Genomic DNA, 70,099 nt, shown 5'->3' on the forward strand with positions numbered 1-70,099 from the left:
AGGTGGTGTCCTAATCTAACTCCCTCTTATCTCACCTCAGTACAGAGGAAAGAGCGTTTGTATTTGAGGTGGTGTACTAATGTAACTCCCTCTTATCTCACCTCAGTACAGAGGAAAGATCATTTGTATTTGAGGTGGTGTACTAATGTAACTCCCTCTTATCTCACCTCAGTACAGAGGGAAGGAAGAGCGTTTGTATTTTAGGTGGTGTACTAATGTAACTCCCTCTTATCTCACCTCAGTACAGAGGAAAGAGCGTTTGTATTTGAGGTGGTGTACTAATGTAACTCCCTCTTATCTCACCTCAGTACAGAGGAAAGAGCGTTTGTATTTGAGGTGGTGTACTAATGTAACTCCCTCTTATCTCACCTCAGTACAGACGAAAGAGCGTTTGTATTTGAGGTGGTGTACTAATGTAACTCCCTCTTATCTCACCTCAGTACAGAGGAAAGAACGTTTGTATTTGAGGTGGTGTACTAATGTAAATCCCTCTTATCTCACCTCAGTACAGAGGAAAGAGTGTTTGTATTTGAGGTGGTGTACTAATGTAACTCCCTCTTATCTCACCTCAGTACAGAGGGAAGAGCGTTTGTATTTGAGGTGGTGTACTAATGTAACTCCCTCTTATCTCACCTCAGTACAGAGGGAAGAGCGTTTGTATTTGAGGTGGTGTCCTAATTGACACAGGTTAACATTACATCTCTCTCTTTCTCTTCCACTGATCCTGTGAGCAGGAGACACTAAGGTGTATCAGACACAGGTTAACATTACGTCTCTCTCTTTCTCTTCCAGTGATCCTGTGAGCAGGAGACACTAAGGTGTATCAGAGACAGGTTAACATGATGTGTCTCTTTCTCTTCCAGTGATCCTGTGAGCAGGAGACACTTATGTGTATCAGACACAGGTTAACATTACATCTCTCTCTTTCTCTTCCAGTGATCGTGTGAGCAGGAGACACTAATGTGTATCAGACACAGGTTAACATTACATCTCTCTCTTTCTCTCTCCAGTGATCCTGTGAGCAGGAGACACTAAGGTGTATACTATCAGACACAGGTTAACATTACATCTCTCTTTCTCTTCCAGTGATCCTGTGAGCAGGAGACACTAAGGTGTATCAGACACAGGTTAACATTACGTCTCTCTCTTTCTCTTCCAGTGATCCTGTGAGCAGGAGACACTAAGGTGTATCAGAGACAGGTTAACATGATTTGTCTCTCTTTCTCTTCCAGTGATCCTGTGAGCAGGAGACACTAAGGTGTATCAGACACAGGTTAACATTACATCTCGCTCTTTCTCTTCCAGTGATCCTGTGAGCAGGAGACACTAATGTGTATCAGAGACAGGTTAACATTACATACAGTATCTCTCTTTCTCTTCCACTGATCCGGTGAGCAGGAGACACTAAGGTGTATCAGACACAGGTTAACATTACATCTCTCTCTTTCTCTTCCACTGATCCTGTGAGCAGGAGACACTAAGGTGTATCAGACACAGGTTAACATTACGTCTCTCTCTTTCTCTTCCAGTGATCCTGTGAGCAGGAGACACTAAGGTGTATCAGACACAGGTTAACATTACGTCTCTCTCTTTCTCTTCCAGTGATCGTGTGAGCAGGAGACACTAATGTGTATCAGACACAGGTTAACATTACATCTCTCTCTTTCTCTTCCAGTGATCGTGTGAGCAGGAGACACTAATGTGTATCAGACACAGGTTAACATTACATCTCTCTTTCACTGATCCTGTGAGCAGGAGACACTAAGGCAGGGATACTCAACTTGCTTTGCCCGGGGGCCACTTTCGTGAAATGATAGAAGGCCAGGGGCCAGTTAATAAACAATCAATATCAAATTTTCTGTAGCGGATTGTAGGTTTTTGGTGTGTCAGTCGAAGTTTAGTCTGACAATGTTGCGCACCGGATAGTTAGTTAGGTTAAGTACATACATAAGTGCCTGGGTAGTGAGCAGATGGCGGTATTTGACAATTTAGCGGCTAAATCATAGATTATTGAAAGATATTCCATATTCCAGGCTGAAATGCTATAACAGAAGTGGAGTATTGGCCAGAATGACATGAACATTTGGACACTTATTCAGCGGGTATCTTGCATGTTGTGTTCAGGTGCACTGTAAAAAAAAAAAAAAAAAAAAATTGCAATTCCATCGCGGGCCACACAGGGGGCGCCCGCGGGCCGCATGTGGCCCGCGGGCCGCCAGTTGAGTATCACTGCACTAAGGTGTATCAGGCACAGGTTAACATTACGTCTCTCTTCCAGTGATCCTGTGAGCAGGAGACACTAAGGTGTATCAGAGACAGGTTAACATGATGTGTCTCTCTTTCTCTTCCAGTGATCCTGTGAGCAGGAGACACTAATGTGTATCAGACACAGGTTAACATTACATCTCTCTCTTTCTCTCTCCAGTGATCCTGTGAGCAGGAGACACTAAGGTGTATCAGACACAGGTTATTTATTTATTTATTTAAAAAGCATCCCCATTAGCTGATGCCTGTGGCACCAGCTAATCTTCCTGGGGTCCAAATACAATAATGCAATACAATACAAGTCTTATACATATAGCCTATACACTCACATTTGTGTGATGTTTACAAGTTATAATACATGATATATATCAGATATGTGTAATATAACACATTTGCATTTTGGGTGGGTTACAAGTTACATTGTACATACATTTGTGAGAATACAAAAATGGAGTTGCTCGTGACCAGCTGGACTATTGATCACCTGTTAAGTAATGGGTTCTTAAATGGAATTTGAAAGAGGACTTATATTGTTTGATTGACGTTTGTGATGGGGGCAGCTGTTCCAATGACTGATGGCACGATAGATGACTGTTTTTTTCAAGGCGTTTGATTTAGGGCGAGGTAACATGATTTTGATCGTCAACAGGTTAACATGCTGTCTCTCTCTTTCTCTCTCCAGTGATCCTGTGAGCAGTCCCAAAATGTGCTAACGGAATCGGCGGGCCCCACAGCACACGCAAAGAGGAATATTGAAGACCCTCTGAGCGCATCCCTGTGTTTGCTGGATCGGCAAATGCTGGAGCAAAAAAAAAAAAAAAGCAGACACAGGTTAACATGATGTGTCTCTCTTTCTCTCTCTATATATTTTTTTAAATATAGGCAGCATGGATAAAATAATGGACTTAGTAAAAAGAAAACATTTAACACGTTCACTGCCAATGACGTATTAATCCGTCAAAAAAAATCCAACGGTTGACTGCCAATGACGTATTAATACGTCAAAAAAATGATTTTTTTTTTTTGACCGTGGGATGTGCATCTAACCCTTTTACATCTCTTATATCAATATTGGAGCCACCGAACATGTACAACCCATTCCACCGACCCACTAAGTGGCGACAGTGCTCTCCCAGACTAGAGGAAGGCAAGCAAAAAGCAATGTGAGGAAGCCATTCTCATGAAAATGGATTGGCGAAAACGCTTTCGTTTTCGCGCTGATTGCTGGCGGTGCGGGATTGCAAATTTGCATGATAGATTACGGGTGGAACACACTTTGAAACACGCAGCATAAATAAGACCAGAATCGTAAAAGCTTCATCAAAGTTCTCAACCGAAACCACAAGAAACGAGCGAGCCCATATCCAGACTTGCACAGCGGCCGCCAGCAGACAGGCAGCAGCAGCAGAAGCAGTGAGCCTGGTGACGCGAGGTTACAGCAGCAACAGAAACGAGCTTGTGACACGCCCGCTGCAGCCAAGAAGAACACACACGGAGGGAGGAGTTTGAAGGAGAGGGGGGTTTCCTGCTGTTATGGAGGAAATTACTGTTCAAAACTATTGTTTAGATGTCTGACGTCTTACTGATGCCAAAAATGAATGGTTAAAGTGACTGTTCTATCGAATTTCACAAAAAGCCGTTTATCTCAGAATAATTTTTCAGACGCTGAAACCATGCTGTATTCAACTGCTAATGCTTACATAACTACTAACTCTAAAAACTAACTATTTTAGACAGAGAAAGCACACATTCTATTAGTTCTTTTGAGATATTGTGTGTTCACAAAATCTTAGCAGAAAAGAATCCTCGGGTCTTGAAAGATGAGCCAGAATCCTCAAAAAAACCCTCTGGCAGAACCTACCTACAGTAAAAAAAAAACGGCTGGCAGTGAATGTGTTAACAAGTAAAAATATAGGGATGTCTGTCTATCAAATGCATTGATTTCACTTCACTGTTCCAATTCAGCTGGCCCTAGTTACACAGGTTTCAAGTTCAGTGGGAGCTGAACTTCAGTGAGAAGTTGTGTGTGAAGTTTTGAGGGCTCATGAAAATGTAAACGTGTTCCCATTATTTTATTCACAAGATGAGACAAGAATATCGAATATTAGGTAAAAAATATCCCAACACCTACACAGAACATTACAATAATAATGTGTTGTAGTCACTGATGGATTCACCTATACAAAGTCTGCTAGGATCCCCACTAGCTGCTAAACACAGTGATATTCAGAGTCGATGGGTTAGGTTTTCTATAGATACCTGGTTTCGTCTAGTGAAACAACTTAAAATTCAGAAAGAAATAATATTGAGGTGGCTGAGCTTTGACCCAGACTTTAAGGCAGCTGCAAGTGATAATAGATTTATTCAATGGGCAGAGAAAGGAATCACAGCACTGTTTGTTGGTTCAGTTTGATAAGCAGGAATTTCCAGACAATGTCATAAAAATACTATCTTGTTCAACAGGATTTTTACAGATATATTAGAGTAGTTTTCCTACATGATAAACACTGTAAAAAGAGTCACTATGAACTTTATCCTGCGGAGGGCAGTAATACGCCTAGAAGCGTGCACACTGCCGAAGATCTGATAGAAGAAGAAAGAGCTGAGTTTTTCTATGAGTGCGCTTGTTTGACTCCGCCCACGTTGAGCCACTCCCCCATCTGCGTACTGCAGTCAGGGGCTTCTCGCTTCGTCCCGCCTCCGAACCTGGAGGAGCGCACAGTTTTATTACACGGGCCGATCTGAGCGAGCGGAGTTTTGTCTGTGGCTGCAAAGCATTTCACGTTAGAAACCCCACCTCAGCGGTCCATGGTGCTACAAATCAATCGCATTCAATCTCTAGGTTTGGCTACGTAATTTGTTTCCATGCCTCGTGCCCCGGTCCACGACCTGTCAATCAAGTCCAATATGAACGACTTCTTAATGCACCAAAGCAGCTGAAGGGACGAGAATAGCATAAGAAAAGACCGCAGGTAATATATGAATCTTGCTCAAATAAACATGATTGTCGTTTGAAGCCTCCGCAATGTTGCAATCTCATCTTATCTAGTGTAATATGACAGTAACGTTATAGCTTGTTCATCGATGGTTTAGTGTTAACTTAGCTCTGTTAACATTAGCTGTCTAGCAAGCTAGCTGCTAAGCTAAGCTTGGTTACATTCGGGGCTATTGATGCTGTGTCAGTGTGATGTTGCCTCCTCCCAGACTAACGTTATGATAACCAGTCCTGTCTGATATCAGAACTAACGTTAACAGTTGGACCCTGCCCTTGTTAGCACTTAGCAATGTCATTGTTGTGTCATATTTTTGGGGGTAAAAATATTGCGTTAGCTAACGTTATATCTCTGGACCTAAATCCAGTTTTGTAAATAGAGCGAATGCTACGTTAGCTGATCTTTGATTAACGTTAACCTTGCAACCTTAGCGGTGTTAACGCTGTCTCGAACCCCAACTATTATTAACTAATGATGTTTACATTATAATAATAAAGTGTAACGTCTTGCTAAACTGGACAGGCAACCAAGCGAGCTAACGTTAGGCTCACAGACATGTCATCACTTGCACCAACCCATAGCTTAATAATTACTCCTTCACAAGCAACGTCTAATGCCTATCCATAGTATTATGTTACATCACCACACGGCCATCTTGGTAGGAAAATAGCAGGTGATTGTAATCAATTAACAGATGATTACAATCAAGTGACACAAACAGCCAATGAGCTCTGTATTATAGCACCATATTGGTAGGAAAATGCTTGTGACATCATGGGAATAGAATAGTAACTTGAGCAGTCAGAATTGGTTGATTCCCTTCTTGCAATGACATTGTAAATGTGACGTGTAGCAAGTACCAACATTTCAGAGGTGCTGTACCTTGCAGGTTGGCTGCGTTTGCAGCCAGGAGAGGAGAGGGTAAGATGCCTTCTCCATCTTTTACCCTCGATGCTCAGCTGAGATTTCATGACAAATGGCTGAAGATAGACTTACAGGTAAGTTGACTTGTGTAGAGGATGGCTTTCTATTAAGATGGCACTTTGGATTTGTTATGATTAAATGAACAACATGATTTTTATGTGTCAAATGTGAAAACCTTGCAACTCCAATTTTGTAGATTTTTACGTTTTCATTTCAATCGACGACTACTCGGTCGGTCTACTATCAGACAAGGGTTGAGCAAATTCGACCATCCTTTGCCTTATGACACCCTTTAAAAAACTCAGGATAAAGTCTCAAATACATGGTGTTCAAGCTGAAGACATGGCTGTTTCTCTTGGCTCATGAAAAGACATTTAAATTAGAGATATGAGGTTTTCACTCAACAGAGATGATTGGCTATGTTCACATCAACATTCCCACATAGTCATAAATACTATGGCAATGGCATAAGCCTTGTTTGGAATCTGTCATTATTCCCACTAGGTAATCATATAGCGGCTATGACAGTAATCCTCCTGACTGTCTTTGAGTATGCAAAATGACTGTGTTGCTTTCAGACATTTAACTTAGAATTACAGAAGGATTTTTGTTTAGGATTAGGTTTGTTGCCATTATTAGATTGTTGTCAGTCTCATCATGCCTTATTATGCTGGGTATGGACTACAATACCTCTAAAATCCTAGGAGAGGGTAAAAGCCCCCCCCCCCCCCACACACACACACACACACACAATAATTTATTGTGATGTTGTCAGAAAGGTGCTGTATGCACATTAGCCTAAATGATGACCCAGATCTGTAGCCATCCCAGAAACAGCCAGGCTCATGAGATGGTCAGAATCCTACTCAGATTTGGAAGCCAAGAATAATTAGGCTAAATCTGTTGCAGTAATCAGAAAAAACACTTGATCACTGACATTTCTGCAAACACCAGCATCAACATCAACATCAGCTGCATTCAGCTTATTTGTTCACAGGGAATTATTATGTTTTTTCCCATGTTCATGAATTTTCAGTGGCAAGTCAAAGCAGATAGATGTAGCCTATACTGATCTGGTAAGCTAGTGAAGAGTTGATTCAAGTTGTGAAAACAAGCCATGTTAGAGTAGTAGTAATTATCAGGGCTTTGATGAATAGAGACATTGAGTAAAAAATGGTCTATGCAGCATTGCAGCAAGCTGTCTGCACTCACCTCTCCAAAATGTGTTGCTACTGGTCCGGAGTCCGGACTGAGTGTTAAATTGGGGTAGATGTGTCATGTGTTGTCAGTATTTGAGCTCTCCTTAATCTTGAAGGCCGCACAGAATGTCTGGCCTGGTGTCATGTTTGAGTTTACATGTTGACATTTGAGAGTTAGATCCTTGAAAGCAAGAGTTGGCTCTCCACCAGTATTTCTTAGTGAAGCAATGTTGTGCAATGTGCATGAATGTTTACTACCAGGCGAGAGGAAGAGACCATTTATGATCTTAATCTTTTACTTATATTTAATATTTTTGGTTGGACTTTATTTTCTTCCAGCACATTTTTACCATCTGGAGAATGGTCCCAAAAAGTATCCGTTACAAAATACTGAATATGGATAGAATTGATGTATTTTTGATGGATATGTGTCCGTGCGACGACTATAGATGTACAACAGTAAAACTGGACTCTAAACTATTTCCTATTTCCTGAGCCCGGCAAAAGAGAAGACATCTGGACTGATTATTATTTTTATGTGATTTATGTAAGAAGGACCTTTTCATTCTGAAATTTTATGGCAGAGCTATTGTTGGAAGGAGTAATGGTATGCAACAGCTAAATACTAATTTAACCGAATTGGAAAATTAATGAGTTTGATTATTTCTACAGTATAGTGTTTGAGTAAAATAGACTAATAACTTCAGCTATGATGGTTATAAAGGTTGCATAAAGGTTGTCCATCTAAAAGTCAAACAGTTTGAAGAATATATTTTTGTTTACTCAAACTTGATGCGGATATAAAATTCTAGGTTTGGGCTTTAAATTTTAAAATCTTTATAGACAATTTGTAGCAACATTGTCTTTGTGACAGGAAGCCATGGGATGAGGTCGTCATGTTAAAAAAACACCAGCACTAACAATACCACTAGTTGTCTTGATGTTTATGGTACATACACCAAGGTATCATAGTTAAAAAGTAGTAGTAGTTAGTGTAGTATGGTATAGTTTTAAAAAGATACACATAGACCTTTTTAAAAGGGAGTGTAATACATTCAAATAATGCAGCCAAAGTTAAGGTGTGGGAGGAACACTGAAGTGATAATATAAATTGGCACCAAAACAACTCATAATGCCGTCACATTAGTGCCATTGGCATCTTGTATTATAATTTATTGTCATTTTTGGCTGTGATTTGTGATTTGAATGCTCCAATAATGTGATAATTGATGACGTGCTGAACTAAACTGACAAAGCAAATAAAGATGTGAAAATTCATTGAATATTTAAATGATTAAGTTGGAGCTAGAAATCTTGTCCATGTTTTTTGGATTTCTTTTATTTGTGGGGTGAGAAAAAAAAAGTTGTTTTTTTGTCTTTTGGCAGCGGGCATTCTCTCCAGAGGGACTGAGTGAGATGTGGAATGAAATGGTAAAGGATGAGGAGATAACTTTCAATGGAGAAGAATCAGCTCACACAGGTATGGCACTGTGAGATTACGCAGTCATTTACTCTTCCACATTCATGACAGGTTTATTTATTGCTGCCTGTTTATGATAACATGGCAGATTTTATGAAAACTTCCATGATGTCTTAAGATGAACAGGGACGGCATCTTAACTCATTGAGTGCCAGCCACTTTTGGAGAACGGAAGCTCCCAGTGCCAGAGTTTCAGAGCGTTTTCAGTGATTTCTCGAGGCCCACAGAATATTGTGTGATATTACTATGTAAACACCGAACACGCACAAAGAACGAGGAGACTCTCTTCTATCATCTGCAAAAAAAAGTTTATTGATCCCATTTTCCGTTCTTTAGTTATGAGCCGGAGAAGATAGGCTGTTTTGAGCAAAAAGACAGTTTTCAAATTACCGGTATAAGCTGAGATATTCAGCCTTTTGTGAAATGCAGCATTTCAAGCACATTCACTGACGCTAGCTAATATTTTCTGATGTAGTGACGTGGTGTAGTTCTGTGGAGCCTGCGTGCCCCACCCCCCTCTCCCCGCCTCAGCTGCAAACTCCTCCCCACACGCACCCAGTCTATTTTTGGAGCCTCCGTTTTTGCGCCTGGCGGCTCCCGGCCGTCTCCCAGCGCGACAAGGAAATGCCAAACGGGACTGCAGGGATAGGTTTGGCCCTTCGGCTTCGGGTGCTGCCTTTCTGGCGGGTAATCGTGTGGAGAAACTATATGCAGACAGACAGACAGAGGCAGAGGAGCTCAGTTGTGCGCGCGGATTGACTGATGTTCGCAGCCCGACTTCAGCTGCAGACAGAGCAATCTATATGGCTCTGGCTGCAGCATGCATCGGCTTCTCTTTGATCACGGCTTTTTGCTGTAGTTTTCCGGACCTTTCTGTAATCTGGAGAGCACTGTCGCCACCTATGGGTCTGTAAAATAGGTTATACACACCCAATAGCTACAATATTTGTACAGGAGATACAGAAGGCTTTGATCAACGTCCCACCGTCAAAAAACGCAATTGACGAACATGTTCGTCCTTGGCACTCTACGTTACTAAACCAATTGACGAACATGTTCGTCCATGGCACTCAATGAGTTAATCTCGCTGGATGAAAAAACGAAGACACAAATAAAAAAATGAAGACACAAGGAAAAGCTTTGAGGGTTAATGTCAACATTTCTTTTGACCCTCTAGAGGACTGCACTGATTGCTTTGGAACTCAGAAGAAGGATGAGTCCAACGATAAAGAGAAGAAAGAGGAGGAGGAGACGTCAACATCTGTCCATCATTCCATCATTGAGACCTGGGACTGGGGGCGGCAGCCAGGTGAGAGGGCTGCATGAACAAGTTTGATAATATACAGAATAGCTACAAAACTATTAGACAAAATATTATAATCTGATCTAAAAATGCCCTGCCCAGTTCTCCTGTTGTGGCTTTTATTATTTTACCCCCTGCGGTTTGCAAATACTCAAACTAGTAGTACCATGTTGAAATGTGTCTTAGATATGAGATACTGACCATTTCCATTGGTCAACCTCTCAGTTAATCCAGTGTGTCAGTCCCTGCTGGTGTTTGCATGTTTCGGTGGCACGTGAGCCTGTGGAAGAACTGAAATGTCTACTTGCAGTCGTCTGGTTATTTTTACCCCTCTGGAGTCTAATCTAGGTAGCCTCTATAATGTGCTCCAATGCTGGATTGTCTCTCTGTGCCAGGCTGTGTTTACTGGCAGGCCCGGGTGGGACGGTGTTATGGTGGTAGGAGATAAGCGCCGGCTGGGGGGGGGCGTGGCATGGGGGGGCTACTAGGTTAGCCGTTGCTGATTTTGCTCGTACATTTTCATTGACCGACTGAGCCAGGATGTCACGCAGCCTAACCGTAATGAGTTGTATATTGTAAGTGTTCTTGCTGCTCTGACTGTACAAGAGCAGTGCAGTGAGTGCAATTAGATGGCTGTGTGCACGAGTGCTCAGTCATGGATGCTTCAGGTTCAAACGTCATAGCCTGCTTCCTGCTTTTCCGTTGAGTGCTCAGATGATGCTGAATATGTTGGTCTCAGCAGTTTGTGGAACACGTGACAGCCTGGTCCTGACCTCTTCTTCTTTAATTAGGATTGTTTAAACGGAGAGCTGTAGAGATGCAGGGCCAAAGCCTTTCCCTGACTCCTAGCAGTGGATGCCTTTCTTACCGCTCATTTTACTCCTAGTCTCTTTTGTGAAAGGAGATATACAGTATACCCTGTGATTTTGTCAAGTGCTCAAGCTTAAGTTATCTTTTGCCTGGGGTAATGTATAATAAATAGGAGACTTTGTCTGGAATACATATCTTATCTATCCTGACAGCCAAGGGCAGCTGACTGCAGAGCGTGGCTCTGAACCTCAGGCCGGGGCAGTCTAGCTTATATAAAGCTTAAGTGGATTTCAGATCTGCTATTTTGGCCCATCTTGTCTTCCCTGCAGCACTGCTACTGCTAGGGACAAGCATATTCTCTTGCATCAAATCAGAACAATGGGCTGGCTGTGGTGAAGGACAGCGGGGGGGAATGTGGAATGTGGTGGGAAAATAGATCTTCATGTCAAAATAATTGTGTTAAGGCAGGAAGTAATAAGGTTATGTGAAATACGACCCTTTCTTGCCACACCACTGCAGTACTGATTGTTAGTGTGATGGTGAAAAGCTGTGCTGTAGTTACATTTATGATTAATACAATTATGAAAAGGTTATATACTATAGGCCAACTTGGTTGATCAGAAACTATTTTGCTGCACGCAGATTTCAATTACTGTCTGAAATGTGTGAATTATTTTACAATTGAAAATAATGGAAACTAAGTCAGAGCTGAGTTTGTGAAGAGTGGCTCAGATAAAAAAGGAAATATATGAGTGAAAGCTTTAAAAGTTAATCGGCTGGGGACTCATGGCATTGCTGTAATGATGGTACTAGCCATCTTTTTACTTCTAGTAGCCAGGAATTTGTGACCAGCAACTTGTTGCAAATATGTTGTCCTCGCTTGCAATTTTGTCCTCATAATTATAATATGGGGAAATTAATCCAATGCTATGCATATATTTTGCATTGTAATTGTGTAGAAAATTGTAATTGTGTGGAGCACCAATGACAGTTTCCATTGTGAATTGCCTTTAGAATGGCTAGACCCAATTTAATTTTCCTGATAAATATTGAGGATGTGAAACATGGCATTAGCAATAGAACAAGTAAATTGCTTTTACAAATAATGTTGTACTTGATACTTCAAAATAACTGTTCATGCCATCATTCCATGTGTAGGCTGACAGTATTTTTTATACGCATCTGTTTTTATGTGTGTAGATGAAAATGAGTTGAAGGACTGTCTGATGGTCTTGGTTGACGACCAGCAAAAGCTCTCGGGCCAGATGGCCAAGAGCACCTTGTCTGCCCAGCGCCTGCGCCAGCGCCTGGTCATCCTGGAGCGCTACCTCATCTCTCTCAGCCACAGCATGATGGAGGACAAGTACAAGTACCGCTGGAAGACCCCCATCAGCCCACCACTGCCCACCGTTGACAATAAGAGGTACTGTAATGGAGAACTTAATTTGACTGGTGATTGGTGAAACTGAATTGGATAACAGCTATGATCCGCAGTGAGCCAGAAGAAGAATGACAAAGATCAGGCAATTTGTCCCACGTAGCATGCAGAACCTGGCTCCATGACCGTCAATGTGCGGCCGAACCATATACCGGTACTGTTATTATATTGGGAGAGCCTTTTCTCATAAGAAGAACATATCTTATTATGGCCTGGAGAACCCGGAGAATTTTGTTGGTCAAAGATGAATGCTTCCATAATTTCCATACTTTTGAAAAGCAAAAAATCTTGTCACTTTGCCGGTTTTCAAACTTTTAACTCCTACCCCAAACACATGCTTGTTGTGATCACGTCGTAGAAAGCACGACTCCACCACACAGTATCCTGTGATTGGTTCGCTCACTTTACATGAAAGCATATTGTGCAAGACTACTGCAACTTTTTCTATGCTTGAGAATCTTATTCTGGCTTTTGTTCAAAAGTCGCTCATCCCGATCGCTCATCCCGATCTCGACTCTTCTCGTCCCTGGCACCTCAATGGTGGAACGAGCTTCCACCTTCGGTCAGGACGGCTGAATCACTGCCGATCTTTCGGAAAAGACTAAAGACGCACCTTTTCAGGCTCCATCTGGGCCCTTCTTGATCTAACTTCGTTCTCTCTCTTTCACCAAAAAAAAAAAAAACTAACCTTAACTTGTACCACTAACCTAAACTTGTACCATTGTTCCTTCAGAAGTTGTAGTTATCACAGACTGTGCTCCATAGTAGATTGCTCTATTGCTGACAAAAATGTGTTATTGTAAGTCGCTTTGGATAAAAGCGTCTGCCAAATGACGTAATGTAATGTAATGTTCACACCAGCGTCACAAAGGAAGATTCCTGGTCAATTCAAACGGTCTTGAGGGGGGAAAGGTGCCAGATCAACGTTTTTCAAAATAACTTCTCCAGCTCCAATTTATATATAACCCTGACACAGAAAATGTCTCATGCTTCCATGACTTCTACCGTACTGCCTGGTATATGAACGCACACTTTATTTCCCTTATGCAGGGCTCTTAAGTGCATTTCCTTTTGCATATTACATAGCGCTAGAAGCAGTGGGAGGTAATGTTTTCCCCCCAGAAATCCTCACTGCTGTGACAACCCAATCAGTGTTTCTCTGGCATCTCCAGCCTTGTGGTGCATAGTTACATTTTGTACAGTGTGCGTCTCCTGGCCCTCTCTGGCATCTCCAGCCCCGTGGTGCATAGTTACATTTTGTGGGGTCTCTGACCGAGGTTCAAGCATGAAGATCCAGTTATGTCACCCTGCGATATATCACCCCTATGCATCCTTGCCCCCCTTCCTTCATATTCTCAATATCCAATCAGCCCATGACATCTGTCAAATATGACGTCTGTCCATCCCCGTCTGCTGAGCCAATCACCAAAGAGGACGGGCGTAGTATATATAGCCAAGGTTACCATAAATCTTACCCACTGGTCTCTCATGATTGAAGTACAGTGTGCATCTGTTATAAATTAAGTATTAGGGCGTGTATACCGCAATTCCCAAGCGTTTGAGCATTGCAAAGAGCATTGCACACAAATGAATGAACAAACGAACCAACCAACCAACGCATAGAGCCCAGCTCTTATTGAGGTGACAAACATTAAAAGTTAAAACCCCATACACTAAGGGGTTTATGACGGTTTACTCATTGAGTGTTGACAACATTCTCCAGATAGGTGATGTCTTTTAAGGTCACTCAGTTAACCCTTCATCTACCGTTTCAGTTGATCCATGTGTGTTTGCCTTTGTTGTTTCAGCACTCGTCCGGCCAGTAAAGGTGTAGAGGGTTTGGCCAGAGTGGGCTCCAGGGCAGCTCTCTCTTTTGCATTTGCTTTCCTGCGCCGAGCCTGGAGGTCAGGTAAGCACATTCCACAATGTAAGCCAGTGAGGACGCTTGGTAGTGGGGATGGATTGGTAGCTGCTGACATGGTCATGGAGCTTTGCTTGACAGCTGACTAACAGTGTGTTGCACCATGTACAGGCTGCTGCTCAGGGTAAACAACACATAACACAACATATTGCGCAATGCGGTGTCTAGGATTGGCCTGTGGTGTTTGCTGGATGACGGACTGCGTGACTTCTTGTAGGATGGATGGGGGCCTGGGAGACGTCTGGTCCTAACCCAGACTCTTCACCTCTACTTGGACCCAAAGAGTCTAGATTCAATTAGAAAAGTTTGATATAGACTGTGCAGACATAACTTGAAAATAAATGTGTTCAGTGCTTGGTCCAAATAATGAGCAGCAGTATTTATGTTGCCATGTATTTTTGCCGCGTGATTTCTAACCCCACATAGGATAAGCAATAACCACGCCCTGTGGCGCCGGGATTGGCCAGGAGCATTGAAGCTTGGGACTAAAGCACCTGGGGTTTTTCATCTTTTAAAATAAAGATGTTTAAAAAACTATTGCTTGTTACATTTTCAGTGCTGTACCTTTTCTCTGGGTAAGAATTGAGCTTGAAATTAACGATACATTATATTATATGAGCTATGAACGTGAACACAACACCGTTTATATTATTGCATGTTTTTGTAGATTGTGTACATTCATTGTGTAGATTACAATTATTATGCTTCTTATTATTATTACTATGCTAAGGAAGGTAGGTTGACCATAATTAATTTCAATGTCCGCTCTCAATATCGCTGTCTGTTCTCAAGAGCTATTCAGTTTGTTTATGAAATCGCTGGGCTGCGTGCCCTCCAGTGTTGCTCCTGGCCAATCCCGGTGCCACAGGGCGTGGTTATTGCTTATCCTATGTGGGGTTAGAAATCACGCATTTTTGCCATATTGTTGTGCAACATAATGACACTATAAAAAGTACAAAAAAGGCACGCACATCCAGTGATGGGTTAAAACTAGGTGCAGGACCGAAGTGCAAATAAGTAATAAAAATAGAGTCCGCACACTGGCAGCTGCTCCCAAATATTTATTTGACCACAAAAAAAAAAACATAATGACACTGCCTCCCCTCATGCAGCCAATAAGACCTAATGCTCAAAGGTTGAGTGCATTCCGATTAGAGCACAATGTTCTCAGGTTTCTGCACCATCACTTTCCAGCTACACCATCACCTTCCAGCTACACCATCACCTTCCAGCTACAGCTGGATGGGAAGTCCAGCTCACAAGGCTGAGAGAGAGAGACTGAGCCTGTCTGCCAGTCAGCAGTTCCTGCCAGTCTTTTTGAAAAGCGTCCCTAAAGATGCCAACATCAGAGCCTCCTGTGTTAAAGGGCTCTTTTTTGGTAATCCCACTACTCTTTTGGGATGAGTGTACACAACTTGAAGAATGACCATTCCGGCCTGTGTGAAGCAGACTCCACCACCAGCACCACTGAAATGGGATATTCCCCATTGTAGCCAGACAGATGTGGTGCTGACATTTCACCTAGATGCAGAGAAGTTAAATAACACTCGGCTGCTAAGTTTGCTAATTATTAGAGTGACGTGTGTTTTATTTGCAGGACCTAATAGTGTGTAAACACATCGGGAGGTTCTGTGGTGTCTATATTAGTTTTAAAGACCTTCCTTGTTAGCTTAGCAAGTAGAGATGCTCTCTTTGTTATGTATGCTGATGCGAGGCGGAGTGCAGCCTGTCCACTAGGGCTGGGTATTGGCAAGGACCTCACGATACGATACATATCACGATACATGGGTCACGATATGATTGTATCACAATACATTGCGATACAATACATATTGCGATATATTGCAATACTCTACATAATTTACTGAAAATTTTAAAATAGAGCTGAAAATACAACTCGCTGTGTACCACCCAGGTAGTGTAATAATATGCACATCACTTGATATTGATAATTTAGTGGACAAATTGAGTAAAAGCTACTAGTGTTGAGTGTGTTACTGAATGCAGTGAAATAAAAAGTATTCTCATTGTGTCAATGAATTCACGGTTGTGGAAGAAAATCAATATGGCGATATATCACGATATTTTTCTGAAATATCGATACAGTATTGCAGAAAAAAATATCGTGATATATTGCTCTATCGATTTTATTGCACAGCCCTACTGTCCACAGGGACTGGGTGGGAACAGAGTGCCTGGCTCTCCTCTGTAACCTTCCTGTAACATGAGCAGCACACACACAGTTGAGCCTCTGGCCCTCACCCTCTCTCTAGCTGCATTCCTCGCATGTACTGTAATAACAACAGAGGGGTAACATAGATTCTCTCACTGTGATTTCTTTCGTGTTTTTTCACCCCCGCTGACACATTTCTAACACCATCTGAGCATTCAGAAGCAGAGCTTGCAGAAGTTGCTGATATTGTTGGACCTGCTATGCTCATCCTCATTCAGTTCAACTGGTCACCAATCTGATGATGTGCAAATAAAACTAAAGCCTGTCACCAATAATGGCATGCCTCAAAGGCCTAGTCATTTTGTTAATTGAAACAAATAAATGCTGTGGCTATTTTTTTTTAAAGGCTTTATAGCATTTTCCAATGTATTCCTGAATGTTTTGAGGTCTCATGGTTGTCATATTGCTGGGTTTGACAAGCTATCTATTGAATGTCCTCTATACTATAATCTAACACCTCTGCAATCAATTTGTTAAACATATGGGTGCTTTGGTACAGGTGATGATGCAGATCTTTGCAGTGAGCTTCTCCAGGAGTCTCTGGACGCCCTGCGGGCTTTACCAGAGGCCACCCTGTTTGACGAGGGAACCGTATCGTCAGTGTGGCTGGAGGTTGTCGAGAGGGCTACCAAGTTCCTCAGGTCAGTCAGGAACTGCTTGGTTGCTGTGGTAGTGGTACGTTTATAATACTAATAATAGTAAATAATAGCGAAGCAGCATGTGTGAGTCCCCCTTTGTTTTGTCTCCTCTGGGACCAGTGATGTACATGGAAGTGCTAGTGCCAAAGGCAACATTCCTCTCCAGGACCAGCACCTCGCCTTGGCCATTCTGCTGGAGTTGGCAGTACAGCGGGGCACTCTCAGGTATAGTCCATCGAACCGTATAATATGTGCTTCTGCCGATATCCTTCAGCAGTTGAAATGAAACCGACTCTTCTCGTGTGCTTTCCAGTCAACTTCTTTCCGCTGTTCTGCTGCTGCTGCGCCTGTGGGATAGTGGCACCAGAGAGATGGACAATGAGCGGTCCACCCAGGGAACCAGTGCTCCCCTGCTGCCCCTCCTCCAGCGCTTCCAGAGCATACACAGCAGCAAGGAGGAGCCCATTCCCCAAGAGGAAACACAGGTGAACATTTCCCCTACAAAGACATGCCTCTGTATTCCCCACAGCAGTGGTTCACAGTGGTCACTGAGGAGGTTCCAGGGGGTTCACCCTATGAAAATGAGGAACAGTATAGTTTCAATATTTGCCATTTGAAGGTGGGGCAATGAGAGAATGTTATTGGGTTGAGGAAAAGTTCCACTCTCCTCACATATTACTATCTAATCTTCTCAGATGGGCGTCCCTCAGACAAAATGTTCATCATTTGTGAACCCCCCTGTCTTGCAATACCTCAGCTCTCTTATTCCCACTGTGAGAATAAAGTATCACATTATGTCATAAGTACATTGTGGTTGTTTGCTCTGATTCTCAGATTCTCGCATCCCCTTTGAGTCCAAATGAGAGTTTCCTGCGTTACCTGACCTTGCCACAGGATAATGAGCTGGCCATTGACCTGCGGCAGACCGCTGTGGTGATCATGGCTCACCTGGACCGCTTGGCGTCTCCTTGCAGCCCGCCACACTGCAGCTCCCCCACCTCACACAAGGTGTCTCTCTTTTCACTGCCTCAGTCTCCATGCTTGAGTTCAGATTGAGATTTTTGGCCATTGATGCCACTCCTTTCCTCAAAGTCTTGCTTGAATTATGTGCCTGTGGGGAGAATGCATGACTGCATGTGTGTACCTATGTACGTAGTTGTAGCTATTGTGAACTTATGCTTGTTTTTATCTCTCTTTTGGGCAAATTCACAAGGGTGGGGATTAGGGCAAGGGCATATTTAACATTCGTTCGGATGAGGTTGAACCGTGTATATCAAAATTTGGTTAGTGTATAGAGGTTATTTTTGTGCAACACCCCTCAGAAATAGGAGTTGTAAGTGGGAGCCTTACTGATACTAATTACCTTTATGTCTTTGTGTTGTTGTTGTTTTTGGAGGACCATGGACATATGCAGGTAAATAAGACAATCCTTTATACATCTTGTAGCACATGTTTGTGGGTGCTGTCATCTTTGTTTTCAGAAAATGCTTTCTTGAATAAATTTGACTTTTTCTCTAAAAGTGAAGTTCACTCCTCTGCAGGGAGACTGGCTATGCTGGATTGTAAAGGAAATAGAAATGGTGCTTAATATGAACCTCGAAATGTAAAGATTGGTATTCCCACCACAATTTGAAGTGCAGAGAGGGAGTAAAGGGAGTTGAACTAAATATTTTTGAATTAAGCAATATGCTTCAAAAAGGTACCTTTTGATACATTTCCTGTATATCATGCCTCATGTACCTCGCAGTATAAATAATTAATGGAGATTTTGCTAGAGAAATATGACACTTCCCTTGGAAAAACCTTGAATAGCAATGACTCAAATGGCAAATGTATGAGTTTGTCTTGAATTTTACATGGCAGTGTCTTTGATGTGGTTATCTGGTTTCTCCAAACGAGAACCTATCATGCAGCCTAAACGACAGATAATCAATACAGCAGTGAGTCTCTCCCCCTCACGATCTCTCTGTCTCTGTTCCAGGGAAGCCTGCAGGAGGTGATTGCCTGGGGCCTGCTGGGCTGGAAGCTTTATGCCAATGTCTGTGGACCCATCTATTGTAAGGCCCTGTCCAGCCTGGGAGTCACACAAATCGCTTGCTCAGAGAAGGGCTTCCTCATACTTTCCAGCAGCGGTGCCGTTTACACCCAGAACTACAAGAGCACCACTCTGGTCAGTTCTCTTATGGGGTTGTTTCCTATTTATTTATCCATTCTTCTCAAGTATGGAAACGAGATTTATTCTGAAGAAATGGAAGTAGCTCGATTATCTCCTTTTATTCCCATGTCTGCTGCTGAACAACTGCATTATTTTGTTGCAGGGTCCTATGCTAGTCCACGCTCTGAGCTCTAGAAAGATTGGGAAGCTGGCAGCTCATCCAGATGGGCAGCACTACTTGGCCCTGTCATCCAATGGGGAGGTGTTCTCCTGGGGCTGTGGTGATGGCGGCCGCCTTGGACATGGGGACACCACGTGAGTAACTAGAAAACCTCAAAGTCTCAAGTCAAGAGTTTATTTTATTTATTTATCTCCCCCTTCAGTAAATGTGAAAATAAAACTTGGAATGTAGATGTATTTGTATGTTTAAATTTTCCTGAGGATCACTCAATTTTGGTATTTCAACCTAGTTTGTTACACCTTTGATAACCATACAGTATGTTTGCGCCTACATGGAAATCTTCATAATGCTACATTATAAATACTTGCAATTGGGGCGTTTACAGCACTAACATTATTGCTTTAATAGATTTTGGGCATTTGGGGCTAGGGATGAAACGATAACCGATTTTAATGATAACCGTGATAAAATTCCTTACGATAACCGTACGCTTTGAAAAACATGGTAAATACCCTCCATCATCAACCAAACTTGGCAACCGTGTCCCAGATGCAGATGCGCAGCCTTGGAGAAATTATTTCAGTGAGTGTATCAATCCTTTTTGGGTCTGAGTTTTCAATATAAAACTTGGTGAAATGATTTCTGTGAGTGTATTAGTACTTTTTGAACATTAACAATTAACATGAACAATACAGTGATAATACTAATAACCGTGATCATTTTCGTCACTATAATCGTTTCATCTCTATTTGGGGCACTTCTTTGGAAAAAGTTGTTTTCAACAAAGGTATTACCGTAATTTCTTGAGCAAATACTGGAAAAAGTTTTTTAGTTGTAAATGGTGATTCTTCTCCATGACCAAGGGTCCTGAAATCCTTCTGTTGTTACACGGACAAATGATCCCAAATTCCTGAATCTGTAGGAAGCATTCCAATATTCCTTATCATACTGCCATAAACCTGGTACCCCTGAGCTCCTTCTAATGATGGCACTGGAGACTCATGCCCATGTCTAATTCATTCCAGGTATTTAGAGGAGCCTGCCATGATTACAGCCTTCAATGGGAAACAGACAGGGAAGCATGTGGTGCACATTGCTTGTGGGAGCACTTACAGTGCCGCCATCACAGCTGATGGCGAGCTCTATACCTGGGGCAGAGGCAACTATGGTCGCCTAGGCCACGGTGAGCTTCCATCTACACTCAAGAGCTGGACACTGTCAGCCTTCCAATCTCCTGTGTGCACAATAATAACACATCTTTCTCCTTCTTGACCTCTTCATCAGTGGTTGTTTCCTTACTGAAAAATAGTTTTTTCCTCAATGGTTTTCTAGGCTCTAGTGAGGACCAGACCTCACCCATGCTGGTGACAGCACTGAAAGGACTCAAGGTGCTGGATGTGGCATGTGGGAGTGGTGATGCACAAACGCTTGCTGTGACAGAGAATGGTAAGAGCGAGAAATGGAAATCACAGATTAGACACACTGTCAAGGTCTTTGCCCGCAAAGTCTGTTTTTTTGTATGCATTTTTAATCCGTCATCTGAAAACGTAGACGGGTCAAACAGCTCACAAAAGGCTATTGACTGATGTGAAAAACGCAGAAAATCAAACTTGTTTCCGAAAACTTTAATGATGGACGAAAGTTTCAGAGTCAGTGTGTAAACGTGAGTGACACAACATGAGGTCGTATTTATTTTAAAACATGCAACAATTTTGGATGAAAAATATGGATTTGGTGTGCAAAAGCCTTTAGCTTTAATTTTGAACATAAAAATCTTCGCCATCAGGCCCTGACTGTTACGTGGTAGCATTTTATTCACTTGAACCATGTTCTTTTCTATTTCTACAGGTCAGGTGTGGTCCTGGGGGGATGGAGACTATGGTAAACTGGGCAGAGGAGGCAGCGATGGCTGCAAGACGCCCAAAGTGGTGGAGAAACTGCAGGACCTGGACATAGAGAAGGTGTGCTGCGGCAGTCAGTTCTCAGTGGCCCTCACCAAGGATGGCCAGGTCTACACCTGGGGGAAGGGGGACAACCAACGCCTAGGTCATGGCACTGATGAGCATGTCCGCTACCCCAAGTTGCTTGACAGCCTACAAGGTGAGTTAACTTTATGAAAATGTCTTCACTAGCAGTAGGAATAGTGAAACGCTGACCTTTGTCTGTTACCCTTGGCAATCAGGGAAGAAAGTTGTGGACATCGCCGTGGGTTCCACACACTGCCTATCCCTCACTGATGACGGAGAGGTGCACAGTTGGGGCAGCAATGATAAACTACAGCACTTTGATACACTGTTCTCCAATAAGAAGCAACCTAAGGCACTGCCAGGACTCAACTCCAAACACATAGTGGGCATCTGCTGTGGCCCAGGACAGGTAATGTACATAACTGTCATTGCTGATCTAATGGGCTAATTATTTTAGATCCAAAAGATCTAATGTTGGGCGTGTGTTTGCAGAGCTTCGCCTGGTCCTCATGCTCGGAGTGGTCTGTTGGGCAGCGTGTGCCCTTTGTGGTGGACGTGTGCCCCATGACCTTTGAGCAGCTGGACCTGCTCCTGCGACAGGTCAGCGAGGACATGGACGGCAGCTCCGACTGGCCTCCGCCACAGGAGAAGGAGTGCATGGTAGTGGCCACACTCAACCTGCTCAGACTCCAGGTAGGCAGCAATCTGTCAAGATGCTGAAGTTATTTTTAGATGTTTCATCGTAGATTTTTCATTGAATTAGGACCATGATCTTCTTACTATGTTCTGGCATGATGGCATCCCAAGATCGCATTCTTCCACACCGACTCTGTACTCTCCTCTGTATTTACATTTAGGCTTACACCTAGTTCATCATGTACAACATTGCAGCCAGCAATTTTTGTTTTTAATAGGCTATTATATTTTTGGGGATTTTTGCCTTTTTGTTTTTGATAATTGACAGTGGCGACAGGAATAGAAAGAGAAGGAGATAATTTCTAACCTTGATACTGGTCTCAACAGCAATGGGCTTATTGAAAGGCTGACCCAAATTAGAACATACAGTGTTCTCAAAATGTTTTCCTGTGTGTCTTGCCATCAGCTCCATGCAGCCATCAGTAACCAGGTGGATCCGGAAGAGCTGGGATTGGGGCTTGGCAGTGTGCTGCTCAACAACTTGAAGCAGACGGTGGTCATGCTAGCTAGCAATGCTGGGGTGCTCAATACTGTGCAGGCAGCTGCCCAGGCTGTTCTCCAGAGTGGCTGGTCAGTGCTACTGCCCACGGCTGAGGAAAGGGCCAGGGCATTATCCTCCCTCCTACCGAATGCAGGTGAGTGGAAAAACAGAACATCTATTAAAATCATTAAGCACAATAACAAACTCATAGTAGTACATTAATACTGCTAATACTGTATTTTGATGTGAAATAAGATGAGGATATGATTGCGACTGGAGAACTAGGTGTTGAATTCTTTGTTTCCCAGCATCTGGAAATGAGATGAGCATCAGCCCTGGACGTCGCTTCATGATCGACCTGTTGGTCAGCAGCCTAATGGCTGACGGGGGGTTGGAATCGGCATTGAATGCAGCCATCACTGCTGAGATCCAGGTCAGTGCGTTTAATGCATGAGTCATGGATCTGCTCGCCTTTCCCACACATAATTAACTCATGGGAAAAATAAATTTTCTGCTCGGGTAATAATAGTGGAAAAAGATTTGTCCTTTGGATTGACATGATGCTTTAATTTAAAATAGCTGAAACTCATGCTGCCAAGGATTTTATGCTAACCTTCTCTCCAAGTAGACGTCACCAAATCATGTTCAGGCGACAGATTGAAATTTGTTTTAACAATTTAAAGAACGGCTGTAGGAACTTCTTCAACCCATATACAATTAATGGATTTGGTCTCCTGCATCAACACCCCTGAACTTCTGTACTCTCACTGAATAAGAGTTCAACACATTCAAATGTTCCTTCATGTCAGGATATTGAAGCCAAGAAGGAGGCTCAGAAAGAGAAGGAGATAGACGAGCAGGAGGCCAATGCTTCCACCATGCACCGCTGTCGCACCATGCTGGACAAAGACCTGATCAACACGGGGATCTACGAGTCAGCTGGGAAACAGAGCCTGCCTCTGGTGCAGCTTGTACAGCAACTGTTGAGGTACATGCACTTTGCCTGAATCATGCTAAATTGATGCCACCATACAAAGTAATCCCTGGGTGTCCAGGGTACAAACTAAGACAGCACTGTGATTGAGCACCTTACAGTAGATTAACAGAGCTGATTTCCACAGGAACATCGCCTCCCAGACCATTGCCAGGCTGAAGGATGTCGCTCGGCGTATCTCCAACTGTTTAGATGCAGAGCAGGTCAGCAAGGAGCGCTCTGCCTCTCTAGACCTGCTGCTGCGTTTCCAGAGGCTGCTGGTTAGCAAGCTCTACCTAGGTGTCAATGGCTCAGCGATCATCAATGGATACAGTAAGTCATGCGTGTCAACCCAAAAAAACGTTCTCTAGTCAACGTGGGGTGGGGTAAAATATGATATATAATTTTTTTTAATCAACTGCCCTTCCTGACATTTATATTATTTTCTCTCTGCCCACCGCCTGCACCTCTAAAGAAAACAATCTGCCCACCTTAAGTTCAGGCTTTTTAAAATAGTATACTCAAACTTATTAAAGGAATAGTTCGTATTTGTTGATGTGGGGGTTGTATGAAGTACTTGCCGACAGTCACTGTACTACATCCAGTAGAATGCATCAAGCAAGTAAAGCTATCTATGACCAGGGTATGGCTATCTACATGGACAGATATCACCGATCATTCATCACCATTTTAATCAATGTAATGTCAATCAGAATGATACAGGTGAAATATAGCTGATGATATTGATCGATTGTTGAAGTTTTTCTTAGCTGTGGCTCCCCCATTACGTGACTGCAAACCAACTTCTATTTACAGTAACCTACACAAAGTTATGAGAATTTAGGAGGGATTCTTCAATTCTTCCCAGTGTTAAAAGGTGGGAGAAACCATTTGCGTGGGGGTGGGTGGATATATAAAACATACATAGCAAAACACAATCCAAACAAATGCAAAACAGAAAACACAAAAACTTGATATGCCCCCATCTCAAAATAAAATAGAAATGCCCTCACCCCTTTATACAAGTGGTTGTGGATGAACAATGTTGATGTGGTGGTCAATGCATTCCATCCTTCTGTCCTTGCTGCAGATCCTGAGCTCCTGGGTGTGGGGTCCCTGTTGAAGAAGTACATTGCCTTACTGTGTACTCACATTGGGGACATCCTTCCTGTGGCTACAAGTATTGCCTTTACTGGTCGCCGCCACTTTGCTGAAGTCTCTCGTGTTATTGAAGGAGATCTAACTGGTAATTTCGTCTCTCACACATGCTGAGCTTTTGTTTCCACAGCACTGCAACATCAATTGTATCCACACCTTAGAATGGGTAGGTGAGCCAATCATGGAGGACCTGTTGTCTCTTGTTGGGTAGGAGTGCTGCTGCCAGAGTTGGTGGTGTCCATCGTTCTCCTCCTCACCATTGATGCGGGTCTGATGCAAGAGACGGGCTCCATCCCTCTCCTGGCTGGACTCCTGGAGCACCTGGACCGATTCAACCACCTGGCTCCAGGGCACGAGAGGGATGACAACGAGGACCTGGCCTGGCCGGGCATTATGGGTATGGCACCAGTTGTGTCATGGAGAGAGTGGATTATTATGATAGAATGGACATAAGGATCCTAAGATTGAGAGTCTGTTCACTACATTGTGGGATTGTAACAACATTTACCCCGCTGTGGCAGGGTCGTTCTTCACAGGGCAAAGTTCCAAGAACAATGAGGAGGTGTCTCTCATCCGCAAGGCTGACCTGGAGAATCATAACAAAGATGGCGGGTTCTGGACGGTCATTGATGGAAAGGTCTACGACATCAAAGACTTCCAGGCACAGTCCCAATCGCTAACAGGAAATAGCATTCTGGGTATGGGTCAAAACCAAATTTTTGTTTTATAAAATCTCAAAGACCTTTAATAAATTCTCAGATTGTATCCATCATGTTCAACTATGGTTGAAAGAGTGTTAACTCCTAATCTGTTTGTATGCATGTCTGGTCTGTAGGAGTGGGATAGGGTTAGCATAGATCTCCTGATACCAGCGGATCACCATGATATATTACCACGGAAATTGTTTTGTCACATAAAAATTGGGATTCAGGGCTAGGATAAGTTGCCCATGAATTAGTCTTTATTTGGGCTACACTAAACAGCTGGATTAATAATGCATAGGACATTAAAATCTACATGAGACGAGTAGTCTTGGGGGAATAGAATGTGACCCATGAGTCAAGAGTGTGACCTTTTCAGGCTTTTTTCAATTTCTTTTCATTTTCCAGAACATCATTTGATACAATATATTTTGCTCACTCTTTATTAGATTTGGGGGTCAAACAGAGAAAAGTATTAACACATGTTGTAAATAACATGGTTATTTGTTTTTCTCCCGTCCTTACTGGTCATTTTACAGCCCAATTTGCAGGAGAGGATCCTGTTGTTGCTTTGGAAGCTGCTTTGCAGTTTGAAGACACCAGGGAGTCCATGCAGGCCTTCTGTGTTGGCCAGTATATGGAGGTACAGGCTGTCCCGATATACTTTTTCTAAATGTTATGCCTCTCTTCGCCGTCATTTATAGCCGTTCTGATTGCGTCTTATCGTCTCCAGCCTAACCAGGAGACAGTCACCACTCCAGACCTCAGCAGTCTGTCCTCCCCACTTATTGACACAGAGAGGAACCTGGGGCTGCTGCTGGGTCTACACGCTTCCTACCTGGCCATGAGCACGCCCCTGTCTCCCATGGAGATAGAATGTGCCAGTGAGTTCATGAGATTTATCAATGAGTTGAAAGCAACCTTGCCTGAGAACTTGATGATTGGTCTGTTCCATCCCAATGTCTCTGCATGTTAATTGGTTGTAGGTTTAACTGCGATATTTGATCTTCTCACATAGAATGGCTCCAGTCCTCGATTTTCTCTGGGGGTCTGCAGACCAGTCAAATCCACTATAACTACAATGAAGAGAAGGATGAGGACCACTGCAGCTCCCCAGGTACAACAACTCCAGATAAGGCCAAGCTGTATTCCCGCAGAATAACCCTCAGCGACCACGCACAGCCTTTCCTGCAGGCCATCGCTGACAACAACACTCAGGACCACACTGTGAAGGTACAAGCACAGGAAACACTGACAACAACACTCAGGACCACACTGTGAAGGTACAAGCACAGGAAACACTGACAACAACACTCAGGACCACACTGTGAAGGTCCAATCATAAGAAACACTGACACTAACACTCAGGACCACACTGTGAAGGTACAAGCACAGGAAACACTGACAACAACAGTCAGGACCACACTGTGAAGGTACAAGCATAAGAAACACTGACACAAACACTCAGGACCACACTGTGAAGGTCCAATCATAAGAAACACTGACACAAACACTCAGGACCACACTGTGAAGGTACAAGCACAGGAAACACTGACAACAACAGTCAGGACCACACTGTGAAGTTACAAGCATAAGAAACACTGACAACAACAGTCAGGACCACACTGAAGGTACAAGCATAAGAAACACTGACACAAACACTCAGGACCACATTGTGAACGTACAAAAGAAACGCAGGCAAGGTGTGAAATTACAACTGCCAAATGCCAGTAAAATGTGTTTTTGGTAGATAGATCAAATAGGCTCCTTTGTCATTTGAATTCTGCTGTATGGGTTCATGATGAATTACAAACTTGATCCATTGTATAAACAAGTGAGCAAGCAAATTCTATACATGAAATGCCAATGAATATTACTAGGAAAAATGTGTATTAATTATTTTGGCTGGCAAAAAATTAATCTTTTTAGTTTACCAGCCCTTTTGCAGATGAGCCAAAAAAGCTAATTTCAGAAACTGAAGACGGCTATTGTATTGTATTCTATTGTATTGAGTAATGTTTTCATTTTTTGTTTGGGACATTATAGGACTTCCTATGCCAAATAGAGCGTTGCTGTAAGCAGTACCATCTTATTACACCCATCACCTTCCCCCTGGAACACCCTGTGGAGGAAGTTGGCCGCCTGCTGCTCTGCTGCCTGCTCAAACATCAAGACCTCGGTAACCTAGCAACTGGCCTCATAGACTAAGCGTTTGAAGAGGCATTAGGAGATCATTTTGACTTGCTTTTGCTTTGAAATATGTTTTAATTATTGTTAGTTGTGTTAACACAATTTACGGCCCTGTGCTGTGCATCTGAATGTCTCCCTTTACGAAAAACTGAAGTAGCAATTCAAGGTAATTGATTTCCATTACATCTGTAATGGTTTGCACTTGTATCACAATTCCGTAGCTGTTCAGGTTATAAAATGGAATTCATCTCTGTGCTTTTTTCTTCTGCATTAGCAGCATCTTCTGTTCTTGTCATAGGTCACATTGCTCTCTCACTTGTTAATCAATGTGCCTTGGGTGTGGACCAAGGAAAGCAGAGGTCCCTCCCTAAATCTGTGATTGACGTGTGCCGAATGGTGTACCAGGCAAAGTGTTCTTTAATCAAGGTATGGCTCATGCTCAAAACTTGTGTGAACCTCCCAAATAGCTACAGATAATTGCAATTAAACATCAGTTTGTGTTAAATTTCACTGCAGTAAGGGCGTGTCACCGTAATGGAGGCTATACTGGACATTTGTGTTACAAGGAGGAAGAGGGCTTTTAGTAACTTGTGTTTGCTGTCCTCCACTTTGATCAGACCCATCAGGAACAAGGTCGCTCTTACAAGGAGGTGTGCGCCCCAGTCATCGAGCGCCTACGCTTCCTGTTCAATGAACTGCGTCCGGCTGTAAGCAACGACCTGTCAATAGTGTCCAAGCTGAAGCTGCTGAGCTCTCAGCCACGCTGGAAGAGGATCACCCAGAAACTCATCAGGGACCGCAGGAAAAAAAGAGGTGCGTTACTCCAAGCTAGTCATTTAGCATAACCTGTAGAGTTAGAGCTTTATTGTCTTCATGTATGAATTAGTTCTGAATTGACATTTATGCATTGGATTTTTCTTTTTCTTTTTTAGTGCCTAAGAAGTCAGAGTCTGCTGACGTAGAAGAGCCAAAGCTAGAGAATGAAGGGACCAATGAGGAGGAACTTAACGTCCCCATCAACCCAACACCTGCCGACAGGAAATCATCCACTAGCAAGTTACCCAAGGTATTACAGCTGGATTTAATTAAGATCAGATAAAATGTGATTTATAAGAAAAAGTAAATAAGTTCTTAAGAAGTTTATTATTGCAAATTATCCATTGTTCCATTTTTATCATTCTATATCATTCTGAGAACTGTTGACAAATGATGACGTTATAGACATAAGACAGACAAAATAGCATCGAAATACTTGATCCAATTTATCTTCTGCTGTATAATAATGACATAACATGTCATAGACTTATAGCACTTTAGCGTGGAGATGAGAGATACAGTATAACCATTACTGTAAAGGAAAAAGTGGGAAATATAAAGTACTTATTTTAGCACATAACATTTGTATGCGTTTTACTTGCACTAGGTAGTTACACCCGTACAAGTACATTACGTCTAAGTACTAAGTAACACAATACTACTGTACACTTTAAATACTTGGCGTTGCCTCAACTTTTCATGTATAATTAAACTTTCCATTCTTCTTTCCTTGCTGACCCTTAATCTTACAACATACTCCCCTTTTGTTGCTTCTCTTTGGTGGTTCCTTTGATTTAGTTGCTGAATCTGACAACCCATTTTGCCTTCTCTCTTACTATTTATAATGACATGCAAACAGCAGAGCCAGCAAATCAGTTAATCCAATCACTTTGCAGTGGTTAACTACTATGGAGTCTCTGAACTGTTACAAATTAATAGGTTCCTGACACATGCTCATGCAGGATGTCATCACATTCAGGCCATCACTTAGAGTAAAGCTTGCACACAGTTTGTGTTTGGATTTTGCCTTACTGCAGTCAAAATATCTTGGCAAGGACAACAAAGCTGCGTTTGTGCAGTTTGACATTGCGGTGTTGTTTTATTGTTTTACAGCAGGACAAGTGGCATCCGCTTCTGAACACTGTGACCAGCGTTCACAAATACAGATGGCGGAAACACAGTGTGCAAGGTGTTTTTTCCCAGTCCAGCCTTATGGCCACCATCGTGGAGTTTGCCCTGAAAGAAGAGCCACTGGATGTAGAGAAGATGAGGAAGTGTCTTCTGAAACAGGTGCAACTAAATCAACCAATCATTTGAAAATGCATCTTTTTAATCCACCGCCCTCTCTCTCTCCATCCATTTTAAACCACATCTTGAAGAGGAGTTAATGTGACAGGTGTATATAGAACAAGTAGAGGCAAAGGAGGGAGTGTTCTTTTTGTCACTGTTGGGGGTAGCGATGCTGAAATGTACACTCAGTTTGTAATGAGGTGACGAAACATGACAGATGTCAACATTACTCCACTACAGCTGGAGAGGGCTGAGGTGAGGCTGGAGGGTATCGACACCATGTTGAAACTGGCCTCCAAAGGTTTCCTGCTGCCGTCTGTGCAATATGCAATGCTCTGTGGCTGGCAGAGGGTCATACCGGAAGGGACTTGGAACATTGGGTATGTCAACAAGTTTGTATTTATGGTAAAAAAACAAAGATGATCTTAAATCTTGTAGAATGAATTAATCTCATAATTCTCTAATTTAGCGTATTGAATTGATTATTTGAAAAACATAACGCAAGCAGTTTTGTGTGACGTTGTGCATCTGCTAAAGCAAATAAAGAGCTGCCAATGATATCATGAAGGCAGGTGTTTCCGCTTCCGTACATGTTTAGTTACTGAGCCTTCTAATGTTTCATTCCTCCCTCTCAGAGAGCCCCTGTCTGACTGCCTGAAGGATGTGGATCTGATCCCTCCCTTCAACCGCATGCTTCTGGAGGTGACCTTCGGCAAGTTGTATTCCTGGGCCATCCAGAACGTTCGCAACATCCTGCTTGAGGCCAGCGGCCGGTTCAAAGAGCTTGGTGAGTAGCGCGGTTATTCGGCTACTTTGGTCCAAGGTACCTAAACTACACTAGCAATCTTGTGATGTCATTCTATGACCAGAAATATACACAAGTTAACGTCTCCACCATGTGTTTCTGTCTGTCAACCAGGTGTGCAGCCTGTTCCCTTGCAGACCATCACCAATGAGAACCCAGCGGGACCAAGCCTTGGCACCATTCCACAAGCCCGCTTCCTCCTGGCCATGATACATATGCTGTCCCTGAAGCATGGGGCCAACAGCCTCAGTTTGTTGCTGAACTCCGGCATGCTGGCCCTCACACAGAGTATCCTCAGGCTCGTTGGTGAGGCCTGTCAATCTCCATACTCAACATACAGGGCTCAGTCAGAACACAAGCAGAGAGAGAGAGAACAAATACTTTGTTGCATCTGTTTTTGCATGTTGGATACAGAAGTATTACATGTCTCTTTTATTGTTCTATTGTCTTTTATTTGATCCCAGGTCCCAGCACAGACAGCAGTGAGGAGGAGCTGAGTTTATGTACACACGGAGGCTCAGCCACAGTGCTGGAGGAGTCCAGAAAAGAGGCTGCCCCTGCCCCCCTGCCTGCCTCTGGCCCAGAGCTGGCTGCCATGATGAAGATAGGCACCAGGGTCATTAGAGGACTGGACTGGAAATGGGGAGATCAGGTAAGTTACTGAAGCACATGAATATGATTAATTAAAAGCATGTTAGAATCAATTGTACAATGAAGTTGACAGCTGATAGATCACTGCTTCATTAATCTTGTGCTGCTCCAGCTCAACGTCTCACCAACTAAAGCAGGGCTGCTGCTTAGTATTTGACCCTGTGCCTGCTCTGTACAGGATGGTCCAGCTCCGGGTCTGGGCCGGGTCATCGGGGAGCTTGGAGAGGACGGCTGGATCAGGGTCCAGTGGGATACCAGCAGCACCAACTCCTACAGGATGGGGAAAGAGGGCAAGTATGACCTTAAACTGGCCGAACCACCACCGGCTGCCCAGCCCGCCACTGAGGACTCAGACACAGAGGATGATACAGGTCAGCCCGCAACAGCACCTCAGTACCAATCACCTCAGTTACAAGCAAAGTGTGAGGTTCCATGAATGATCTCTCCTATCTGTCGTGTGCCCTCTTTGTTACAGAAGGGGAGCCGATGGAGAAGAGCAACCATCCTACAGCCATGATGCTGACCAGCACTGTCAACCTGCTGAAGACTTTGTCTCTATCAGCTGGAATCTATGCAGAGGTGCTGCAGACAGATGCTACGCGGACCCTCTGTGGACTTCTGAGGATGCTAGTGGAGAGCGGAGCCAATGACAAGTCAGGTAGCTGATCCGACACACTGATGAAGCACATTTCATCTTGATCAGCAGCGTGTGTGATGTGTTGTTGGTTATTATCTCATTCTAACTTGACTCATCTGTGTCGTCAGGCTGTCCCTCCCACAGGTTGGTGTCTCGGGAGCAGCACAGGAGCTGGTGTACGCTGGGCTTCATACGCAGCATCGCTCTCATGCCCCAAATGTGCAGCACTCTCAGCACCTCAGCATGGATTGGTCTGCTCATCCGGATTGTGGAGGGACACCAGTCCTTCAATGCTATCACTCTGCAGAGACAGGTGGGGTTCCGTGGCTATTTCTTAAATGTGCTTCCCATGGTGTTGATGGTGCAGTTTCTCTGAGTTAATTCTGACACTTTTTTATTATGGAGATCTATAGGGAAATATGTCAGGGGGCACTTGGTGAAAGTGCGCCATCCTCAGTTTACATATAATTGTGGGAGGCTGATCGTTTACAAATTATTTGAAACCTCAGTGGTACATGAATTACTGCAAAGCACAGCCTATCCAACCTCTGAAAACCAATTAAGAGTACTTGAAGAGGCCTGATGTCAGCTTTGTTAACAAGAGGCACAATATGACCAATTATGCCGAGAATAACGGCTAAAAGTAGTTGTTCAACAACAGCATATGATGATGTAAACCAATATACCCAAAAGTGGTGAATTTTTGTTTTTCCAATTCAAAAAGTTGAGAATAATGTCCCTTTTTCCCCAGATCCTGGCACTCCGTCTCCTGCAGGCAGTGCTGCCATCGTGGGACAAGATGGAGCGCTCGCATGACATGAAGTTCCTGGTGGAAAAGTTGTTTGGCTTCCTGGGTAGCCTCCTGAGCACTTGCTCTTCAGACCTGCCACTGCTCAGAGGTATGATCACAGTCGGATCTCAGGCTTTTCAGCCATTTCACATGGAAATGGCATTGATTCATTTGGAATATCTGTAATATGTATTGTCAAATCCCTATTTCCTGCCACAGATGGTTCCCTGCGAAGGAGGAAGTCCCGCCCTCAGGCTTCTCTTACAGCCACTCACAGCAGCACGTTGGCTGAGGAGATTGTTGCTGTCCTGCGCACTCTGCACTCTCTGGGCCAGTGGAACGGCCTGATAAATGAGTACATCAACACTCAGCTCAGCTCCATTGGAGATGTCATGGCAGGCCGCCATTCTGAAGCAGTAAGGAGTATTGCACACAATGCACAGTGTTATGGGTTTAATCATTGTGTGTGCTAAATGTCAAATTTGCAGCAGTGCTTCAATTGTTAATTCATCATATATCAAATCAGTTCTGTTAAATAAACAAATCTCTCTTCTCCCTTTTTCAGTGTTTCCTGGAGGAATATTTTCCTGATTCTGAGGGTCCTAGAGTGGGCAGTCTGATGGCTGTGCTGGCAGTCATTGGGGGAATTGATGGTCGCCTCAGGCTGGGAGGCCAGGTCGTTCATGAAGAGTATGGAGAGGGAACAGTCACTCGCATCACCCCAAAAGGGCGCATCACCGTCCAGTTTCACGAGATGAGGACCTGCAGGGTTTGCCTGCTCAGCCATCTCAAACCGGTGCGGAAGTGTTTTTATGCTCAAATGTCTACATGCAACTCACAAATTAACCCTGCTTACATGTGAGACAGAATTCATGCTGATAAAATGCTGATGGGGTGATCTTTTGATTGTTTCTTTTCCACAGCTGCCAGTAGTTTCATTCAGTGTGCAGAACCTGCCCTTCACAGAGCCCATGCTGGCAGTCTGGGCCCAGCTGGTCAACCTAGCTGGCAGCAAGCTGGAGAAACAGCGAATGAAGAAGTCCCTTAGCCGGGGGCTTACAGGTACAGAAACCCTTAAGTTGCTGCTGAAATCAACGCAAAAGTGCTGTAGCCTTAATGATCTCTCCAGTGAGTCATAAACATGATCAAGCAATCATAAGCGGCACTCATCTCAATCTGTTCTTATGCCTTGTTTATTTTGTCTGTAACCATGCCACCCAGCTCCATGTGTTTGCACCTCTCATTTTACCATGTCTCACTCCTTAACAAATGATGACAATACAAGGTTTTAAAGTGTTGTTGTGAGCATGTTTGGATTTAGTGCTCAGAAATGGTGTTCTAGTCCAGTGGGATCTAATCAAACCTATCGTGTCTTCAGCTGATCAGGTGGACATCCATTTGCTGCGGTGCCAGCAGCTGAGGCTGTATATTTTAAAGGCAGCGCGGGCCCTGCTCTCTCACCAGGACAAACTCAGGCAGATCCTCTCCCAGCCGGCAGTTCTGGACATAGGACCCAACCCCAGTGGTAAGACCGAAGTCTGAAAAGAATGAAAATTTAATTTGATCATTTGATGTAGTAATTTCCAAACAATAACTGTATCCCCTAAAATTGGCCTGTTTTGTAAACCAAGGTCTCAAGACACCTTAAGTAAATCAACAGTTCTATTTTCATGATGGTAATCATTTTTGTTAGAGTAGCTGTCACACGTTTCAACTGGTGAATAGCTCACTGTGCAAAGAAACTCTTTATGTGTACTTGTGGACAGACTGTCATTCCACAGGAATTTGAAAGATGTAATAAGTATTTCAGGGAATTAACATCTGGAGAAAGTATGGGATATTGAGATTTTGAAATGGAAAATATCTACAGACATGCCATTGTCTCAGAGACTAAGGGAAATTGACCTGGATGGAAAAGAAGTGACCCATAGTGCTTAGTTAAAGCCAATGAAGCTGAGCTCCTATCCTTCTGCTTCTGCTGCACTCCCCTGCTGTTTTAGGGCAGCAGCATTCTAACAATGCGCTGAGCGACTTTGCTTGCAAGGCACCCAGTGGGCGGATATAGCTGTTGGTCATGATGAGCTGCGTATGCACAATTAGTCCAGGTTCTTTTGATACAGCATTGCTGCTATTCTGTGGGTGGGCGAACTTAGCAAAGTCTGATTAACCAGTCTGCTTACCTTGCACACCTTGGAGGTTTTCCATGAGACTGCTAGTGGGTGGATGTACTGATGACGAAGGAAGTGTTTCCCACAGAATCGTAATGCATCTGTGGTGGTAGGTGGGATGGGGGGGATTGCAGGTTAGTACTTGGGAGTACTTTGTCAAAGATAACATAACTTCATATAAACAGTGCTGCACTGTTCTGCTTTCTGCTTGCTCTCAGTAATCTCTCATTAAAATACTGGGTGTGCAACATGAAGGCATGACATTTCCAAATAGCATTTCATGTGTGAAAGGGTACACTTCACGTATCATCCGGGGCAGGCTCAGTGGGGAGCAACCCTCACCTGATCCGGAGTTCATGTATGAAAATAGCTTTAGTTATTCTAACTCAACTGACACATTCTACTTACATTTGTTATCTACAAACACAACAGGTAGGTTTTGAGTCCTGGGGAAAAACTATATTGTGGTGGTCATTGCTGATATTGTGGTGGGCTACCACAAATATTTCTATGTTCAGATTGGCTGAAGATCAGACAGACTTGTTGTTTTCAGCATATAGCACCATTCTGGCATCTAAATATTATCTACCATGGTAATTAATTATCTATTTGACATGATATCTGTGGTTGGGCTTCTTGAGACACTTCACCCTTGTGTCTTTCTTGCAGAGGAGCCAGTGGTGTCGTCTCCTGATGTGGGAGACTTGTCTCCTGAGTGTCCCCTGCCCCCTCTGATCCTCCTGCAGCAGCTGCTGTCTGCTGCCACCCAGCCCTCGCCCATCAAGGCCATTTTTGAGAGACAAGAGCTGGAGGTGAGTCAATGGGCCATTCTTCAGTGAACTAGTTATGAAGAAGGCCTAAATGTAGATTACAGAGCTAGTGACTTGATTTGACCTCAGTGCTCCCTCTGTATTGCTTTGTGTGTAGGCTGCAGCTCTGGCAGTATGTCAGTACCTGGCAGTGGAATCCACCCACCCCTCCTCTCCTCTATTTGAGGAGAGCAGCTCCAGTGAGGCCACCACTCCTGTCACCGTGCAGCATGTCAGACCACCCAAACAGAAGAAACAGAAGGCTTCCCCTGTCCCCCCCCTCCCCATTGTCCTCCAGCTAATGGAGATGGGCTTCCAGAGGAAAAACATTGAGTTTGCTCTGAAGTCGCTGTCTGGAACTACAGGCAATGCCTCTGGTGTCCCAGGTATGGTATCATAATAACATAAGTCTGATTATGCTATGCACACTATATATATACAGTATATGCGCTTGTTGTGACGGTGCGACTGTTGAACAGTAGGAATATTACACTTTGTTCGTGTTGCAGCTTAAGTCATGATACAGATGTCTTCCCTCATAGTAAAATTATTTTCTGTGAAAAAACACAGTTGAAGTGATTTTGATTGATTAAACATGTACTTGAATGACAATACACACCAGACTAATATTTTTATTTTCGTGTGCTGGCCATTGAAGATTACAGTTGAAACAATAGTGTTTGCATTAATTGGTTATTTTGAATCAGGCGTTGTACAAATGTTTGTAATAGTGTACATGCATTGTTCTAAGTTAGTAAGTGCAGAGTGCAGGATTATTTAGACAACTTAAATTAACTGTAGCTATGTAGTTAGTGTTGCTTTTGTTTTCTCATTGTTCCCAAACAACTGAGCAGAAGGTTATTAGTTTGAGTGTGGGAAATTAATAAATCCAGGCTGCTGTTGCAGTATTTATCCTCCTGATTTAAAATCACACTGCAGTGTATGATCAGTAGCAACTAAAAGGAACTTTACTGCACTGTCCGCGGTGTGCCTCTTGTCCTAGAAGTGAGCATTGAAATGCATTTGATTCACAATATTATGTGAGATATTTTCAAATATTGCTTTGAGAGAGTAACTGAGCTCATGTGTCAGGTGTGGAGTCTCTGGTGGGCTGGCTGCTGGACCATCCAGACATTCACATCACTGAGCTGTCAGATGCCGACACTGTGTCAGATGAGTACTCTGATGAGGAGGTGCTGGAGGAGCTAGAGGAGGCAGAGCCTGCCTTCCCTGTGGTACATTACTTTCGGTTTTATTTCTGGCCTAACCCTCTCAATAATAAAAATCTGAGTCACTTGTCACTCAATCTGTCAGATTGTCCTCATTTTGACATGATTAATAATGGCTTGATATCTGATATTACCTGTTCCATCAGCCTCCAGGAGCAGTGGTTACTGAAAGCCAAACATTCAAGAAGAGATCTGATTTCCAAAGCAATGATGATTATGCCGTGTATGTGAGAGAGAACATTCAGGTAAGGACAGCCGTCTCTGAGAATCATCTGAAAATACCATCAGGAAGTGTGACGTGTCTGATTAGATCAATGACTTCTGCGCAGGTGGGGATGATGGTGAAGTGCTGTAGAACGTATGAGGAAGTGTACGATGGAGATGTGGGCAAGGTGATTAAGCTGGACCGAGATGGACTTCATGACTTGAATGTGCAGTGTGACTGGCAGCAAAAAGGAGGAACATACTGGGTCCGCTACATCCACACCGAGCTACTTGGTAAGCGTTGCTTTAAGCTGTGAGACTGTGAACTGACATTTACAATTCCTGTGGTGATAATGACAAGTGACTAGTTCTGGGGGAAGCTTAGCAGCAGGTTTTCTCTTCGTTGCATTTAATTATTTACCAGTCCCTGAATCGTCTTGGAAGTTACTGTATGTTTGGGTGTGGGAACCTTCTGAAATGTTTTTACATCATTCTGATTATTAATTGCTCTTCCAGGGTTCCCACCACAAAGTTCTCCATCCCATATAAAGATTGGTGACAAAGTGAGGGTGAAACCCACAGTCACAACGCCAAAGTACAAATGGGGCTCCGTCACTCACAGGAGTGTTGGAGTTGTGAAAGGTAAGCCCTTCTCACATGCATTTCCATTTTGATTCTGTTTATCATCTGGATCTCATGAATAAATACCTGAGTAAATGATGCTGTCATTTCTATCAACTGTTTCCATACTAATGGAGCTGAACGCTTTGTTTTAGCTTTCAGTGCCAATGGAAAGGATGTGATAGTAGACTTCCCCCAGCAGTCCCACTGGACTGGTCTGTTGTCTGAGATGGAGCTGGTGCCAAGTGTTCACCCAGGAGTGAGGTAGGAGTGTGTTTAAAGCCCTCTGTGCAGACTGATAACCCATGTATCTCTATCATCTTGTTAAAATCCAGCCCGTGTTGTTGCCAGGTGTGATGGCTGTCAGATGTTTCCTATAAATGGCCCCAGGTTCAAATGCAGGAACTGCGATGACTTTGACTTCTGTGAAAACTGTTTCAAGACTCGTAAACATAACACCAGGCATTCCTTTGGCAGAATCAATGAGCCAGGTGAGTCACACATTCGCTCAGTTAGTTCTTGCACATGGTGTTGGTGCATGTGTGTGTGTGTGTGTGTGTGTGTGTGTGTGTGTGTGTGTGTTACTATGTGTAAATCTGTTGTTCGTCTCCCTCCAATCAGGCCAGTCTCCATCATTCTGTGGGCGCTCCGGAAAGCAGCTAAAGAAGCATCACAGCAGCCAGCGTGGGATGCTGATTGACGAGTGGTCTCGTGCCGTAAAGACCCTCAATGTCTCATCCTCCGTTAACCAGGCCTCACGCCTCATCGACTGCAGTGATCAGTGTTGGCAGTCCTCTGGCTCCCAGGGAAAGGTAGGAAATTGGATTGTGCACTTAAATGCATAGAATGATCATGTAGTTTGTCTTGCTTTGTCAAAGTGCACTAAGTTGCCTGACTGGTTTTGTTGTTCTATATTTCTGCAGCACTGGATTCGTCTGGAGCTTTTCCCAGATGTTCTGGTCCATAGGCTTAAGATGGTTGTAGACCCAGCAGACAGCAGCTACATGCCCTCACTGGTGGTTGTGTCAGGTGCCAAGAATCACTAACTTTCTATATGGTTAAATGTATGTTTTTTGTCTGCCTGTCAACAGATTAAAAAGGACACTGCAATGTGGTACAGTCCATGTGGAAGCCAACTCTCAATGCAATTAAATAACTTTTCTGGGCTTTCACGTTCTGTGCTATGATACCGCTGTGTATGGTATATAAACAATGTTTGCCATTTGTACAAAAATATCTCATGTTTAAAATATATATATATATTTTTTATATATAGGTGGCAGCTCTCTGAACAACTTGATTGAGCTGAAGACAATTAACATAAATCCCACCGACACCACTGTCCCTCTACTCAATGATTGTACTGAGGTTGGTTGGCCGAACACTTGTCAGTAGACTTGACATTGAACTGGCATTTCTATGACTTAAAATATGTTTTAATAACTTTGATGGCGTCTTTCCCGCAGTATCACAGATACATTGAGATTGCCATTAAGCAGTGCCGCAGCTCTGGTATCGACTGCAAGATCCATGCACTTGGCATCGTGGGGCGTATCAGAGCAGAGGATGAAGATTTAGCCACAGTCCCTTTTCTGGCATCTGACAATGAGGAAGAGGATGATGAAAAAACTGCCACTGGGAGGTATTATGGACCAAGGAGTAAATATGTTAAATGCTGGGGGGTTTTGTGCCGCAAGCATGTGCAAATCTGGCTGTGGATTTCTACTAATCCTCCTGGCTCACATTTGATTGCAGTCAGACAAGTGAAACAATAAATTGAGGGCAAAGAGCATTACCGATGGCAGCTTTTGGCAACTGTTCTATGCCAGCAGCATGTATAGCTTTCTATGTAGATGCTCACCTAGGTTTTATTTCTAGTAATCGTGAGATAACTCACTTTATGTGGAACAGACACTCTGTGACCCGACAGAAGCAACATATTTAATTCTACACCAATACCCTCATATTGGGGTCGGAGAAAATGTCATTTTTCACTTTCTGCCACTAGGGGCAGAGTTATATACATAAACATAAGGTTTTCAACACGGGGGAGAGTCGCAACAGATTTTATGCAATGATAAATCCCTTCCTGAAAGCGTCTCAACTGAGATGGATCAAAAATTACCTTGGTTGAATAATGTTTGCCACTCTGGACCAATGTTAAGCTCTATATATATCACAAATACATATATTTTCAGTAGTAACAGCTTTGTTGATTTTAGATTTCAAATTAACAAGACAGGAAAGTCATGTATTGAATTAATATCCAGGTGCTCAGTGTTGGTCTTTGTTTTGCCCCTCAGTCTTGCTCGGAAGAAGTCGTCTGGGTTGGAGTCGGCAGCCAGCATCAGGACCAAAGTGTTTGTCTGGGGGCTGAATGATAAGGATCAACTGGGAGGACTCAAGGGCTCTAAGGTGCATAATGGAATAATAATTCAACTTCAAGACTTTTATTTGTCCCAAATAGGAGGCTTGGCTGCAGCAAGGCAATAAAACACCACACAACAGACAGACATTATACAGATTACATAATGCTATTAAATAAACACATTAGCCACTCTCAGACTTGAACTCTGGACTATGTCCATTGAATCGCGTCTGGACATTCCCTGGACTTACCCTTTCATACAAGAGTCAAGTTTGTGTTCAGCAAGATCATCTTCACAAATGATGACCACTTTTGTTATTTTCGAAGTGTTTTTTGTTTTTTTTACACGCGATTTTCAGAAATTGCTTCACAAGTCGCAAAAGTGGTCCTCATTTGTGAAGATTATCTCGCTGAACACAAACTTAGCTGTTTCATAAACCTTTGTTAACCTCAGACCTTATTTCATGCATTTAACTGAGAATCCTATACAAAAATCCCATTGCCTTTTACACGTAAGAACCAGGAAGTGCAGGGACTTCAGGGTAAGCCTACAAAAATACGTCATCCCTGCGGTACCCTATTGTAACCAGATTATGATATACCGTATGATCAGCAAGTTTCATGATGTGGCTGTCCTCTTCATGGCTCCTGTAGCCATGAGTGTAGAGAATGCAAAGGAGAGGGGACGCGGTACGTCCCTGGGGCCAGCCTGGAGAAGAGGCTTCTAACTAAGCTATTCTGTTTGCTCATCACTTTTGTTTATGTTGTTCACAGATCAAGGTGCCGTCCTTCTCAGAAACCCTCTCTGCACTCAATGTGGTGCAAGTGGCCGGTGGTTCCAAAAGCCTCTTTGCAGGTGAGTGGGCAGTGCCACTTGAAGTTTATGTGCGTGACGTGCAAATGTGCAGTGTGTGTAACTGACCTGTCTCCGTTACAGTGACGGTGGAGGGGAAGGTGTACGCATGTGGAGAGGCCACAAACGGCAGGTTAGGCCTGGGCCTGTCCAGTGGGACCATCCCCATCCCCCGGCAGATCACTGCTCTCAGTAACTACGTGGTGAAGAAGGTTGCTGTGCACTCTGGGGGGCGCCATGCCATGGCCCTCACTGTGGATGGCAAGGTGTTCTCCTGGGGCGAGGGAGACGACGGCAAACTGGGACATTTCAGCAGAATGTATGTCATTACCTTAAAGGAGAACACCTGCTGCTTTGAATTGTATCATTGCTGTACTTTATGAGAGCTAGCTCTGTAGTAGTGAACATCCAATATTACTGTATCTCCTGCTGGCTATTCTTGAAATGGCCAGATACTGTAAGAGTGTGCACCCATATACAGCTCTATAGCGAATAAGGGGGGAAGATGGGAAAGGTGACTTGTGGCTCAGGGTGATTTTCTGAGGAAAATTATATATTTTTTAATCTGGAATTCTTACTTTTTCTATGTAGAGACTATTAGGATATAAAACAGTATGACTCCACAAGTTCATTTTCCAGCTCCGGTCTTTACATCAATATGACTGCACATACTAAGTCTTGGTGGTGGTTCATATTCAAATAGTGGTTGGGCTTGTGTTCATATTGGACAGAATTTTAATTCTTAAATCAAAGGTTATTCCTGCTTTAACAGTAAATACAGTGTCATAACTGCTCTTCCTGATTAGAACAGAGGAGCTAATGGTTAATGTGCCTCCATACAGGAACTGTGACAAACCTCGGCTGATTGAGGCGCTGAAGACCAAGCGTATCCGTGACATCGCCTGCGGCAGCTCTCACAGTGCAGCGATCACCTCCAGCGGGGAGCTGTACAGCTGGGGTTTGGGGGAGTATGGCCGCCTCGGACATGGGGACAACACCACTCAGCTCAGACCTAAACTGGTACGTCTTCAATCCCCAATTGTTTACTTTACACGAATGGTGATAGGCTTGACCTTAGTAGTGGGCAGCATAATGTGGAATCACTGGTTCTATCCCTTGACAGTTCAGAGAACATAGTGTTACTCTGGCTACTGGAAGACTAATAGAAACAGCAAATGAGAATCACCATTAAAGGGGTGAGAAACATTTAAACATGTTTTTGAGATGTCAACTGAACATGAAGGTGTTGTTTGAGGTAGAAGACAATAATACTAGTTATTATCTCTGCATAGCACAAGTGCATATTTTGAACTGTCGATGCACTGAGGCACTAAATCAACAATTATTTTGTTCAGTAGGTGAATGTCACTGGATGTTTCATAGCATCTTATTTTAATTAGACTACATAATCAGATTGATTTGATAGTTGCTCTCCCTCTCCACTACTGCTCTACATGCTCATTCATTACCTTTTTTAAACTAGTGGGGAAGAGTAGGTGACTTAAACTTGGCCTACAGTGATGTGGCTTATATCACTTTACACAGCTGCTGCTCTACCACCAGGTGCCCTTGAGAAAGGCATTAACCCGCAATAACTTAAGTGGTGCTTTATCTGTGACTGGTGGTGTGCTGCCTCCCATCAAGCGGCAACATCTGTGGAAGTCAATGGGAAAATGACCCTACTTCTCACTTGATTTATTACCTTAGTAAACACTTTGCTAATGAGTTTATGGTCTGAATCGCTAGATTCAAGTCTTCAATACAGCATGATGCTCATTTTGTAAATTAATAGTCCAATTAAGAATAAAATAGACACTAAAGCATTGTAGTACTATGCTTTGGGGGTTGACAGGTCGCCTGTCCAGTGATCGCGCAGCTCGCCGATCACCGACCAATAGCAGGCGGCGCTTCAGTTCTGTCTGGCAAAAAAACAAACAAGATGGCAACGGTGAAAATTCCAAACTGGAGCCTTCAAAACAAGAGTCCACAATCCAATGAGTGACGTCATGGTGGCTACTATTTTTATACAGGCTATATTTTTATAGTCTATGCCACAATCCATGTGGACTTGTAATCTGCCAGTAAAATACACTAATTTCCAAAGGCTTGACCAGGCATTGAAGAATCATTCCAATTCATTTGAATTACATTGTACTGTATGCACTGTATTCATTTGACAAAATACACCCTATGGTCTGCTCTCTGTTTTTGTCATCCAGGTGAAGGTGCTTCTGGGACACCGCGTTATCCAGGTGGCTTGTGGGAGCAGGGATGCTCAAACTCTAGCCCTCACTGATGAAGGTACTTATATATTAATGCACTTAGAGTATATGGGGCCTTTTGTAGACATTTTGTAGATGCAATCTGTTGTGTTTCTCATCTGCGACGCTGCTTTTCTTGTTCAGGTTTGGTCTTTTCCTGGGGTGACGGGGACTTTGGCAAGCTAGGCCGTGGGGGCAGCGAGGGCTGCAACATCCCCCAGAACATCGAGAGGCTCAATGGGCAGGCCGTGTGCCAGATTGAGTGTGGAGCACAGTTCTCCTTGGCTCTCACCAAGTCTGGAGTTGTGTGGACCTGGTAAGATGGCGGAGTCCTCAAAACAGCACAAACAATCACATCATTATCAATCGGCTGTCTCTCTATGATTCGACATCACTTTTGCATTCCCAACCAGGGGCAAAGGCGACTATTTCCGTTTGGGCCATGGCACTGACGTCCATGTGCGTAAGCCTCAGATGGTGGAAGGACTCCGGGGCAAAAAGATTGTCCACGTGGCTGTTGGAGCGCTGCACTGCCTGGCTGTCACTGAAACAGGACAGGTTTGTACTGACCTCCTCCAGCGCAGCATTAGAAAGCAGAGCACATCCTTCAGGCACTCTGATTTGCTGACATGGCGCTGTTCCAGATGTGGGAATCTGTCCTCCTGTAGTGGGATTTGATGTATGTACTCTGGCTCTACTCCTCTGGGCACCTCTGACCTTCCCCGTTTACACTGCTCCTTTCACCTTGTAGAATACCTTTACTCAGGACACATTTAATAATCTCAGCAAATCACTTCTTATGATCTGAGTCAGCTACTCAATATTTGACCACTTTAAGAGGTTGTTTGAAGATTGAGCAGTGACCCCTCCCCATCTCTCTCTTGTGTGCCTTATCTTTAATCCTAATCACAGGGTTTTGAAATTACAATAAAGTCTGGAAGGCATCAGGAAACCTGTTAAATCCTTACACATATGACTATGACTACACATTTTAAATAGTTATAGGCCCTTGGTCATGTCACATTGTGTTTTAATATGGAAAATATGTAGAAATGCTGAAACCAACAAGTCTCCTCTTCCTCTGTCAGGTGTTTGCGTGGGGTGACAACGACCATGGGCAGCAGGGGAACGGCACCACCACAGTGAACAGGAAGCCCACCCTGGTGCAGGGTCTGGAGGGCCAGAAGATCACCCGTGTGGCCTGTGGCTCCTCCCACAGCGTGGCCTGGACCACTGTGGATGTGACCACACCCTCAGTTCATGAGCCAGTCCTTTTCCAGACGGCCAGGGACTCCCTCGGGGCATCCTACCTAGGTAATCTCCGTCTCTTTGTAGCCCGCTAACGCAGGCCAGACACCCAGCCTGAAGGAGCTAGCTAACTGTGTTGTTCTCTACAGGTGTCCAGTCAGACGGTGACTCATCTGCAATCAATAACAAAATGAGCGGGCAGAACAGCGTGAAGCCTAACCGGCCCTCGCTGGCCAAGATTCTCCTCTCTCTGGACGGCAACCTGGCCAAACAACAGGCTCTGTCTCATGTGCTCTCTGCCCTGCAAATCATGTATGCCAGGTATGTTGTCCCCCAGGTTTGAAATGTACGTATAATGATGATAATAAACTTTATTTGTGTAGCACTACTGTAATCTGAAAGCTGAGTTAACGTGTTTTATAAAAAGTCATACAAACAAGAATAGTTGATATACATATGTAAATATCCTTAGTGGGTGTTACGTTGATCAGTGTTTCGTGTTCCCCAGAGATGCGGTGGTTGGTGCTCTGATGCCAGCCTGTATGATGCTGCCGGTGGAGTGTCCCTCCAGCTCACCTGTTCCCCCGTCAGACTCGTCCTCCTCATCAGGTCTGAGTGATGAAGAAGGCTCTCCTGTCCCCCCTGACGCTGAGGAGCGGGTCAGCCCTAATCCCTGGCAAGATAAGAAGGGAGAGGTAAGACATGCCATGCTGCCCGTGCCTGTAGAACTGACTTGCCTCATATCAGACAGCTGATTGGCCATGCTGCCCCTGCCTGTATAAGTGACTTGCCTCATATCAGACAGCTGATTGTCAACTTGTTAAACAGTCTGACATTTCCATCCAGAGTACCGCCCGTATCTGTGTTAACCCCGCCCATATCTGTGTTAACCCCGCCCGTATCTGTGTTAACCCCGCCCATATCTGTGTTAACCCCGCCCGTATCTGTGTTAACCCCGCCTGTGGCGCTGATTTGCTCATCGTTAGTCGTTGCCCCCCCCCAGTAAAGGCAATGACAGCAGTGACAATCTTAATAACAATACAAAGTACACGTTTGTAGATAATAAATAAGTAAATAAATACATAAATAACCATGAGAAGAAAGAAAGAAAAGGATCAGTCATCACAACCAGGCAACGATGTCAGAGATTTGGTATGATTTAGGAGAGGTCTCCAAGTCTTTTCAAAAGAATTTAGGGAGAATCTAAGCTTCTCAAGTCTAATGGACAATAACGACTCCTTCACTCAACTATTGTGAGATAAAGGTTGAACAGAGAATGAGTCACCTGGCCATTGAGGTGGTAAAGGCAAGAACATGCAGCATGACTTTAGAGGTATTAGGCTGCAGAGGGACACCAAACAAGGCCAAGAGAGGGTCGGGGGTAATGGTAGTGTTACATGCTGTGCAGGACCAGAACATGTGGGTATGGTCTGCTGGAGTTTACTTGTGCTTATTAAGTGAGTCAGAAAGTGGGATAAATCTGGGACAGCTTCAAATTAGTATAATGGACTCTGTCTGTGCACAATCTTACACCGTATGAGAAAGCATTGTTGCGTATCACGATTCCAAAGCCGAATCGGTCCACTCAGTGGAGTGGGCGGATTCAAAGGTCTGGACCCAGGCAATAAACTCACCCTAGACTTACGCTATTAATTTAATTCAATTGCTTTTTGTGCTTATTTAATAAAGCAGGTCACACTATGTGCACTTTGTTCCAGAATGACCTGCTGTGTAGTTGCCACTAATGGCAAACAGTAAAAGGTCCAACTTAAAAACACCAGAAACTCTCAGCCAACGGGCTTCCATCAGAACAACTACTAGCAACTTTTCTATGGCTACTTTCTCCATTTTCATTCGCTTGTTGTAGTCGTAAACTGTCAGCTGCCTCAGTACACACTGTGAAACCCGGCCTATTGTACTGATTTGATCAGGTCACACAAAAAAGTCCATATTGTGTGTCTGTTCCTCTAAAAAGCTGGAACTTCGTTCTCTGCCTAAAAGCATCACGCTTTGTCGGAAGTACAACGGAAGATCCACCTTGTGGCCACTTTTCTATTGACTTGAATGTAATGGTGTGAAGATGGCCCTAGCTTGCATTTTGTGTGTGTGAACAGGTTTCCTCCTCAGAGGATGCTGTTACCCCATCATCAGCTGTGACTCCGTCTGCCTCCGGTGCCTCCTCACGTCCTTTCATCCCCGTCACGGACGACCCTGGAGCAGCCAGCATCATCGCAGAGACCATGACCAAGACAAAAGAGGTTAGCCAATCTGAGGAGAACAAAGTCTTAGAATTTGGTCAAGCTAGCAACACCAGCCATGCACATTTACATCATCTGAATTCTTAATGCCTTTCCTTATTCCCTGCTTATTTTCAGGACTCTGAGAGCCAGAATAAAGTAGTGGGTCCAGAACCCCAGTACTTGGATGAGTTCACCAGTCTGCTTGTGCCTGATGATACACGGGTGATGGTGGACCTGCTCAAACTGGCAGTGTCCCTTCGTTCTGGGGAGAAGGGCAAGGAGGTTCTGTCTGCTGTGCTGTCTGGCATGGGTACAGCTTATCCACAGGTGGAGTGCTGCGTTCTCTTATTTGTTGCCCTGTGCATGTACACCTCACGATTTATAGAACTACTGTTAACACTGTCTCCTGTGGGTCTCTATGGTGTGCAGGTTGCTGACATGCTCCTCGAGTTGTGTGTCACTGAGCTGGAGGATGTGGCCACAGACTCCCAGAGTGGCCGTTTGTCTTCCCAGCCGGTAGTGGTGGAGAGCAGCCACCCGTACACTGATGACACCTCTACCAGCGGCACTGTCAAGATCCCAGGTAAACCACAAAATGCAACAGAAACCTCTCTAGATCAACTTAAGTGAGTGGGATAGCTTTTAGGATCTTCCTGGAGAAAAGTTCAACAAGACTGGATGAACACGGATTGGCTGATGCGCGTATCAAGCCTGTTACTTTTGGTCTCGAATCAGCAGGCCATGCAGCTTCAGGCATCTTTGTGTCCACACTGCACACACCTTGTCAGTTGTAACTGTGCAAAAGCTTCCCCCCCCCCCTTAGTTCTCATTTTGTTTTTGTAGGTGCAGAGGGTCTGAGGGTGGAGTTTGACCGGCAGTGTTCCACGGAGAGACGCCACGATCCATTAACAATCATGGATGGAGCCAATAGGATTGTCTCCGTTAGATCAGGTGACGAGAGGAAGACCAAAACACTTATTTTCATCAAATACAAGTGTAGCTGAGGGAACAGAAGTTCACTTTCTGACGTCCGGTGTATGTTGTGCAGGTCGGGAGTGGTCCGACTGGTCCAGCGAGTTGAGGATCCCGGGGGATGAACTCAAATGGAAATTTACAAGTGATGGCTCGGTCAACGGCTGGGGCTGGCGCTTCACTGTCTATCCCATCATGCCTGCTGCTGGTGAGCAAACACACATAGTACTGTTGTGATAAGATGTTCAACTATAATGTTATAACATCAGGCTTTTTAATAAGCTGTAATTTTGGATAACGTTGATTGTATTTTGATGTTAGGTTTTGTTTTAATAATGCATAATCATATATAAATGTATTTTTATTGTCTTATTTCGAGTGTACATTCTGCATAATTCAATCTTGTATTGCAAGTTAGAATGATTCAACTCAAACTCAAAAATGTCAACACACATACACTGTGTGACACTGAGCCTTTTTGATTTTTTTTACCAGGTCCGAAAGACTTGCTGTCTGATCGCTGCATCCTTTCCTGCCCTTCGATGGACTTGGTCACCTGTCTCCTGGACTTCAGACTCAACTTTGCGTCCAATAGGAGCATCGTGCCCCGTCTAGCCGCCTCCCTCGCTGCTTGTGCTCAGCTTAGCGCACTGGGTATGAGACATGAGACTCACACCTTCATCCTGATCTAGAGACCGTACTATATCATTTACTTGGATTTGTAGGTGATACAATTGTATTAGGAATAGAATTATTTCTTAGGGTCGTACTGCAAACTGATTTGACTATTTATTCCCTCTATAGCCGCTGGACACAGAATGTGGGCTCTACAGAGACTACGCAAGCTCCTGACCACAGAGTATGGCCAGTCCATCAACATCAACAGACTGCTGGGGGACAGTGAGGGCGAAGCTCGCTCTATGGTGAGCACTGTCTGATTGCACAGATGGGAAATGTTTGCCGAACAGCTCAACTCAGACAATAGCTGTAATGCAGAGCCAAGTCTCTTAATTAGTGGAATGCAGCCAACATTTTCTTTTTAATTGAAATGTTGAATCTGTTGAACCTCAGAGTTTCACTGGGAGTGCGCTGGCCGCCCTGGTGAAGGGCCTACCAGAGGCTCTGCAGCGGCAGTACGAGTATGAGGACCCCATTGTCAGGGGAGGGAAGCAGCTGCTCCATAGCCCATTCTTCAAGGTATGATCATGACTCTGTCTTTGTCCATACAGTAGCACCATATGTTGAGTGTGTAGTGAATTAGCATAGATTATTAGATGTAATTTCATAGGCTAATGTTTTCATTGTGTCCAGGTCCTGGTTGCTCTTGCCTGCGACCTTGAGCTCGACACATTACCCTGCTGTGCTGAGACCCATAAGTGGGCATGGTTCCGCCGGTACTGCACTGCCTCCAGAGTGGCCGTTGCTCTGGACAAGAGAACTTCTCTACCAAGACCCTTCCTGGATGAGGTGGGTGCACCAGGCTGCGCCGTGCAAATTTCTTCATTGCTAATTTGACCTGAGAATGTTGTTAATCCGTTTTTACTTCTTTGTTCTGAACCTTTTAAAGGTTACCAAGAAGATTCGCGAGCTCATGGCTGATCATGAGAGCATGAACGGGCTCCATGAGAGTCACGACTTGTTCAAGCGAGAGCAGGACGAGCAGCTTGTGCAGTGGATGAACCGGCGGCCGGACGACTGGACCCTCTCCGCTGGGGGGAGCGGAACCATTTATGGCTGGGGCCACAATCACAGAGGTCAGCTGGGGGGCATCGAAGGGGCAAAGGTCAAAGTGCCCACCCCAACTGAAGCCCTCGCCACGCTGCGGCCCGTCCAGCTCATCGGAGGGGAGCAGACTCTGTTTGCTGTCACCGCTGACGGAAAGGTTTGTCTTGTACTGAAGACGCCACACTGCCTCTGTATCTGTTAGAGTGTGAAACATAATCTAGCATGCTGCACGCTGTACCTCTGTGACTGTAACACAATCCAGTGGGAACATGTGAATTCAATGACTTACAGGGATAGAACATGTATAATGTTATACTATTATGGTCTTGACCCTCAGCTGTATGCAACTGGATATGGAGCCGGGGGCAGGTTGGGTATTGGCGGCACTGAGTCGGTGTCCACCCCCACCCTGCTGGAGTCCATCCAGCATGTCTTCATCAGGAAAGTGGCTGTGAACTCTGGAGGAAAGCATTGCCTGGCACTGTCCTCCGAGGGAGAGGTCTATTCATGGGGAGAGGCCGAGGATGGAAAGCTTGGCCACGGGAACAGGAGGTTATTACTGCATAAAATATGAGACGCATGCTACACCTTCATGTTTCAGTCCATAATACACACTGGAAATACAGGACTAGGCTTACGTTATTAGGCTGAATAACACACTGCTCCATGGTCATAGATGCACTGTATAACACTATAGTATGCATGTCAATATGGCAATTCAGGAGTGTTTTAAAGGTTGACTGTGACTCTTCTTGACTTCAGTCCCTGTGACCGACCTCGTGTGATCGAGTCCCTGAGGGGGGTGGAGGTGGTGGATATTGCGGCCGGAGGGGCACACAGTGCCTGCATTACAGCCAGCGGAGAGCTCTACACCTGGGGCAAGGGCCGCTACGGCCGGCTGGGCCACGGAGACAGCGAGGACCAGCTCAAACCCAAACTGGTCAGTCGGCCCTGATCACAGTTTCTCTCAGAAGTCAAATTAGTGTAGCTAATACATAACAGTATACTCAAAGTTCACTGTAGTTTTCTTCTTTGATGACTTTGTCTTCTTCGACACACCCACAGGCTTGCCAATACACTAAACAGGCTTGTGAAAATAACTCTTAGGTTCCCCAAAGCAGGTTCACAGTATATATATATATATATACAGTATATATAAGCCAGGAGAGTCTTTCAATGTCTGGACAGGATTCAGACTGTTTGCTCCACCTTACTCTGACAACCTTCCCCAAGCGATGGTGGAGAGGGGTAGCTGATGTTTGTGTCTGTGTGATTTGTGCAGGTGGACGCACTGCAGGGTCACAGGGTCATCGATGTCGCCTGTGGCAGTGGCGATGCCCAGACTCTGTGCCTAACAGACGACGACATGGTCTGGTCCTGGGGAGACGGGGACTATGGCAAACTGGGCCGGGGGGGAAGTGATGGATGTAAAGTACCCATGAAGGTATGGCAAATTGCACAGTAAGCCTTTGTTTGCACCAGGGGCATCCTTTTATACCCATGGCTTTCCTTTTTTCAATGAGGAGGAAGCAGTAGCAGCAACAGTAGACAGACTGTAACACTGCTTCCTACATGCATTTGTTCAGCATTGCTAACTTAAAAACAGGGGCCTCATGATGATGATAACATAAATAATACAAATCTGCATATAGATAACCGCTTCCTTATTTGGCATTACTACTTTTTTAATAGCTGCCAATTGACATTTGCTATTAAGCTATGCTGCCAGAGCAGTTGAAAGATGACCGTTACTTTGGCACACACTAAACTTTTAATTTACATGCTAGCCAGGGAGTTAATTGCTTTAACATGAAAATAATTTGACACTTGTTATATTTCCCCCTTAGTCACATTCATACATCTTCCAAATTTATTTCATTCTGTTTCAATGAAAATAGGATCAGATTGGATTTAAAAATGCATAACCAGACTTAACCAGAAATGATGCTGGAGGCACACTGTATGTGCACTGCAGGATGTGTTGGCATGAATGACGTCATCCAGGGGATCTGACGTGCTTTATGAACATGGTCTAGAGTGGATTAGATTGGATTAATTGATTTTGCATCTTGATGTGTCTGTACCTTGTTGTCTGCAGATTGATTCTCTCACTGGCCTTGGGGTGGTGAAGGTAGAGTGTGGCTCACAGTTCTCTGTGGCTCTCACCAAGTCTGGAGCAGTGTACACATGGTATGTCCAGTGTGCTACACAGTACAATCTCAGTTATGGCTGCTTGTAGCCCTGTCAAATATTGGAGATGAGAAGGGGACTCACGTTTGTGTGTGTGTGCGTTCCCAGGGGGAAAGGGGATTACCATCGGCTGGGCCATGGCTCTGACGACCATGTTCGCCGACCCAGACAGGTCCAGGGGCTACAAGGGAAAAAGGTCATCGCCATTGCGACTGGGTCCCTCCACTGTGTGTGCTGCACAGAGGATGGTATGGAGGACAGCTTTCTGCATGATCACCGTGCAATTCTAGATCAGTCTTGCCAATCCTTCTGCTTTTCCTTTACTGCTTTTTGCGGTTTTAGATCAGGTTGTTGTGAGTTTTGTTTGCCATCTTGCGATTTGTCCCAGTAGCTGTGGGCTTGCATTTGGTCTGCATAGAAAGCTCTGGTGTTTTGTTTGGCTCAGGAGAAGTGTACACATGGGGTGACAACGATGAGGGCCAACTTGGAGATGGGACCACTAATGCCATCCAGAGGCCACGGCTGGTGGCTGCGCTGCAGGGCAAGAAGATCAACAGGGTGGCCTGTGGCTCTGCTCACACCCTCGCATGGTCCACTAGCAAGCCCACCAATGCTGGAAAATTGCCAACACAGGTACTGTACTCAACCATGCTTCAAATTGAACCTAAACTGCCTTTCTTCATATATTTCTGGACTGCTGTAGATGAGGGGAAAATATTCCCTGTTCATAACCTCCACTAGATGGCAGTAAAGTTTTGCAACCCGAGGGTATCAATTATAACGTGGCTATTACAGACCTTAAGGTGCCTATTACGCTTTCAGTCACTGGTTTGTCTTTGCGGTGTGTTGAAGGTGCCCATGGAGTACAACCATCTGCAGGAGATCCCCATCATGGCCCTGAGGAACAGGCTGCTGCTGCTGCACCACATCTCAGAGCTCTTCTGCCCCTGCATCCCCATGTTCCACCTGGAGGGCCGGCTGGGACAGACAGGCCACGGCCCCTCTGTGGGCTTTGACGCACTCAGGGGCATCCTGATCTCCCAGGGCAAGGTGAGGAGACATGCACAGACACACCACACAGTCTCCAGCAGTGTTTACAGCCAGAATGGAAGAATATGACTTGCCTGGCTGGCTTCTTAATATCTGGCGGCAACACATTTTTGTCTATGAACAGGAAGCTGCTTTCCGGAAGGTGGTTCAAGCCACAATGGTGAGGGACAGACAGCATGGACCTGTGGTGGAGCTCAATAGGATACAGGTACAGTACAGTAAGAAATGCATGAGGGTAGCATGCACAGTTAATGGCTGGGTTTCCCAAAAGCTTCTTAGCGCTAAGAAGCTAATTTAACCCTTCTTAATTGAGTGCCAGGCACTTTTGGAGAACGACGCTCCCAGTGCCAGAGTTTCAGAGCGTTTTCAGTGATTTCTCGAAGCCCACAGAATATTGTGTGATATTACTATGTAAACACCGAACACGCAAAAAGAACAAGGAGACTCTATTGTATCATCAGTAGGGGTGTCACAATATATCGTCCCACGAAATTTCGCGATAGTAAAACGTCACGATATGTATCGTAGAGATGAAATCTCATATCGTGATAAAAAAAAAAATTTTTTTTTTTTTTTTTTTTTTTTTCAAAAGTAGACAAAGAAACGTCTTTGTTTGTTGAAGTTCAATGTGTGGAAAGTAGTTCAGTTGAACAAGTCTCTGAAGAGACACATGAGAAGTTATACAGGAGAGAAACCATTCAATTGAGTTTCTGGCAAAACTGAAGATGCATAAAAAATAGACTAAGAAAAGTCTTGTTGTTTGAGTTTGAAGAAAAACTGAAGATGCATAATGATAATTTATACTGCTGAGAAACCTTTTAGTTCAAAGTAAATCTAAGTGACGGTGTAACTCATTCTATTTCAAGATAAGCCTTATCTCCAATCTCATGTTTTTTCTAGTTGTTATTGTAATAACAATTTCCCACAACAGCATGTTTTGTATTTGTGCATTTCAAATAAAATACTACTTTTCCAGTCATATATTGTCATTATTCAAGTTTAAAAAAATATTGTTAAAATCGTATCGTATCGTATCGTTATCGTGAACCCAGTATCGTGATACGTATCGTATCGTGAACTGAGTGTATCGTGACACCCCTAATCATCAGCAAAAAAAAGTTTATTGATACCATTTTCCGTTCTTTAGTTATGAGCCGGAGAAGATAGGTTGTTTTCAGCGTTTTCAGGCATTTCAAATTATAAGCTGAGATATTCAGCCTTTTGTGAAATGAAGCATTTCAAGCACATTCACTGACTAGCTAATATTTTCTGATTTAGTGATGTGGTGTAGTTGTGTCCTGCCCTGCGTGCCCCACCCCCCTCTCCCCCCCTCAGCTGAAAACTCCTCCCCACACTAGTAACACACAGCCTCACGCACCCAGCGTCTATTTTCGGAGTGCTTTTTGTGCGCCGCCTCCCAGGCAGCGCAACATGGAAAAGCCACACGCGGACTGCAGGGAAAGGTTTGGCTTTTCAGTGTCGGCTGCTGCTTTTCTAGCGGCTAATCATGTGGAGAAACTATGCTGACAGACAGACAGAGGCAGAAGGGCTCAGTTGTGTGCGCGGATTGACTGTGTTCGCAGGCACCGTCAGTTGCAGCCAGAACAATCTACATGGCTCTGGGCTGCAGCATGAGCGGCTTCTCTTTGATCACGGGGCTTTTTCAGGCTGTCATTGGCACTCAATGAGCTAAATGGGTGACTATACTATAAATACTAAACGTGATTTAGCGGGTTCCTTTTATCAGTTTGACTTGAAACAATGTCACAGGCTGGGAAAGGGTCTGATCTAATGTAAACAAGCAAAACATGAAAGTACGTCCGAGTACGTCTTTGGCACAGAACGCCATTGTAAAAAGTACGTCCGAGTACGTCTTTGGCAGAGAATGAGTTAAGAAGCTTCTTTGTTGGGAAACTCGGCCAATATCTCCCACTCCAAATCTCTTTTACAATCGCCTTTAGTTCTACTTTCTCAAGCTTCTCACTCTTACAGTACCGTAGTTAACTCCTCCCTCCTTCCCCCTCCTCTCACGCTCAGTGTGGGGCTTGTTCCAGACAGGGTTCCTCCTGAGCGATACATGTGATGTCTTTCATAAGGGGATTTTTGTGTGCTGTGTGAGCCATGCTGCAGCCTGTCTGTAGGCGTTCCCGGTCTGAACTGTAGACTTTACTCCACATAGAGCCTTGCTTTCTCGGTCCACTGCACCTCCACGCGCCCCCTGTAGCTCCGGCTGCATGCATGGTGCAGAGAACTGTCATGTCCTTCACTGTTGCCTCTCTATCTAGCAGAAAATTAACAAGTAACACACGGATCAAAACATGATCTCTCTTTTCTATGTCCCACAGGTGAAGCGTTCCCGTAGCAAAGGGGGTCTGGCAGGTCCCGACGGAACCAAGTCTGTATTTGGGCAGATGTGTGCCAAAATGAGTTCATTCAGCCCAGACAGCCTGCTGCTCCCTCATCGCGTCTGGAAAGTCAAATTTGTGGGTAGGTTCTAATGTCCACACTGTGAGAGTGGCCAGAGAGAGTGGAGCACATGCTTGATGCCCCCAATGTCCCTGCACTCCTTTTCTAAGTGGTAAATTAGCAGCAGAACAACCCAAAGCCTTTTTGAGTGCCTCCGTCAATGTTCCCATCGCTCTCAGTTTTATCACCAGTGTGGACAGGGCCTGTAGGCTCGTCCTCACCCTGGATGCTGCAAATACAATACATGCACTCTTCTCTCAGGCGAGTCTGTGGACGACTGTGGCGGAGGCTACAGCGAGTCCATCGCTGAAATGTGCGAGGAGCTGCAGAACGGCCTGACCCCCCTCCTCATCGTCACCCCCAACGGCCGCGACGAGTCGGGCGCCAACAGGGACTGTTTCCTGCTCAACCCCGCTGCCAAGTCCCCTCTTCACATGAGCATGTTCCGCTTCCTAGGTATGACACAGTCAATCACTGTCAGTTATTCCTGCTATTAATCCTGACTAGCCCTGAAAATATGCAGATTTATTTCAACATGTATGAATGATTCATGTGTATTTTCACTGATTATACGGCTGGCCTGAGGTATTCAGCATGATTTCCTTTGGTTGCATAAGTTTTACACTAAGGATTTTAATTGATTGATTTTAATTTTTGATGGTCCATATTTGATCAGTGTGTTCCACGTAGTGACAGTAGTACGCCTTGCTGTGCCTGCAGGAGTGCTCTTGGGCATTGCCATCCGTACCGGCAGCCCCCTCAGTCTGAATCTGGCAGAGCCGGTATGGAAACAGCTGGCGGGCATGAACCTGACCATTGCTGACCTCAGTGAGGTACGTATACAGTCCTGCATTACTCACTGCTGCAGCATTGATTGATTCATTATAACAAATATAGCTATTATTACAAAGACATAATGATCAGGACTTTTTGTTAGATGCATTGTTTAATCATTGTGCAGTAAGCATTGTGTAAGCATTGTGATTGTTTCTCCTTCCTCCACTTCTTGAGGTAAAATAAAGGTTTATCGTTTTATTTTATATTATATGAGAAGTCTCTAACCCTCATGATCTGTTCTACAAACCAGTAGGTGAGAATGTGAACGCGTTCCTGTACATTTCTGCTCAGATTACAACTTAAACCCACCAGTTCCCTGCTAACTGGCAAGGGTCATAGTGGGTGGAACTAAAAATGCTGCCCTTTTTTAAACAGGGATCCATTGTGAAACATTTCTTAAAGCCAGTACCTGTTATTCAGAATGAATAACATCTCCATTCATTGTCATAACTGAGTAGGAGCCACAGCGTGCAGTAGGCTTTTCTGCATGGGACAGCAGCCTCCTGCCCTCACACTCTGATCATGAGCTCCTGAAATGTCTCTGGGATAATATGGGAGTGGATAAAGGAACTTTTCTCACAAAGCTGCTCTTGTTTACTGGTTTTGCCTTGAGATATTAGAAAGGTTAGACACGGAATGAATTCGGCACAAGACTCCAGCGAGAGTGAATCACTGTCAGCTCACAGAACAATGTCGTGGGCACGTGTGCGTGTATGTGCCCACACCCCACACTTGCATGAAGAAGCAGGCATATAACATATCCTATTATACTTATTATTTCAATGACAACCCCTAAAGAGATGCGTGGTTTTCGTCTTTCTTTTACCGCATTCATGATCTGACTTTCCTCACAGGTTGATAACGCATTCATGATCTGACTTTCCTCACAGGTTGATAAGGATTTCATCCCCGGCTTGATGTACATCCGGGACAACGAGGCCACAGCCGAGGAGTTTGAGGCCATGACCCTGCCCTTCACTGTGCCCAACGCCAGTGGCCAGGACATCCAGCTCAGCTCCAAGTATTCCCACATTACCCTGGAGAACCGCGCAGAATATGTTCGCCTAGCAATAAACTACAGGTGAGAGAACCTGCTGAATGTGTGGGTCACACTTTTTGTATATTTGTGTGCGCGTGCGTGCGTGCGTGCGTGTGTGTGTGTTCGTTCACTGGTGTGCACACCAACATACAAGCCCCTCTCTTGCTGTGCTCACCCCGCTGAGCTTGTCTCCCCCGCAGACTCCATGAGTTTGACGAGCAGGTGTCTGCGGTGCGGGAGGGAATGGCTCGAGTGGTCCCCGTTCCTCTGCTCTCCCTCTTCACCGGCTACGAGCTGGAAACCATGGTAAGTCACAGCGATCTCAGTCTATGAAGTCGCCTCATGTTTACGTTACATGTTCCGTCCTCTCCACTGCGCACTTGTCTCTGACCCGTGCTAAACTTTCCCCTCTCGACAGGTTTGTGGAAGCCCAGACATCCCCCTCCACCTACTGAAGTCAGTGGCCACATACAAGGGGGTGGAGCCCACAGCGCCGCTCATCCAGTGGTTCTGGGAAGTGATGGAGTCCTTCTCCAACACGGAGAGGTCTCTCTTCCTCAGGTTTGTCTGGGGTCGCACGCGTCTGCCTCGCACCATCGCAGACTTCCGTGGTCGGGATTTCGTTGTGCAGGTGAGTTGAAATCGGACTAGTTTAATCCAGGGTTAATTGTTGTATTAATGCTGCAATAAGCAAAACCTTCTGACCACGAGAGGGTGACAGAAACTGCATCACATTTGGGGGGGAAATATATATACAGTATATAGTACAGCAAAGCCACTGCACTATGAAGCCTACCAAGCGGCAACCTCAATCTTGGAAAAATGAAGCCAACGCGAAAGTGGCAAAAACTGCAGATAGTTTCGTCTTCAATACAGCATGATGTACATTTTTGATTCCTCCGCCGACAGTAGCTGTAGCTGCAGGCATTATGTTTTCGGGTTGTCTGTCCATACGTCCGTTCCATGCTTGTTAATGCAATATCTCAGGAACGCCTTGAGGGAATTTCTTCAAATTTGGCTCAAACATCCACTTGGACTCAAGGATGAACGTCAAAGCCAACAAGAGCCAACGGTGTGGGACACACCGCAAATACTAGAGGGACTGACGTCCAGACAGCTTGGTGTGTTTGGGGCTTAAGGCTAAATGGCCACACCACTGCGCCGTGGGCTTCAAGGTATTTGTGTTTGTATGAGTCTGGACAGACATGGTAGACTGCAACTTGACTTGTTGGCGGAGGCGAGGCGGTTATTTCTACTTTAATTAGGGTCACATTTAAGGTCTTTGCACACACAGTCCGATTGTTTTCGTATGCGTGTTTTTTAATCCGTCATCTGAAAACACAGACGGGTCCCAGCTCGCAAAAATCTATTGACTGATGCGAAAAACGCAGAAAATCGAACCTCGTCCGAAAACTTAAATGACGGACGTAATTTTCGGACTCGGTGAGGTTGTATTCTTTTTTTTTTTCCCCGTGCGTGAATTTCGGACGAAAATACGGACTTGGTGTGCAAAAGCTATTAGAGTCAAATAGACGATAAAAAAAGACTATGCTTTGGGGCGTGATTTACAGGTCACCTGCCCAGGGTTCGCTCAGCTCACTGATCGCGGACCAGCAGCAGGTGGCACTGGCGATCTGTCTGTGAAAAAAGAAGAAAAAAGCCAAATACCAAACTCGAGGCTTCAAAACAGAGTCACGGTGGCTATGTCCATATTTGTATACAGTCTATGAGGCTTACTAAGGGCAATCCTAGAAAAGCACCATGCATAAGGCTGATGGCTAAGCAAAGCATACAGTATCTATGGAGAAGTGTCGGCAGTTGGTCTCACTTTGCCAGAACTTTCCGATATCGCTTATTACAGGTTTAACATAAGTTGCATTGATGTTCTAACATCTACATAACTGAAGACATTTCATTTTTCACTGTGTCTAGGTGCTGGATAAGTACAACCCCCCAGACCACTTCCTCCCAGAGTCCTACACATGTTTCTTCCTGCTGAAGCTGCCCAGGTATTCCTGTAAGCAGGTGCTGGAGGAGAAACTCAAGTACGCCATCCACTTCTGCAAGTCTATCGACACCGATGACTATGCCCGCATCGCCCTGTCTGGAGAGCCAGCTGCTGATGACAGCAGCGAAGACTCGGATAACGAGGATGCAGACTCCTTCGCCTCGGACTCTACCCAGGACTACTTAACAGGTCATTGAACTCCAACCTTTCAGCTCCAGGACTGTGTGTCTGGGAAGGGTTCCAATGAATGAGCTGCCACCTAAAGACTGTGTTAATCTTGCCTATTAATGCACACATTCATACAAGCATTCTACTAAGACAAAAAATATGGGGAAAAATATGTGCAATGAGCTTTGAAAGCATTATAAGCTGGAAAAGAAACAAATTTGCTCTTATTTAGTTTCTTTGAAAAGGTGCAGTCATGAGATGCACATGTGATTGTTGTGTTTCATGAAAAGTATGTATATTACAGTTACAGAGTAAAAAAGGCTCCAGCCTAGCACTGTGGTAGATTCCTCCCTTTGGTTTGTGTGAATTACCTGTCCCTAGTTTGTATATAGAAAATGTGCAACAAAGGAGTAGTATTATTGTTTTCTTTCTTGGTAATAGCAATGTTTCTTTATAAGAACCTTTTTAACTTAAAAAGTCAGTGTTTCTCACTTGGCTCATGTCAATCAGAACCCACTGAAGGGTCGTTTTAAGATTCCTATAATTGCCCCTTCTTCCCCAATGTTCATGTTTGTGCACTGTCTCCATAAAGAATGTATATAATATGATTGTGCCATGTATCCACGAAAGGTCTCATTCCTGCATATTAAATGTTAATACATTTCTGTTAATAAATTTAAATGAAAAAGACTGATACCTTCTTTGTGATGGGTTTATTAAAATGCTGATTGTGTTATTGTTATTGTTGCTGTGTGTGTGCGTGTGCCTGACTGGGATTGGGCTCCTTCGGGGGCGGGCTAGTGTTAAAGAATAACGACAGTTGGGAGTAGACGCATGCTTTATTTTGTGAGATTGCAAAGTAATGTTCTGTTGGCCACCCAAAAACAGCTGGATCTGAATGGCTTCTGATAAACAAATGCAATGTATATGTGGAAGCATCTGTAGTAGTTTAGAAAGGGCACCTGTTTCCTGGAATGTTTTGAACAGCTCTCCATAAATCCCTTTATCAGATATTGGAACCTGGATTTTTAGGTTATTGTTTAAACGTGTTTGGAGGGCTTTATGGGGGGCCGCAGGGTTCCTCGCGAAACTTGCATGAACGCTTTTTAATTTTCAAAATTGGGTCAAAGGATCATTCGAGTTCGAGCGGTTCTCTGCTCCTTCGGCTAATGCTTTATTCAAAATTAAATCTGATTTTGCTTTTTTGATCAGAGGGACTTACAGCATGATGGTGGAGGACCCTTATGTCAGACATTGCTGTTCCCCTGTAGCTCTATGGGATTAAAGAAATCTTCCATAATTAGCTTGGTAGTCTGGTGCTCTCAGCTCTGCTCCAGTATCATGAGGGCCATGCCCCCCTCACGTGCTGGGAACAAAACGTGATGTTTATGAAGATGTGGGGGATCTTATGAGCACGCTCACTTGTCTGATTCCTCCTCGTGCAGCACATGCATCACTACACATTCCTGTCATAAGCCCCCTCCAGGGCGTCGGGGGGGGGGGGGGGGGGGGGTCTCAGTCGGTCATGACAAAAAGAAACCGTTATATGACTGCTTAATTTGGATTAAAATCTAGCATTCTTTGTAGACTTAGCTCTTTTTTTCTCAGAAATAATCACAAAGTACATTACCCTAGTGGGAGTCAGGTGCTCTAAATACAGTCCAGGTTGAAAGCTGGAGGGAGGAACGCAGAGGAGTAACCAACACAGCCACATTCATCTCCACAGCATTATGTTATACAGTCTCCTAGGTAAACAAAGCAGTCACTACATAGAAAATTGAACCGATGTGCTCATATTGTGTTGTCCTCCAAAATTAGCACTCAAATAATATATTTTAGTAATTACATGGTTTATTTCTGCAACTAAATTGTGCAATAATAAACTACAATTATCTGAGGTTTCGATTGCATTTTACAGAATTCTAAAAAGCTTAATTGGTGTGTTTACATACAGCTATGAGTAAGTCATCTAAATATAGGCTATCTTAAATACAGTCATACACTATACTGTAGGTTGAGATTTGAGGCGTGGGTCATGTGCAGTGGGAGGTACAGTACATCCATCCCTGCTTTGCTGTACAGTACAGTTCCAGCTCCTACCCTTCCCCTGCCCCTCCACTCAAAAGCACTCACATGAGACATAGGAATTTCCAGGAATTTAACCAATCATGGTTCACTGGTACTCATAAGCACCGCCAGACTTGTGCATACTTTGAACATGTAAGGTCTGCTGGAGTTATGTTTGATCCACTCCATCCTAATCAGTGAAGATAATCCCTTGCTGCCTGTGATATAGTATTGAGCTTTAGTTTATGAATGAGGGAGATACTGGATCACAAGTCACATAGATGGTCATATAATCTAGTTGAGGTTTTTTACATTTGAACTGTACACTCATTTCAATGTAAGTAATTACTTTGTCAATTTACAATGCAGAAAAATGTACAAAAAGACATGAATAGACTTTTTGAATGTTGAACACAAAGGACATTCACACTTTTTAAAATCTACCTCCCACATGCAGTCACATGTTGCTGCAGCCCAGGAGAATCCTGCCGTCTCCCCCTCAGCCGTCTGCCTGCCTGTCTCACCCGTCCCTGAGCATCCCTCATCCCCTCGTGATCCACAAGTGCAGTGGCCTGTGAGTTTTCTATTGACAGCATAAGGATAACATGTTTTACCTGTTTTAAACACTGTTGATCCACCACAAACAACTCTTTGAATACCTGGTTAATACTAATCTATAGCATGATCCACTTAAAAGTATACAATGTATGTTTTTTTAGGGCCATTCAAATGTAAACGTGTTTTTTTTTACATTTTAAAGTATCTTTTAGCTCTGACAGAGGTCTTGATACAAGGGATATTTGTTTGTAAACATTTGGAGCAAAAGAGCCTTTGTGTTTTGAGTTATTATGGTGCAATAATCACAAAAGAGCACATTGTCCTAGAAGTCCTACTCTTCAAGAATATGACAAGATGTAAAAAAGAAAAAAGTTTGTTTATGTTTGAAGTTTCATAGTATACCTTTAAAAGTTCAATATAATGTCAGACAAAAAAGAAATGCATAGATGGAAGACAGTGCAGTCCTTCTGCACATATTTCTATACTAGAAATCTTGCGTGCTACGTGCACTCGATTCCCTAGGCTCGCCCGCTGCGCAGGCTCGCTAACTTGGCCGCGGTGGGGCCTCACCTGCCCTGCAGCTCGCCCACTGCACGGCCTCGCCTGCAGCTCAGCTGCTGCATGGCCTCGCCTGCTCTATTGGCATGTGCAAGCACAATTGCCCAGCTTCGCATCACTGATGACATCACTCACTGATGACATCACAATTGCTCGAGTGACCATCACTGATCACATCATGGAGTGCTCGTGACATCACTCAATGCACAATTGCTCAACTTCGCATCACTGATGACATCGGTGAGTGATCATCAGTAGTGAGAGAAAAGTGGAGTCCGCACATTGACTGATGATGTCATCATCAGTGACAATTGCACGATTAACCATCACTGATGACATCATTGAGTGCTCGAATGACATCACTGATGATGTCATAAACATTGTGACATCAGTGACATCATCAATACTGACCAAAATCATGACAAATCTCACAATGTGGGACCAAAATCGCAGACAGAAAGACAGACAAAGCCCACTCTTCTGCTAAGACAGAGCCCACTTTCTCAATTTTTTTTATGATGATGATGATGATGATCATTATTATTATTGTGAAGATTCTGTAGATTCTCTGTATATGAGTTGAACCTGTACCTTTGTACATTGTTACTTATGGTACCTCCATCTAGATGTGCCATCAACCATTAGTGTAGCCTATGCAGGTTTTTGTTCCAACCAGGGGCGGTTTTAGCATCAGAGCTTTGGGTGGGCTCAGCCCACCCAAAGGTCATGGACCACTGAACCCCTAGGGGGGTCCGGGGGCATGCCCACCCGGAAGAAAAATTTGTAGTTTCAAGTAAAAATGGATCAAACTCGCGCACTTTGAGATCAAAATGAAGAGACTAGATCTATGAAGAACTACACACATCAATATCTTCTTTACCATTCTGTGGTTTTACAGCAATGAAAAAATAATTGTTTCCCTATATATACTATATATATTCTGCATACAGGTTACTATATGGTAGAATTATGCTTGCATAAATAATACCAAAATCACTTCAGGGGAGTTTCAAGTAAAGTAACATTTTGCTTTGTAGGCAAAACAAAAGTAAAATTAAATCAAAAGGGAACTTCCTAACTTATTGGCTGGAATAATATTCCGACAAGATAATAATATACTGTAAGCACTAAAGCAGGAGTTTGCAGTCAACTAGTTGAAATTAATATGTGGCAGTATTTGTGGGGGTCAAAATCTATGTAGGGTGTACCACCACAAATAGATCAGTGTATGGGAAACACTGACTATTAAATTGTGTGACTAGAAAGACACCAATAAATCTGAGAAAATGTACTTTAATTTTGAACAACAGCACTACAACGGTGGCATTACAAATGGTATTATGAAATTATTGTGTGAAAAAACAAGAATGCCACTTTTTTCATGAACTTTAAGCAGAAAATTAAAAAATAGTTTTAAAGCAAAAATAAATTATAAATTATAGCTGCTGCGCAGCAATGGGTCGTGGCCGGGCAAGTCTCAAGGCTTTGATGATAGACCATACGGTTCAGAAGTTATGGACCAGAATGTAAAGAGGGCTGTTATAGCTCCACCATCTGCTCAATTTGTTTAATTCTTTCGTGTAGAATAAAAGGCCCCTCTGTGCACCTCCCTACCAAGTTTCGTAGCTGTAGCTGTTATGGTTTCTGAATTACAGCTAATTTACTGCAAGATTTTTCGAAACCCCATGCAAGTCATTGGGGAAAAAAAATATTATGACATCACAATTGCTCGAGTGACATCAGTGATGGCATCACAATTGCTTGACTGACTGATGACATCACAAATACAACCTAATTGCCAAATGTAACAAGATTTTTCGAAACCCCATGCAAGTCAATGGGGGAAAAAAATATTATGACATCACAATTGCTCGAGTGACATTAGTGATGGCATCACAATTGCTTGACTGACTGATGACATCACAAATACAACCTAATTGCCAAAGGTAATTAAGGTAATTAGGCTATACACGGGGCCAGAATTCAACGTTTTGATGCACTGTGGGCTCAATTTTTGACCGATCGAAAATCTGGTTTGATACTTTTGTGTAGAACAGTCTAACGATGCAGATACTGAAGTTTGGTGTCGTTTGAAGAAAAAATGTGGGAGGAGTAGGGTTTAATCGTTTTTGCAGTTTTTGCAGTTTTGCGGTCTTTAAACTTCATAATTGGCCATAGGTTGCATTGTACAAAAGTTTCCCCTCATTTAGGCGCACATTTCGGTGAAAGTTGCAAAGCCGTAGCACGTATGCCTGATTTTTTATGAATTTTTAAAGTTTTAAACTTTAGACGGTCGCTGTCATGCCACCGTTAGGACTATTGGCCCCAAATTTGTGTCAAAGACGTTTGGCATGGGACTGGACCTTTGTGCAAAGTTTGGTTAGTTTTCATCCATGGGAAGTCGAACTTCCCGGGAGGATGAAGAATAATGGCAAATACAAGAAGTGGCCTGGCCGCTTCGCTGGCCCGGCCACTAATAAAGATCATTTTAACATTGGCTCAACCAGCCCACCTTACTGACCACCAGGGGTCCTGGTCCTTAATCCCTTTTTATTACTCCCATGCCACTGGTACTGTACACAAACAAGGCTGTTTAAATATCTGCCTTGCACTCCCTTAGAGCAGGGGTGTCAGACTCATATTAGGTAGAGGGCCGGATTTGTTCAACTGAGACCTCATGGGGGCCGGATTTTTTTTTTATTAAAATCAATTCGACTCATTTACCCATTTACTTCACAAAAGAAATACTGCTCTTTCCATTTCTCTTGAAACTGCCTGCATTCCGTGTCAACCTTTCTCTTTTTCGACAGCATCTTGTTCAGGGGCGGACTGGGATCATAATTCAGGCCGGGCATTAGATACCAAGCAGGCCAGGCCGATACGGGCCGACGCGCGTGCCGGCGTCAGAAAAATTTGGGCCGTTTAAAGCTCAATTTGGGCCATTTGAAGCCAGATGTGGGCCGTTTGAAGCCCAATTTGGGTCGTTTAAAGCCAGATTTGGGCCGTTTGAAGCCCAATTTGGGCCGTTTGAAGCCCAATTTCGGCCAAGTCCAATTTTACAATGAGATGCACCCACTTTAATCCTGAATAAAGTAATAAAACCACTAGTAAACCAGTAGGCGGCGCCTGGCCTGCTGTTCAGTGAGTGGCCTGACTGCGGGCACAATTTTTTTTTTTTTTTTTTTTTTTGCAGGCCAGGCCAGGCCAGGCCAGGCCAGGCCAGGCCACCGGGCATTTGCCCGACGTGCCCGATTATGCAGTCCGCGCCTGATCTTGTTGATTCTTTTGTTTTTTGGTAGGTAGCTGAATGCGCGATTCAATTCCAGCGTGGCATCATGGTGGCTTTGTTTACACCTGATGACCTACTGACATACTTCCTTGTAGTGCAGGTTAATTAACTTATGAATGAACTCTTAGCTTGCTTATTAGCCACACGTAGTTCATGATAATGGGGTGCGAATTTAATAATAATAATAATATATATATATATATATTTTTTAATATTCCAAAACATCTCGCGGGCCAGATGAAACCTGCCCGTGGGCCGGATCCGGCCCGCGGGCCGTATCTCTGACATCCCTGCCTTAGAGGGAAATAACAAGCCTGTAAGAACTTTTATTGAGATACTGAACTAACATCACAGCAAGACATAAGTGATGCCATGCACGCATGTTAAGCTATCGTCATCATCACATCAGACAGGCTGTGTAAAGCAGCCACTTGCGATTCTGAAGGGCTTAATTTCATTCAGATAACAAGGGACCCGTTTGAAAATGTTTGTCACTTATGCCCATATGTTTCTCAAAAAACATCACATCCATTTACACCCGCTTACTGCGAGCTAGCATGACATGGCTGGCTGGTGCCATGGTAGCCTACCTACCTTCCTCCAGTCCACCTGTTTGTCTGGCAGGCACAGCGACAAGTTCTTTTGTTTAGCCTACGACAACGTTACGTGCTAATTTGCATATCAATATGCGCTAATTAAGTAACTACTAACGACTCTGACTGCTCAATGCTCACCTCAGTTTCATTGATCATGAGTGGGGAGAACGATTGTGTGGACTGTGGAGGACCACTTCGCTGCTGTACTGTGTGTGTGACCTGTGTGAAGTGATGTGGGATTAGGCAGATAGATGGAGGAGGGAGCGCCTGCGCAGCCGTGGTTCTAGAAACTTTTCGGGTGGGCTGAACCCCCCTAAATTTTTGTCTCAGCCCACCCTAAGAACATAGAGGGGGGGGGGGGGGACATGCACACAGCGCATTGAGTGTAGTCAGAAACTGCTACTAATGACCACCATGGATTTGGAGAGGGATTAAAAAAAAAAAAAAAAAAAAAAAAAAAAATTTGCCTCTATTTTTTTGGGTGGGCTGAGACTATTTTTGGGTGGGCTAAAGCCCACCCAAAAACGGCCTAGAACCGCCCCTTTCCAACCAAAGGCTACAGCAGGTGATTTCAACAGTGGGTGGTGTGCTAATGATGATGATGAAAGGCAGGTTCAGTTGATGGCATATGAACCCGTATATCTGCAATGTGAGGGTGCTGATAGATGGAAACAGCTTTGCCATGGGCAGCCACTTAATATTAGCCTGGGTAAACCCAGCCTCCACGTGACCTCTATGTGCTATGTATAGAGGTCACGTGGAGGCTGGGTTTACCCAGGCTAACTTAATATGGAGACAGTAGGTGGCTTTTGCCGGTCTGACAGTGCTTTTTGTGGGGGCACAGGAAGTGGCTTGTTCAAACTGAGGCTTTCCAATTGGATTGTTGAGGTGATTGCTGAGGCTACTCATGCTCTTTCTTAAAGGAATAGTTCACCCAAAAATGAAAATTCTGTCATCATTTACTCACCCTCATGCCAGGTGAAATGTGTGTCACAGCAGCCTTCTCCGAAACAACTGCTAAGAACACCAGATTGTTTGGCTGTTTTTGTTTTGGAACTCTAAAGTTTGGAGTTCCAAAACAAAAACAGCCAGACAATCACAGTGTGAATAGAAAGACCTACACACCATTATGTGTTGCAAATCAATCAGCTGTAGTTCAGATTTGCACTAAATGGTGGTGTAAAATACTGTACATACCCTTATGTCTTTTCCAAACTCTGTAGAACTGGTTCCCACTGACTTCAGTTGTTTTGGAGAAGGCTGCCATGGAGTTGTGCTGGCAACCTCCCTGTGTTATATGGACAAACTTCACCTGTGTTTCAACTGGCATGACGGTGAGTAGACGATGAGTGTGTGTGTGCGTGCGTGCGTGTGTGTGTGTGTGTGTGTGTGTGTGTGTGTGTGTGTGTGTGTGTGTGTGTGTGTGTGTGTGTGCGTGCGTGCGTGCGTGCGTGCGTGCGTGCGTGCGTGCGTGTGTGTGTGTGAGTGAACTATTCCTTTAAGTACTTGGTGACTACCTGGGCATCAACATGCAACATTGGTTGAGTCTGCAGGGTCAACATTACTGCTCCCTAAGGCAGGTTCTCTGCCATCGGAATAGGTGATTCTGTAGGTACAGACCTTAGGATGACAGGAGGACATTCCTACCCTAGTCATCCTATAGGTCACATGTCACTTTTTTGGTACGAACACTTGATCTGTGCATGCGTGAGACAGATAGCATCGGCATCCAGTGTTAATCTTGCCTTTGGCAGGTATCCAGGACTAGAGTAACTTTCGTTTCCATCTGAACCCGCTGGCCTCGTAGAATTTCTTCTGTTGTACATGTGACGACGGCCTTGACTCGTTACTACGTCTCTCCCCGGCCCACAAGACCAGCGTGCACTCTGCCCCCTGGACATCTCCTCTGTGTAGCGCTGGCTCTCTGATGTCAGAGGCAGTAGTGCATCCAGACCAGGTGACCGAGCTCAATGGGAAACATTGTATGAAGAGGCAGATGCTCGAATTCCACAGAGGAATCGCTTGATAAAACCAGATAGGGTTAGGGTTAGGGTTAGGCGAATTTTCATAGGGGAAGTGGGGTCGCATGGAATTCCAATAGGGTCGCCTGAAACTTATTTTATTGTATTATTATTTTTACACCACACACAATTTAAAGGTCGCCTTACATGCAATTTTTTAAACTGTTTAAAACATGTCTCACTTTAAAACAAGGATATGAATTCTGTTGAAAAAAATAATGCAGCCTGTGTGGGACTTTATCCGATCTGTCTTTGCCCTCATTAACTATGCGCTGTTTTGAAGGGGGCGGGACCTTTGGTTAAGATGTTAGGATAGATCCATCTTTGGGTTGATTGTTTTCTGGACATTTGTTCCATTCCAATGTTTGGTCTTCCACATTCAGTTGGCGTGGCGGTGCTGTAAGCGGGCAAATGAAATGAGTGTGACTTTGTGATGTCACAAAGTCACAGAAGTCGAAACGGCTCGTTTGTAGGCACTTTTTCCTTATATGGCTGGTGTGGCTTTATATGGGGTCCATGTGCTTTGAGACTTCCGTTATGTTTGTATAGCACACACAAGATTGGAACTTTAGGATTCTGATTTGAATGTCAGAATTCTGAGTTTAAAGTCAGAATTCTCTTTGAGGCTTTAATCCCAGAAGAGAATAAAGTCAGAATTCTGATATTAAAAGTCAGAATTGATGTCATCAATGATGTCACTCGAGCAATTGTGATGTCATCAGTGAGGTCATCAGTCCTATAATAAGGGCAGCGTTCTGCATCTGGGGTCCCTGGAGCATCATTTGCTCAAGGAAGGATCAGGTTTTACAGAATGTAGGGAAACAGTGGATGGATAAATCCAGAAGGAGGCGGTCATGCAACATAAAGGATGCCAACTGCCATAAAACACCACAGAAGAAGAAGAAGTCTGGGGTCCCTAGATTTTTGTGATGTCAATGTGGGGTCACAAGCAAAAAAAGGTGGGAACCCCTGGCTTAGGTGGTGGGAATTTGTAATTGCTTAGGCCCTGTTAGTCTGGTTCACTGGCCTTTACTCATGGATGGCAGATATTAAAATCCTAATCTGGTTATGTTGGGTCAAAGGCACATTATGTTAAGAGCTCAAATTAAACAATATTCCTCTCAAAGATAAAAGATTGTAGGCTAAACCAATCCTGACTTTACTTCAGGATTTGGACTTGCATAATTTATGAACTTTGTGGATTTAATGTTGTAGCAAAATTAGTTATTTTTAATGCAGCTTTTCCACAAACTAAGCCTGTCTTATCACCCCCCCCCCCCCCCCCAACAAACACAAACCCCCACCTCAAACTTGCATTTGAATCTGTCTGCATGGAGACCAGTGCTCTTACACTGAAACACACAAATCCATAAAGTGTTGGTAGGATGGGAAGTTAAGAAAGTTTAGTATCATGAATCAAATGGACTACATGTTGTGCCTTTTGCAGAGCCTGTATAGATGATATGCACGTATGATCAATCAAAACCAACAAGAGAAGTAATAATAATAATAAATAACCAGGGAAAAGAGAATAGACATTCACTTCAACCAACTTCTCAGTAAATGTAGTTTATAAAGCCTGCAATGTGACAGTCCAGAGTGAGAGTTTTCCTCGAAGAGGTCTCTGACCTGTCTGACCTCTCTACACCCTAAATCTGTGGAGTTTACGCCCTCTGGCATCATGGATTAAGCTCAGTGGTTGATGTATGCCAATGGCCTCCTCTCATTAGACACATCAAGAGCCAGGTAAAATCACAAATGATGCAATTAATGCAGCATAAAATCTCAACATCATAAATGCAGACAATACATGCAAAACAAATCAAGCAAGCCCATAAAAATGCTTGAGGATGCAATAA

The 70,099-nt window shown here is 44.0% G+C and overlaps 1 protein-coding gene across 1 annotated transcript; it reads left to right on the forward strand.

The window, feature by feature from the left end:
• Positions 1-6,184: 6,184 nt before the first annotated feature.
• On the forward strand, positions 6,185-59,821 carry herc2 (HECT and RLD domain containing E3 ubiquitin protein ligase 2; the record flags this gene model as incomplete). Its single annotated transcript, XM_083648373.1, has 91 exons — positions 6,185-6,256; positions 8,768-8,861; positions 10,039-10,170; positions 12,175-12,397; positions 14,221-14,321; positions 17,066-17,207; positions 17,325-17,429; positions 17,518-17,689; positions 18,039-18,212; positions 18,601-18,618; positions 19,186-19,374; positions 19,523-19,674; positions 20,566-20,723; positions 20,873-20,986; positions 21,389-21,640; positions 21,723-21,916; positions 22,000-22,200; positions 22,610-22,838; positions 22,993-23,117; positions 23,494-23,672; positions 23,806-23,990; positions 24,748-24,903; positions 25,027-25,212; positions 25,337-25,513; positions 26,056-26,159; positions 26,250-26,400; positions 26,535-26,749; positions 27,563-27,695; positions 28,005-28,132; positions 28,324-28,519; positions 28,639-28,772; positions 29,636-29,812; positions 30,053-30,192; positions 30,448-30,599; positions 30,732-30,923; positions 31,082-31,269; positions 31,447-31,639; positions 31,744-31,926; positions 32,034-32,218; positions 32,657-32,804; positions 32,915-33,111; positions 33,261-33,491; positions 33,619-33,757; positions 34,074-34,220; positions 35,533-35,675; positions 35,791-36,058; positions 36,765-36,907; positions 37,048-37,146; positions 37,231-37,399; positions 37,622-37,747; positions 37,882-37,990; positions 38,078-38,217; positions 38,348-38,538; positions 38,650-38,755; positions 39,003-39,094; positions 39,193-39,368; positions 40,030-40,141; positions 40,869-40,950; positions 41,032-41,266; positions 41,790-41,967; positions 43,167-43,248; positions 43,353-43,524; positions 43,622-43,766; positions 44,297-44,522; positions 44,606-44,777; positions 44,965-45,151; positions 46,571-46,714; positions 46,832-47,023; positions 47,126-47,279; positions 47,540-47,647; positions 47,745-47,876; positions 48,164-48,322; positions 48,473-48,591; positions 48,740-48,865; positions 48,980-49,135; positions 49,236-49,550; positions 49,731-49,945; positions 50,156-50,333; positions 50,676-50,837; positions 51,492-51,583; positions 51,692-51,831; positions 52,029-52,216; positions 52,436-52,633; positions 52,758-52,841; positions 54,979-55,120; positions 55,361-55,555; positions 55,820-55,932; positions 56,827-57,017; positions 57,176-57,281; positions 57,394-57,606; positions 58,908-59,821. The coding sequence occupies 91 exons, from the start codon at positions 6,185-6,187 to the stop codon at positions 59,178-59,180; spliced, it is 14,511 nt and encodes a 4,836-aa protein (XP_083504499.1). The 3' UTR covers positions 59,181-59,821.
• Positions 59,822-70,099: the final 10,278 nt, after the last annotated feature.

The sequence above is a fragment of the Poromitra crassiceps genome (assembly GCF_964638095.1).
Source record: "Poromitra crassiceps genome assembly, chromosome: 12".
NCBI lineage: Eukaryota > Metazoa > Chordata > Actinopteri > Beryciformes > Melamphaidae > Poromitra > Poromitra crassiceps.